General features: G+C 51.5%; 1 protein-coding gene across 5 annotated transcripts; it reads right to left on the bottom strand.

Moving 5' to 3' along the window:
- Nucleotides 1-6,877: 6,877 nt before the first annotated feature.
- Nucleotides 6,878-54,493, bottom strand: WSCD1 (WSC domain containing 1). Of its 5 annotated transcripts, none has more exons than XM_061390802.1 (9): nt 54,400-54,493; nt 42,020-42,722; nt 35,071-35,185; nt 34,534-34,718; nt 32,694-32,815; nt 17,863-18,022; nt 16,697-16,861; nt 13,179-13,379; nt 6,878-11,574 (listed from the first exon to the last, which is right to left on the bottom strand). In XM_061390802.1, exons 2-9 carry the CDS (start codon nt 42,444-42,446, stop codon nt 11,222-11,224), a joined length of 1,728 nt encoding a protein of 575 aa, XP_061246786.1. In that variant the 5' UTR covers nt 42,447-42,722; nt 54,400-54,493; the 3' UTR covers nt 6,878-11,221. The 5 variants fall into 5 exon arrangements, with proteins under 5 accessions (XP_061246786.1, XP_061246784.1, XP_061246785.1 ...); XM_061390800.1 differs by lacking the exon at nt 54,400-54,493 and adding an exon at nt 53,167-53,397; XM_061390801.1 differs by lacking the exon at nt 54,400-54,493 and adding an exon at nt 53,117-53,147.
- Between the last annotated feature and the right edge of the window lie 16,605 nt (nt 54,494-71,098).

The raw sequence follows: 71,098 nt of genomic DNA on the forward strand, positions 1-71,098 counted from the left end.
GAAGGCATTTAGCACAACGGCTCACTTCCTCCAATCCCTGTGGCTCCAGCCGACTCCTGGCAATCTGGGGAAATTATAGATGGGACGCCGAGGTCTGGTGGGACCGGTAACAAAGCACATTAGAGCCAGATGCATCCGAGTCTGAATCCTCATTCTGCCATTTAATTAGCTGGGTGACCATGAGGACCAATTGTTTAACCTTTCCAAGGCTCAGTGTCCTCATCTGTAAAATGGGAATAATAGTGACTGTTTCTTCCTGTACCTTCTCAGTGGGAGAAGGTACAGGAAGTTTTAAGCATAACACCAGATATGCAGTAAGTGCTCATGTTAGAGCAGGTGATATGAATGATTTTTTTTAAGTCGCTCAGTCGTGTCTGACTCTTTGCAACCCCATGGACTATACAGTCCCTGGAATTCTCCAGGCCAGAATACTGGAGTAGGTAGCCTTTCCCTTCTCCAGGGAATCTTCCCAACCCAGGGATCGAACCCATGTCTCCCGCATTGCAGGTGGATTCTTCACCAACTGAGCCACAAGGGATGTTAAAAGGGACTTTGGGACTCCCCTGGTGTCCCAGTGGTTCAGAATCTGCCTGCTAATGCAAAGGACATGGGTTCGACCCCTGGTCTGGGAACTAAGATCCCACATGCCACTAGGCAACTAAGCCTGTGTGCTACAACTGGAGCCTATGTTCTGAAGCAAGAGAAGCCACTGCAATGAGAAGCCTGAGCGCTGCAATTAGAGTAGCCCCTGCTCACCGCAACTAGAGAAAGCCCAGATGCAGCAACAAAGTCCCAGCACAGCCAAAGATTAATTAATTAATTAAAAGAATAAAATAAAAGGGGCTCTGGGGACTTCAAAAGGCTCTGCACACAGGCCTTCCTCACTTCCCACACCTTCCTCTGTCATATCTTCTTGCAGTTCCGCTCTGCCCACACTGCCAACAGCCCCGGAACTGGCTGGAGAAGAGCAGGAGTACAAAGATAGCTCCCCACCTCAGAGGGTTTATTGTCAGAAAAAACAAAAGCGTATCATACATTTTTCACCACTTTTCTCCTAAGAGGGTAAAATACGCATCGTGTATCTTTTTTTCCCCCCAGAACCTTACAAATTTTAGCTGTAAATGGTAAAACACATCAATGAATTTCCCCATGAATATTTATTGAAATTGCACTTTTAATACAAAGCCATTTGAAAAGTGAAACTCCAAGGAAAATGCATTTTGTGCAGCCATTGATCTTAAAATATTTACTATGAATATGCTCATCCTGGAAATATTGCACACTGCTTTTTATTATTTGTTCTGGATGAAATCGCAGGGATTTGGCCAAGATGGTTTTTACAAGCGGAGCAGTACTGGCAAGATGATCCTCTGGATGGCATTCAGCTTGCTTCCTTTCCAGTCCTCGGTTTGTTGGTTTCTGGCAACTGTTCCATAGACACCTCCGGGATTCAGACATGACTAGTGAACGGAGACTAGAGGCACACCTGGAGCAGGTGAGCTCTGAAAACCGCTAACTAGAAAAGCATGGGCCTGAAGTGGAAGGATCGTCGAGGTCATCTTGTCCAATGCCCTCACCTGTACATGACATGAAAGAAAAGTGAAGTCGCTCAGTCATGTCTGACTCTTTGCAACCCCATGGACTATAGCCTATCAGGCTTCTCCGTCCATGGGATTCTCCAGGCAAGGATACGAGTGGGTTGCCATTTCTTTCTCCAGGAGATCTTCCCGTCCCAGGGATTGAAGTCGGGTCTCCTGCATTGTAGGCAGACCCTTTACCATCTGAGTCACCAAGGAAGTCCATGACATGACGGTGCCCTTAAAGACTGGATGCCATTTCTCAACTCACCTGCTGGATTGGTAAACCTGGAAAAGAGTGATAATTCCTAAAGCCTGTAAAGATGCAGGGAGATAAACATTGTATACATTGGTAATGAGAATATGAATCGTTGCAAACTTTTTTGAGAGCGGGCCATCAGTATTGATTAAAGTTGTAAGTACAGGACTTCCCTGGTGGTCCAGTGGTTAAGAATCCACCAGCCAATGCAGGGGACATGGCTTCCATCTCTGGTCTGGGAAGATTCCACAGGCCTCGGGGCAGCGAAGCCCCTGCACCCCAACTACTGAAGCCCCTGTGCCCTAGAGCCTGTGCTCCTGAATAAGAGAAGCCACCACAATGAGAAACCAACATCCCACAACTGGAGAGTAGACCGTCCACTACAACTAGAGAAAGCCCATGCATGACAACCAAGACCCAACATGGCCAAAAATCAAGAAAATTTTTAAAAATTGTAAGTACACATACCCTTTGAATCAGCAATTTCACTTTTGGGAATCTGTCCTATAGATCTAAAAGCGTTCGTGCAGAAATGCATATGTAGAGTGATGCTTTTTACAGCCTAGTTTGTAGGAGCCCTAGCTAGAAACTGCCTAGATATTCACCAAAAGGGAACTGTGTGAATAAAGCAGTCCCTGAATCTGTAGACTGGTGGTCTCTAAGTATTATTCATTGCTCATTTAATGATAGCATGTACTTCCAGAACATGGATATTTATTTGCATGTGTGAATATCTTAAGTGTAGGGTAAACAAATACAATGGAGAAGGCAATGGCACCCCACTCCAGTACTCTTGCCTGGAAAATCCCATGGATGGAGGAGCCTGGTAGGCTGCAGTCCATGGGGTCGCTAAGATTCAGACATGACTGAGCGACTTCACTTTCACTCTTCACTTTCATGCATTGGAGAAGGAAATGGCAACCCACTCCAGTGTTCCTGCCTGGAGAATCCCAGGGACATGGGAGCCTGGTGGGCTGCCGTCTATGGGGTGACACAGAGTCGGACACGACTGAAGCGACTTAGCAGCAGCAAACAAATACAAAATAGAAATTTTAAAGAGATGAGATTAAAAATAAAGAGATAGAACTTTGAATATTTTTTCTTTGTGCCAGTGGGGTGCAGGCTCCCTGTTTTGGAGGTTACTAGAGAATATCATGCTACCTTCCTAAAGGAGTGAAATCAAATATTGGGGACCATCATCTGATTTTGCAAAAGTGTGACTGTACAACGCAGATTGTTACGCCTTTTTATCTTCTACTAACTGATGCACTATCATTCATGGATATAGATATAGTCACACTCACACACACATGGTTTTACATATTCATAAGACTATAGAGAGCAGTGTGAATGGGTTATACCAGGCTGTCACTATTGGGACTCCATTGAGGGCAGGACAGGAAAGTTAGAAAAGAAAAGAAATTGGGGAAAGGGGGAAGATCTTTAAAAAGACTATAGCAAAATGGGAAAATATTGCTAACATGAAATTGAAAGCTGCTCAGTCCGATTCTTTACAACCCCGTGGACTGTAGCCCACAAGGCTCCTCTGTCCATGAATTTTCCAGGCAAGAATACTAGAGTGGGTTACCATTTCCTCCTCTAGGGGAGCTTCCCAACCCAAGGATAGAAACTGGGTCTCCTGCAGTGCAGATTCCATCTGCCAAGGAGAACAGGCCCGTGCGCCACAACTGCTGAGCCCCAGGGCTGCAAGTACTGAAGCCCGTGTGCCTAGAGCCTGTGCTCCTCAACAAGAGCGGCCCCAGCAGCGCGAAGCCCACGCACTGCAACTAGAGAGTAACCCCTGCTCGCCGACACTAGAGAGAGCCCTCGAGAAGCAACGAAGACCCAGTGCAGCCAAATATAAAATAAGGAAATCAGTAAAAGTTTAAAAAACAATTCACTTATGGGCTCCACTGTCCAGCACAGCTGTCAGATCTGAGCTGACATCCTTTGCATCTCATGTCCTCTTCCCAGTTCCATGACTTGGCCTTACCCTGAGCAGCAAAACAAAGCTCAGTCCAGTGATGAGAAAGAGAGAGAGAGAGGTTTGGGCACAGGGTCCCCAGACAGGGCAGCTATGGTTGGGATAAGCTCTACTTGCTGCTCCAAGGGGCAGGAGACCAAGTCAGGCCCAGGATCTTCCTCAGTCAGAACTCACTGGTGCCAGAGATGGTCCCACTGTCCTTGGCTACTGGGCCGTTTGAAGGGAAAATTGAATTATAATCCTAACATCTTCTGTACATCTGAAAATTTGTCATAGTAATTAAATGCTAATAAGGCGAAGGAGATTAAATGGATAGTTTCCTTAAAGATTACACTCCACCATCCAAGGTCAGGTGGAAATTATAAGTAATGTAGTGGTGTAGTCAGATCACTCCGGCTGAATAAATGTCACGACCAAAGCAAGGAGTCACTCAGTTTTCTATATTTGAACATCTCATTAGAGCCTGTGTCATTCAAAGATGTATCGGGTGGCAGAGAGGTGACATTTAAGGTCTCTCATGGAAAGCCAAACCCTTAATTATCTGATGGAGGTTAATGTGGCTATGGAACAGGGGAAGCCTGAGTATAACAGGAAATAATGGATTATGCTAAGAGCTGGTTTCAATGGTAACCCCGGGGAGTGGACCATCCTGGTAGGATGTGGGGCCAGGGCCAGAGTTTTCCTGCCTTGCTGGTTCCCTGCCAGGCTGAATGGAGGGAACCAGGACAGTCCTCCTTGGTATCAAGAAGCGATGCCTGATGGAACTTCCCCGGTGGTCCAGTGTCTAAGACTCGGTGTTCCCAATTCAGGGCCCTGGGTTCAATCTCTGGTCGGAGAACTAGATCCGGCATGCCACAGCTAAGAGTTCGAAAGCTGAAACTAAAGATCCTGCCTGCTGCAAAGAAGATCAAAGATCCCGTATGCCACAACTAGGACCCAGCTCAGCCAAATAAATAAGTAAAATATATATAAAAAAATACAACACTGTTCCTGTCTTCACTGGTTTCAAAGCCAGTGAAACAAATAAGTAAATATAGCTTTTCAAGTGAATGGAAAATGTTGTTGAATTGATTGCTGCTGTGTTAGTCGCTCGGTCATGCCCAACTGTTTGAAACCCCATGTAGCCCACCAGGCTCCTCTGTCCGTGGGATTCTCCAGGCAAGAATACTGGAGTGGGTAGTCATTTCCTTCTCCAGGGGATCTTCCCCACAGCCAGGGATCAAACCCAGGTGTCCTGCATTGCAGGCAGATTCTTTACAGTCTGAGCCACCAGGGAAGCCCATTGAATTGATTATCAAATTTAAAAAAAGAAAAGGAAGAAGAAAAATAAACAAAAATCATTTTTATGTTAAGAGGATTTTACTTCTCCCGGGGCACTATCCATTCTGGAGGAGACCTGACAAAGACTGGCTTTTTCAATATCCGGACTCTGGTCACTTGCAGTGGTCAGGATGGCTGGCATGTGATTTAAAGGGACAGCTGTCTTCAGCAGCCAGAGCCCACACCTGCATGCACATGGAAACACACACAGACTGCTGGGCTCAGGTCCACCAAAGATGCTTATCTAATACTGTTTTGGAGGAGCAGGGCCTTTCTGTTGCCTGGAATGCTTATGACTAAGGAGTGAAAACTCTGAGCTCCTGATTTAATTGTTCAGTCACTAAATCATATCCAACTCTGCAACTCCATGGACGGCAACACGCCAGGCGTCCCTGTCCTTCACTGTTTCCCATAGTTGGCTTAAATTCATGTCCACTGAGTCAGTGATGCTATCTAACCACTTCATCCTCTGCCAACCCCTTCTCCTCCTGCCTTCAGTCTTTCCCAGCATCAAGGTATTTCCCAATGAATTGGCTCTTCCCATCAGGTGGCCAAAGTACTGGAGCTTCAGCTTCAGCATCGGCCCTTCCAATGAATATTCAGGGTTGATTTCCTTTAGGATTAACTGGTTTGATCTCCTTGCAGTCCAAGGGATTCTCAAGAGTCTACTCCAGCACCACAGTTCAAAAGCATTAGTTCTTTGGCACTCAGCCTTCTTTATGGTCCAACTCTCACGTATATACTGGAAAAACCATGAAGTGAAGTGAAGTGAAAGTCGCTCAGTCATGTCCAGCTCTTTGAGTCCATGGGATTCTCCAGGCCAGAATACTGGAGTGGATAGCCTTTCCTTTCTCCAGGGGATCTTCCCAACCCAGGGATTGAAGCCAGGTCTTCCGCATTGCAGGCAGATTTTTTACCAGCTGAGCCACCAGGGAAGCCCCATAGCTTTGACTATACGGACCTTTGTCAGCAAAGTAATGACTCTGCTCTTTAATATGCTCTCTAGGTTTATCATAGCTTTCCTTCCAAGGGACAATTATGGTTCCCATCTCCAACCTCAGACCTTTGAAAAGCCCTCCTCCCTCTGAGGAAGGCCCTTAACATTGAACTCAGGTGCCCACCAAAAATATCTTGGCAAAGAATTAGCAGTGAAATGAATGGGGTCACTTCCAAACAAGCTGAATGTGCACAATTGCCTCAATTCTAGAAACTTCTGGAAGAGTTATAGGGATGCAATACAGGGGCAATCAGGTGGTTTCAGGGAAGGAGCCCATATTCTGGCCCTAGCCACCCCCACACCTCAAAGCTTCACAGGAAACTCACCCCCGTTCCCAATCTCATTTTTCTTATCTGCAAAATAAAGGATTTGAACTTTGGGCAACTCAGTCTCAGAAACTAAATTTGGTAAGGATTGAATGAGACAATTTATGGTTTGGGTTGGTCAATCAAGAGGATTGATTTTTCCAAGGAAACCCAGGTGACCTCATTATGTACCAACTTAAAAATGTTACTTGTCCTGGCCGACAGAGCACAGCTTCCTACTGAGCATCTCGCATCCACCCCATTCCTGCAAAAAGCAACTTCTTAATCCGACAGCTCATTGTTGTTCTTGTCTCTGTCTTCATCTAGTTCTGCCACAGAGATAGAGAATATCAGAATCCCAGGGTCTCTCAATCCAAGCCCTTTGTAAAAAAACCCTCTGGGCTGTAAGTAACAGAAACCAAACTCAACCCAACATAAACAATAAAGGGAATTTATTGGCTCATGTAACAAAACCATCCACAGGCAGGGCCAGTCACAGGCAAAGATAGATCCTATGCTTAACAGCATCACCAAGGATCTGGTTTCCTTCTGCCTCGACTCTCCCTTCTGTTGTCAGCTTTATGCTGGGAGGGGTCCCTCCAGGATTCCCAAGACAGCCCCTGTCAAGACCCAAGGTTACCTACTTCTTCGTTGACATCTAGCAAGGTGAATAAAAAGAGCCTTTACTCAACATTTCCAGAAGTCTTGAAATTCCCTCTGGCTCCATTGCCTTAGGAAACATGACCATCACTGTAGCCAGAGAGATGGGATGAGGTGTGGACTTAGTCCAGGTAATGCATCCCACCCCAGAAATGATGACAGAGACAGCTCCAGCAGAACATAACCCGCCCCTGCCAAGAGACATCAGGGGCTGCTGGGAAAGGAAATGGGGAAATGAACACCAGGGATGCAACCAACAGCCTCCAACTCGTCTCCCATTTTACAGATGGGGAACCGAGGCCAGAGAGAGAGAAGGCCTGTTCTAAGATCACAGCAGAGAAGAGCTGGGACCACGACCCACCCCTTTAATCTGCAGACTTGATCCTATTTCCACTCTACTCTAATTCGACCTTGTTCAGGCCAACTCAGGAAATATTGAGTGGTCATCAATGTGGGTTCAGATCAATCAATTTCTCCCCAAACCTTAATGAACTACTTCGGAAGCATCACATTTTAAACACTTCCAACAAATTTTCAGCCAAAAGAAAACAAACCTCAGTCCCAGGAATTCTTGCAGCCACAAAGATCAACCCCAGCACTTCCATCTCCCCTCTTGGGGCCCCCTAAGAACCAAGTGGCTCCTGTTACTTTTAAGGGGAAAAAATGCATTCTGGTGTGCAAACATTCTCGCATATTCATGCACTCCAAATCTAATTTTAGCTGCACGAGACTTCATTATAAGACGCTCACATAATTAAGCAGTTTTCTTCCCAGGGTTTGGAAGCCTGTCTATTCTTCTCTCTCATTAACACATCACTGGGATTATCAAGAATGAGTTTCAGTTTTTTCAAATTATATATTTTGGTTTTTCCAAATTGATCCACAACGGGAGATGAAATCCATGAAAATTACATGTTTTAACACAGGTTTGTGCAACTCCACAGCTTTGCTATTAAAATTGGAATCTGTAAACAGGATTTCTCTGTTCTGGTCTGATTAGCTACATCTGCCATGCTTCTCTCCTAAATTCAAGCCTGTTTTACTCCTTGGCTGGCTGGGACAGCATCTTCTTTATGGAGAAGCTGAGAGCTAGAGATGAGACCTAACTTGAAGAAGGACAAACAGACTTTCCCAAAAGAACAGACACATCCCCTTCCCGTGCTTCTCAGGAGCTGGTGGGGGCGGGGGGGGGGGGAGTGGTGGTGACTGCTGAGAACCATTAGCACATGAGGCCTTAACATCTTACTCACCCAACGTCCAGGATCAGGTGCTGAGGTTCAGGTATCTTGCCAGGTGGACTGACTCAACACAATGCACCCCAATCCCATCATTCCACTTATCTGCATGCCTGGCTAAGGTGCACAGTAAACTCCAAGGCCATCTGAGCAAGTGGCCCTCCACCTGAAGGAGCGAGGGTCTCTGGGTACCTGGCAGCAGGGAACAGTCTCATCATCTATCAGGAAAAACAGGCTGGGACTGCTGTTCTCCTGAGCCCAGGGGGCCATGCCCTGGCTGCAGTCCTAATCGGTCCTCCAGCCACTCCACTGCCCTTTGCAGACTCCTTGACATTTGAGTCTTCTCCCCAAAGACTGTCTGGGCGGCCAGGAGAGTGAGGGTCACTGCCAGGGAGCCAGTTTCTGGACTGGCTTCCCTCTCCTCCATCACCCAGGGCTGCAGTCTCCTTTGAGATTTTAGGTTCACTCTGGGATGCAGGTATTCCCTGGGCCCCCTTCCAAGGCAGGGTGAAAACTCCTGGTGGATTTCAACTGCTCCTGCTACTCAGGAGAATCAGCCTCATCAGGGCTTGTCGCATACTTGATCCTCGAGCCATGCTGTATCAATAATTGCTTATCAAGACCCTGGAGTTTCTAGCCTTGAGCTGAGCCCCAGCAATGCTTTAGGAGGATCTAAAATGGCCTCAGCATCGGTGTGGGTTTGGGGGAGACTCAAAAAGAACTTGGAGGCCACCAGGAACGAATGCTGAAGGCCATTCATTAAAAATTGAAGGCTAGGGAGGCTTCCCTCTGAGGAAGGGCCTCTCCTCTAGGGCCCTCAGCTCTGCCTGCCCCCACTGGGGTGCTGTCAGTTCCTGATCTCCAGCCAGGGAGCAGATGGTCCCACATTCCCATGCCCGGCTTTCCCAAACCCTTCACGCTGATGCAGAGGTCAGACCAGCAGGCCCAGCCCAGGCCTGGAGAAGCTGCAGAGGGACTCAGGGACTGCCCAAGTTCAAGCCCATCCACCTTTCTCCCTCACAGGGGTCAGTGTGTGGCCGAGCTCTCAACAGCCCTCCCTGGGTCCCACTTGTCCTGGGCTGTGCTCCCAGTTTCACCTCACCCTCTAGACTTCAGACCCCTGGTCTCTGCAGCCCCATTTCCGAGCCCAAGATGTGTAGTGAAGGGTGACCCAAGAAGGTAATTAGCATCAGCACCCCTCCCCCTCCCAGGCTGAGCACTGGCTGGCAGTGAGGAGAGTCCTTTTCTCTGTCCCCTCCTCTGTCCTCACCCACCCACTCCCACCTTCTTCCTGCACAGACTCAGAGGCATGCACCCATACCCACTCATCTGTTCTCAAAACACACAAGGGTTTTTCCAAGCCTCTGAGCCTTCGTGCGTGCTGTTCCCTCTGCTTCAATTCCCCTTCCCCTTCGCTCCATTGGAATAATGTCTACAGACTCCTCAGGACCAGTGCAGAGCCGCTGCAATGCATTATCTGACCTCCACACCCCGCACACACACTCGTCTCTTGCTGGATTTCTCACTCCCTCCCCCAGCCCCTCTAGGCCCTGAGCAGCGAAGAGGAGGCCATCTTCTCAGGAGCCCTGCAAGCTCATACACAGCAGTGCCGGTAGCGCCAGCTTCCCATATCCCCGAATGGGAAAGATGTCAGTGTCACAAAAGAGACAGAGGGTGTGACAAAGAGACCCAGTGACAGGAAGTGGAGGGTGAATAACAGTGAACCGAGAGGGCTGGCGGGTAGGGGTCAGGCAGAAGCTGCAGCCGTGGCCTCCCCGCCAGGGTCTTGATGGGCCATGCTGCCCCCCACTTCCTCATGACCAGGAGTGGGGGGTTCCTGCGAAGAGCTGTCAAGATGGGTGGGGCAACCAGCCCAGTGGCCCCCAAGACTCATCTCTCCTGGGTCTGCCCAGCCCAAGCAGCCCCCTCCACTGGCACTGCTGGGATATGGGCCCTCTCCTGGAGGCCCAGCCCCCTCCCACCCAACCCGCCACCCCCACCCCTGGTCTCCTCACCCCTACACCCTGCTTCTGGGATAAGGCGTGAGTCCCCAGCTTTATGGGGAGAGTCGGAGAAAGAAGCCAGGCAAGGAGGCGCCAATTCAAGGAGTGCTGACATTGGATGGGGCGGTGGGTGCACAGAGCTTACAGCCGGTCCTGAGGTGGGGTGTCTGTGGGCGGCTCTGCTCTGCCCATATCGCCACCAGCCCATCCAAGGAGAAGGGAGAGGCCGGGCTACAAAGCCGGTCATAACACCACGCACACTGGGGGATGCAGACGTGCACTCAGGGCTGCCTGGCCCGGCGGCCATAGACTGTGAGCCCGTCTCCAGGCCAGGGTCCTGGCTCCTCGGGGCACTAAGCCCACCCAGCCCAGCATCCCGCAGTCAAAGCCCCTGACCAGCAAGCCTGCACTGGGCTGACGACAGGAAACCCCGGGTCCCTGAGAACTCGGGGTGCATGTGTGTGTCAGGGTGTCAGAGAGACAGACAGGCAGCCCCTGGGAACACATAACCCGGCGTCTGCGGGCCTGCACTGATGTTCGTGTTTGCAAGTCTGAGAGTGTCAGGCACGCCCAGGGTGGTGGCTTAGGCGCATTAACGGGACACCGTGAGCAGAAAGTGGCAGGTCTAAGCAGGTCTGGCAAGGAGTGTGTGTCTCTTTGCATCTGTCCTGTGACATCGGGTCTGCTGGCTGGGAGTCATGCCCAGGTGTCCCTGTGCGGCAGGGACGCAGCCCCAGGGCGGGCCTCCGTGCAGGTGGCACAGGCCCCTCCTCTGAGCATCCCAGGGAGGCAGCGGCAGGCGAGCGTCCCAGCGAGCACGTGTGCAGCCCCGTGAAGGCGGCCGGCTCCCGGTGGGGCGGGCAGAGCGGGCCTGGAGCCTATCATCTGGGCACGTACTCCCGGGGCAGCCCGGCCCAGTTGTGGTCGCGCAGGGCCTGATCCACCGTCCGGATGTAGCCGTTGATCAAGTCCTTCATCTCCGGGGTGAAGGGCTCAGGGTCGTGTGGGCGCCGGCCGCGCCGCCGGAAGCTGCCTTCCTTGTTGTTCTCCACGCACAGCAGGCGCTCCTCACTCACGGACACGTTGAGGAAGGCTACCATCTCCCTCAGCGTGGGCACCAAGCTGCGCCTCAGCTCCTCGTAGTGAACCACCAGCAGTCGCTTGCCATACTTAAGCCAGTCCAGCACATGCGAGGACCACCACGACGCATAGCTGTTGACAAAGTCCGGCCACTCTGTGGAGAAAAGAAGGGGTGCCGTGTCAGAGCCCGGCCCGGCGGGCCTGGGGCCTCCCCTTCTGGGGGCCAGGATGCTCCATCCCCCTCTGCCTGGGACCAACCTGCCCGGATCCCCCCACCAAGGAAGGATCTCGTGAGGGGTGACCTTGTGAGGGGGACAGTTACTATGAGGCTGGGCTCTGAAGAGCCCCAAGCCTGCCTGGGAGATGTGACCTTGGGTCCGCCTTCCCCTAGCAGTTTCCTTGGAAACACACCAAGACACATGGGGTCTGAATGTTCCAAGAACTGGTTCTCCCTCTGATGGACCTTGACCTCTGGAACCATCCCTGGACAGGAAGAGCCCAGGGTCTCAGGCCTATGGGACACAGCGGAGTTAGACAGCAAGGCTGGGCATCTCTGTTGAGATGACCCTCAGTTCACCTTGATGTTGCCTTGGCAACTGTGCACATCATCCAGTCTGGGTGATGGGGGCTGAGCAGTGTGTGAGGGCAGATGCTGGGCTTCCCAAGGACATAAAGATGCTGTGCAGGCCGGGTTTCCTGTCCCAGGTGCTCCTATGCGGCTACACGGGGTGCATAATTGATGCTTATTGACACATGGGTGTGACCGCCAGTTTAACCAGTGATGTACAACAAGGCAAGGGTTGGAGCTGCAATCTTGGACAGATGATCTGGTCCATGACATTTTTTTTCCAGCAAATTTGGAAAGTCAGTGCCCCCACCCCCTCCCCGCCTCAGTGGAGAGAAGGATGCCAATATCAAGAATCACCCCCAACAAAATAAGCTTCCATAACTGGGTTATTGCACTGTGCTCAGTCACTCATTCATATTTGACCCTTGTGACTCCATGGACTGTAGCCCACCAGGCTCCTCTGTCCATGGAATTTTCCAGCCAAGAATACTGGAGTAGGTTGCCATTTCGTCCTCCAGGGGATCTTCCCTACCCAGGGATTGAACCCTCGTCTCTTGCGTCTCCTGCATTGGCAGGTGGATTCTTTACCATTAGCACCACTCTGCGATGCTGTGGGAAGCATTTGCTTTCTCTGATCTTCTTAACGATCCTAAGAGGTAGGGGCCATAGGGTTTTAAGGTGAGAAAAGCAAGGCTCAGAAGACAGGGTCTGCAGCTTGCCTGGGGTCACTGGGCTGGTAAGAGGCCCAGGAGGGATCAGAGCTCAGCCTGCCTGCTGGCTCAAGGGGAATCAGAGGGAGGCAGGAATGGCTGGAGAGGGGAGTGGCCTAGGGGGAGTGTGTCAGGGAATGGGGAGAACACCCACCAGCCTCAGCTGACCACACAGGGACAGAAGCAGGAGCCTGCCCAGCCTCGTTTCTCATCATGCCACCCAATCTGCTGGACACAGCTGTATTTCTGACAGCTTCGTTTTGTATCACTCACCGCCCTGACTTGTGTCTCTCTAATCCATTACCCAAAGGTTAGACTGTGTGCCTGCCTTGAGGGTGGCAATCATGACCCCTTTAGCCAACCCCTGGCGCCACGCTCAGCACCTGGCACACAGTAGGACTTCGGTTAGTATGTATCAGCAGATGACTCCAGGAATAAAGAGGCAGCCCATCCCCTGCCCTGCTGGCCCCTTCGGCTCACCTTTGCTCTTCCAGTTGCGGTCAGCTGCGTAGCCCAGGTGCCCGGCACATTTTCTGTTGAACTCAGCCACCAGGGACCTGTATGGGTTCCGGATGAGCAGGATAGCTGAGTCAAACATCTCAATCTCCCTCCTGCCACTCTCGTGGGTCTTCACGCAGATGGTACGCCGGCTGCGCCAGTGGTCCTTCTCGCCCTTGAACCCTGCCCGTGAGAAAGGCATTATGGAGACCCCACTGCCACAGTGGCAGACAGGTGTGAACCCTAACCTGTGCCCCCAGGGAGAGCCGACACTGGTGGGCACTGAGGGGCCACTGGGGCAGCCTCTAACCACAAGGCCTGAGCCTGCCCAAGAGATAGTGAGCGAGGGAGGCATCTAAGTGGGAAAAGATGGCATCTGCAAGAGAAAGCAAATCAGGCACCTCCTGTGGATCCTGGAAGTCAGGAGGCAGAGGCCTAATGATGCCTCCTTTGGGCACCTTCATGGCTATTTCACATGAGCATTGCAGAGAGGCTCATGAATGAACCGCAGCTGCAGGCTCAGAGTGGGTATGTGACTTGCTCAAGATCACACAGCACCACAGCATCAGAGCCAGGGCGCTCTCCATGTGGCTTTGTGTGTCCCTGGGAGGCCTTTGCCATTTGCCCACCTTCCCACGGAGTGGGCAGGATCCCCACCAATAGGCTCAAAGGCAGTCAGCAACTGTAGCCCCACCCTCTGACCTTATGTCCTGTAACTGAGCTCCAGTCTTGCATTCACGGAGACTCTCCCCAGCCCTACACAGCGTCATGCATTTATCAACAAAGATCATTGTGTGCCCATGCCGTGCTGAAATTTATGTCATGGATAAAGGGGTAAGACTCAGAACCTGTCTTCAAGCTTATAGTCTACTGGGGGGAGGGCAGGTGGTTCAGGGGTAAAGAATCTACCTCCAATGCAGAAGACTCCGGTTTGACCCCTGGGATGGGAAGATCCCCCGGAGAAGGAAATGGCAACCCGCTCCAGTATTCTTGCCTGGAGAATCCCATGGGCAATGGAGCCTGGCAGACTACAGTCCATGGGGTCGTAAAGAGTTGGACACAACTTAGAGAAAAAATAACAACAACAGCTATTTGGGGGACAGCCCAAGTGTATGTAATACAGAGGATAGGGGCTTATAGGGACAAAGAGTAGGGGGACCAGTTTGGGAGTATGGTGGGAGGTGATAGAAGGCTTCCTGCAAAGATGTCCCCTGAGGCTAATCTGGCCACATCCCGATGTAGCCCATGGCATCAGCTCTGGGGACGCGCTCCATAAATGTACATGAATTGGTCTTCAGCTCTTGGAAACATAAAGGAGTCTCACCCCCACCCCATGAATGGCTGGGAAGCACCTATGTCTACAGCCAGCAGCGAGGGAGTCTTTGATGCCTGGAAAATGCAAGTCTCTTTTGAATCTGAAAGTCTGGAGTCACCAGCTGAAACTCAACATATGTTTTCAAACTCATCTCTGCCATGGGCCAAACACCAAAAGTCTTTGCTTTGATTCATTCTGTCAAACAGCTGGGAAGTTCCAGGAAAGAATGAGTCAATCCATGGGCTGAGGAAGCATGTGATCTGGTCTTTGACACCCTGAGACCCAGGGTGTCTTTTGTACTGTCTTAGCCTAATTCAGCAGTGACCACTTTTCCTTATAACTCAGACCAGGCTCACCCATGACAGGTTTGGTGTTTGGGCACTGGAGTTGCCTTGAGAATTTCATGTGTACATGTGTGTGTTCATTGCTCTGACAGTGCTCTGTGACCTGCGGCTATACCTAACCAGTCCCGTAAGGCTCAAAGATGCGCCCAGGTAGCTCTAGAGCCATTCAGAGACAGTGTCGCTGCAACCCTTGATACCTGGCTGTCGAGCCACTGGGTCACTTAGCCATGTGTCGACCAAGACAGCCAGCTGTTTGAATAAGGTAAAGGCCTTCTAGATGAATATGGTGGGCAGCTACAGCCTGTACACAGTAGGTGGTTCCCAGGGGACTAGACCAGAGTGAGCAGGACCACAGTCTTCATCTGGCTACTTTGCCTATAGGTGCTGTAACACTCAAGGCTCCCAAGGATGAGCTTCCCTGGTGGCTCAGTGGTAGAGAATCCCCCTGCCAACGCAGGAGACACAGGTTTGATCCCCAGTTCGGGAAGATTCCAAGTACCGCGGAGCAGCTAAGCCCGTGAGCCACAACCACTGAGCCCGAGTGCCCTAGAGCCTGTGCCCTGCAGAAAGAGAAGCCACTGCGATGAGAAGTCCTTGCACCAAAACTAGAGAGTAGCCCCTGCTAGCCACTAGAGAAAAGTGTGCAGCAACAAAGACCCAGTATGACCAAAAATAAACAAATAAACAAATACATAAAAAGAAAACCACCCATCAAGCTTTGTGCTACATAATACTAATAAATAAACATGAGTTCAAAATTTTTTTAAAGACTCCCAACTATGATGAGACTGGGTTATATGGACACCCTTGGCTTTTTTACCAACCAGATCAAGACTGCTGTGGGTAATCACAGAACCTCAGGAACTTTCTGTTTTCTCTAGGAGGTTAATGATAGGCTCCTCTTTCCCTAAACCAAACTCTGAGCTAAGAATCCCAGAGAAACTGTTGTAACACCTGACAACAGAAAAATCTATTTCACCAAATATGTATCCCACTTGGCTTATCTGAGGTTCTTAGTCTTAAACAGTGCACAGATTTGAGCCGTTTTAAAGTTCATTTACTTGACATAATGAGGCCTCTTATTTCTACAAGAGAAATATTAGAAATCATTAAACTCTTGAAGATTTTTGGACCTAGTTTTAAGAAACAGTATTTTGATAAGCTACATTTACCTCGGGGGGAAAAAAAATGAACAGATGAAGTCAGTTTCCCCTAATTATTGAGGGCTGTAAAAATTAAGGAAAATTTTTAAAATGTTTATTGAGAGGGAATCTAAGTGACTAGGCTTTCCCTTTGAATCCAGATCAGATCTTGTGAATTTCCTCTCAAAGTGAGGTCCTAGAGCTGACTGCTTCAGCATCACACAGGAGCTTGTTGGAAATGCCAGTTCCTAGGCCCCATCTCAGATTAATCCAGTCATACTCTCTTGGTGGCGGGGTGGGTACAAACCAGGAATCTATGTTGAATTAATAAGCCCTCCAGGTATTGCTTAGGGCTTCCCAGGTGGCTCAGTGATACAGAATCTGCCTGCCAATGAGGACATCTAGGAGACGCCAGTTTGATCCCTGGGTTGGGAAGATACCCTGGAGAAGGAAATGGCTACCCACTCCAGTATTCTTGCCTGGAAAATTCCATGGACAGAGGAGCCTGGCGGGCAACAGTCCCTGGGGTCTCAAAGAGTCGGATGTGACTTAGCGACTGAACATGCACACACAAGGCGATGTTGACACACATTCAAGAGTGAGAAGCACAGCTCTGGTGCTCCAAGGAGGACCTGGGCTGCAGAGGCTGCGGTCTGGGCCTGAGAGCTGCCTCCTCCCTTCCCGGCAGCCCTCGCTCACCTTTGTTGTAGAGAGTTCCGTCGAAGTAGTAGCTCCCTGTATAGAAGCCGGTGGCATGCTCAATGAGGTGCCGCGCCCATGTGTTCCCCGCTCCGGGGAAGCTCGACAGAGCCACGAACACCTTGGATTTGGTGGGCAGGAACCTCCGGTCTGTGCATCGAGTGTCTGAAAGTCCAGAAGTCATCTCAGGGTTCCCCATTCCCACTGTGACTCCCAGACTCACAGCCCGACTCCTCTTGGCAGGAAATGCAGACCCAAGCCCCCCATTTAATGGAATGGGAAAACTGAGGCTCAAAGAGGGGAAGGGATTTGCCACCTGGACCTTGGCTGCATGGGTCTGTGGCTGGCCAGAGAGAGCCCCAGTGATGACGAGACCTCCCACTGGACGAGTCTAGTGGGAATCAGTGCCCTGTGGGTGCCCCACCTCATCTTTCAAGTGGTCACAGCCAAACCCTCCTAGCCCAGCTCAGGTAGTTCCAGACTCTGCAGGGGAAGTGGGTTGGGGTCGTGGCCAGGCAAAACAATGTCACACACCAGGTAGAGCAGCAAGGAATCAGGATTCAGAACTTCCGGTGTTAGTCGCTGTGCCCCCTCTTTCTGGGAGGCCCTCCAGGGCTGTGTCAGGGGCACATGGAACCCTCAGGTAAAAGTCTCCCAAGACCCGAGGGCTGTGCTGGGTCACCATAGGTGTTTGATAAAGGTGACAATGACCTTCCCCACCTGCTCTTCCTCTTATCAGCCCCTAAGTTCAGCTGGGGCAGACCTGCTTCTCAGACAAGGAAGATTCTGGGGTCTTGGCACAGTCTGAGTGACTCACTGGTCCCCAGGTATGGGCTGGCTCAGGGATGTCCCAACAGTCACTGGGCTCCCCTGTCACCCAGCCCCACCACCTTGCCATGTTATCCCTCTGGACCCTGCCTCTCTGCTCTTCCTCAAACCACCTTCATCCCCAGAGTCAGATAAAAGTCAGGTGCTCTTCACACGGATCCCTGAATCCTCTGTCCAGCCTCCAGGGATGGCAGAGGCCTCTCCGTTCATATTATCCCAAGATAGGACCACCCACCAAGATGCCTTCCCCATCCCGGGACCATATACTCAGTCCAGACTCCCAGACCAAGTACAGAAGGAGAGCCCTGCATGCCAGTTCACTCCGGGGTGGAACTCACCCTGCACAGGGGTCTGGTAGACCTCGCAGTACTCTGCCAGCCTCTGGGCCTCAGACTCCTGGCCACACAGCGAGCTGTCCACGGCATCCCGCAGGTTGAACTGGGGGGTGGAGTAAGCACAGTAGCACTCCCAGCCCCGGAGGATGGCCAAGGGGAACTCCTGCCGGGGAGGAGAAAAAGAGATGTGTCTCCAGTGAACGGTGAAAGCAAGGGCCACGCCCCCACTGCTCAGGCACTGGGGCGATCTCTGCGGATGTCCTGCCAGCTGCTTGGGATCAACATGGGTGTCTGTCCATCCTTTCAGGGCCAGGCACTGAGGCCAAACCCGGGGAGACAAAGCTCAACAAGATGGGACTCTGCCCTCCAGCAGCTCACTGCTGGCCAGTGACAAGCCTATAGTTAACACCAGAGTGCAAATGGTGCTTCTAGGAGGGGTAACTCCAGTGGGGGGACTGGATCTGAGATCTTGGAGACGTCAGGAGTGCCGGGGAGGGAACGGCACTCCAGGTCTGGGAGTCACATGAACGCATGTGTGCAAGGGTGAGCATGGGACAGAGAAGCCCACCCAAGGGCAGCTTAGTGAGGTGCTCAGCATCTTTAACCAACAGACTATGGAATTCCTGCCAGCCTTCCCTGGAGAGAGACGACCTAACCCCTGTTTCTGCAGTCCTGCTTTGGGGTGGTGGCAGGGTGGATGACAGTTTCCCACGCAGCATCTCTTCAGGACGGGAGGGGTGGACAAGGGCAGGCCCTGATTGCTCTGAGCTGATCCACTCAATGGGGACTTCCTGAAATCTACCAGAGCTAGAAGAAGGACAAGTCGCTCCTCGCAGCCTTTATTTATTTTTTAATATTTATATATTTGGCTGCACTGGGTCTTAGTTGCCACATGTGGGATCTTTAGTTGCAGCATGTGGGATCTAGTTCCCTGACCAGGGATCGAACCTGGGCCTCCTTCATTGAGAGCATGGAGTCTTAGCCATTGGACCACCAGGGAAGTCCCACCTGGAAGTCTTTTACATACATTTTCTTGGTTCCCTCTGGGCAGGAGGCTGCACCCACCACACAGTGGTGAGAGCTGGGGCGCTGGTCTCCAGAAAGCCTGAATGTGAATTCAGGTTCACAGGCTGGGTAACTTTGAACCTCTCTGAATGTCACCATTGAACAAAGGTAATAAAACCCACCTTGCACATCCGTTGTGAAAACTAGATGTGCGTGTGTGCTCAGTAGATTCAGTCGTGTCCGCCTCTGCAACGTTATGGACTATAGCCTGCCAGGGTCCTCTGTCCATGGGATTTCTCCAGGCAAGAATACTGGAGTGGGTTGCCATTTCCCCTTCCAGGGGATTTTCCCAACCCAGGGATTGAACCTGAGTCTCCTGCGTCTCTTGCATTGCAGGCAGATTCTTTACCCACTGAGCCACCTGGGAAGCCTGAAAACTAGATGCTGCCGCTGCTGCTGCTGCTGTCGCTTCAGTCATGTCCAACTCTGTGCGACCCCATAGACGGCAGCCCACTAGGCTCCTCTGTCCCTGGGATTCTCCAGGCAAGAACACTGGAGTGGGTTGCCGTTTCCTTCTCCAATGCATGAAAGTGAAAAGTGAAAGTGAAGTCGCTCAGTCATGTCCGACTCTTAGCAACCGCATGGACTGCAGCCTACCAGGCTCCTCTGTCCATGGGATTTTCCAGGCAAGAGTACTGGAGTGGGGTGCCATTGCCTTCTCCGGAAAACTAGATGAGAAAGGTCCAAATTGCCCAACACTGGGCCTTGCACGCAGTAGGTATTCTCACAGAGGAATGGGCCATCCTCTGCCTCCTTCCTCCCACCCTGTGGGCATCAGCCAAGGCTCGCTCAATAATTCTTCCACCCATCTCTCCCACACCTATTACTTGAACACCTACTGTGTACAGGGCACCACGTTCCAGGACACTCAGCCTTATTTCCACTCTGCTTCTCCAGTGGCTCTGGCAAACAATGAGCAATTCGAGTCCCCGCCCCTCCCCCAGGCAGAGAGATGAGAGGAGTCTATTGAGTATGTGCAAAGGAGGCAGTGGGCGGAGAAAACTTCTCACTGCTTGGGGAAACGCTGAACAAACCTTTTTATTTTTTGCCCACAGCAAAAATTTCATAAATAAATAAATAAAGGAAAATCAATAGCGTTTTCTGAGTGTGGCTTGGCAGAGCCAAGGATCTCGACGCTCAGAAAAGACAATGGATGGTGTCCCAGCCAGGGAGGGTGATGCAGAGCCTGGGGGTGGGGCAGTCCCTTAGGAGGAAGGGGGAGAGGAGGTTGCCCTCAGTGGAGGGTGTTCTGGACATAGCGGGGTTGTTCCCTCAGGTGCCTTGCAGCCCCCATGAAGCCTCCTCCCCACCTCCCACCTCCTCTGTCGAGCCTCAGGGGAGGCTTTGCCTCTGCGAGAATGTGCCCAGAATTTCACCGGGGGGCCAGGCCCACATCTCCTTCTTAGGGTTCCTGCCACATGGGGACAGGAGACAGGAGGCTTTCACTATTCTTACACACCCCTGCACACACACACACACACACTCACACAGCCTGCTTCCAGAGCTCAGTGCTTCCTCTTGCACTAGAAAAGCTCTTCAACATTCTATGAGATCGTAAGCAAGTCACCTCCCTTTTTGAAACCTTAGCTTCTCCATCTGTAAAATGGACACATCCCTTGAGTTGTCCTGCCTGGAAGAGTCAGAGGATCTTATTTCTCTCCCTCTGATCCACCACAAGGACCAATGTGACTGGGACACCTATCCCCCCATGCTTTTTCTGGATGAGGCGTGAGTCGAGGACTTTTTCCTGGATGGGAGGGGGGCAAGCAGTCACTCTGGGTGTCCACGAGTTCATGTCCAGGGGCACCAGTGAGGAAGCACCGGGTAGGAGAGAAAACACCATGCTTGCAACCCAACAGACCTGGACTCGAATCCCAGGGCAACAGTTAAGTATCTATGTGGCCTTGGGCCAGTAACCGGGCCCATTCAAGTCTCAGTTGCCTCATGGGTCATCGGAGGGCAATAATATTAATGCCATAGAGTGTAAGGAGACGGAGGAGAGATGATGCATAAAAAGGACCCAGCATAGGAGCTCGCCTACTCCTAGCTCTTAAGACCTTTCATCATAGAGGTAGGCCGCAGACCACCCTCCGGACACGCAGAGCATGTGAGAGTCTGGTTCCTAAAACTCCCACTTTGGCTCCCCCTCCAAGGCCTCAAAAGCTCAGGATCAAGCAGAGGTTGGAAGCCCCTCTCCCACGTAGCCCTTGTGGTCATTTGTCATTTTGGGGTGGGGGGGTGTGATTGCTTTACAATGCTGCGTTAGTTTCTGCTGTACAACAAAGCGAACCTGCTACAAGTATACACAGACCCCTCCCTCCTGGACCTCCCTCCACCCCGACCCCGCACGCTCCATCCCACCCATCTAGGTCATCACAGAGCACCAAGCTGAGCTTCCTGCGCTTTCTAACAGGCTCCCACTAGCTATCTGTTTTACACATGGTATTGTATATGTCAATCCCCATCTCCCAGTTCATCCCACCCCCATCTTCCCCCACCGAGTCCGCAAGTCCGTTCTCTGCGTCTGTCTGTGTCTCTATTCCTGCCCTGCAAATAGGTTCATCTGTCCCATTTCTCTTGATCAGTCACATAAAGAAAAGAACCGCTTTGAGGACTCAGTGGCCCCAACAGGGCCCTAACCCCGGAACCAGGACCCCCTTGGCCACAGCTGCCGTTGCTGTCAGAGCTGCAGTGACATCCAGCCCCAGCACCTGGGGCCGCTGGGCTTGCCGAGAGTGTACAATAGCATGACAAGCCCCATCAGTATCTGTGACTAGACTCCACCTGCCCCAAGGACCCCGTGTCATTTTTCTACAGAAAGCGAATCTGTGTCCTGACCCTCAATCAGAAGGCCGCTGGCTTTCTGGAAGCCAGCTCTCCTGCTGCTGTGAATTAGTGAAAAGCCATCACAAGAACTGCGACCTCCGGCCTCTCTCACTGCCATCCATCCTCTCCCACAAAGCCCTCATCCCACCTCGTCCCAGACTGACACCTTCATCACAACAAGTGGTGAAAACCAGCAGCCTGGGTACCACCCGGCAATAGAGTGCACACCGCGCTCTGCATCTGTGTTCCTGCTCTTCTGCAGACACTGGCTGGATCGTGTCCTCTAAACTTCCCATATTGACGATCTCACCCCCAATACTTCAGAATATGACTGGATGTGGAGACAGGGCCCTTCAAGAGGAAATGAAGTTAAAATGAGGCCATTAGGATGGGCCCCCATCCAGTCTGACTGGTGTCATTATAAGAAGGGATTAAGACCCAGACACACACAGACGGAGTGATGACACAGGGAAATGAAGGCCATCAGCGAGCCAGAGAGACAGGCCTCGGAAGAAGTCAACTCTGCCAACACCTTGATCTCGGACTTCTAGCCTTCAGAACTCAGAGAAAATAAATTTCCGTTGTTTAAGCCACTTGGCAGTCTGTGGAACTCAGTTATGGCAGCCAAGCAGGTCACTTCCTGTGCCCTCTGCCTGGACTGTCCTTTCCCAGACACCCTCATGGTTTTCTCTCTCGCTTTCTGTAAGACCTTGTCTGTGAGGCCTTCCAGGGCCACCCCATTTCAAGTTGCAAGTCCCTCCTGCCATCACCGAGACACGCCATAACCCCTCACTGTGTTGTCTGCTTTTGTTTCATGCATGTAACTTGCCTCAGCAGAATGCTCTGGCCTTCTCTCAGTCCATCCTGCCCTCTCCTTCTCCCACCCTGCCGCATGTCCACAAGTCCTTTCTCTGCATCTGTGTCTCTATTCCTGCCCTGTTAGTAGGTCCATCATGATTTGACATATATACACTATCATTTAGTGGGAAGCCGCTGTGTAGCACAGGGGCTCAGCTCTGTGCTCTGCAATGGCCTAGAGTGGTGGAATGGGAGCGGGGTGGGAGGGAGGTTCAAGAGGGAGGGGATATATGTATCCATATAGCTGATTCATGTTGTTGTACAGCAGAAATTAACATAGCACTGTAAGGCAATTATACTCCAACTGAAAAAAAATCAGACGGTAAATATTAAAAATAAAAGTTTGTTAATGAAAAAAAAAAAAAAGAATGCTCTGACCTTGATGTACCACCCAGCCTGTTTGGTGAATGGTTATCAGGACGCACAGCAGCTCCCTCCCACCAGTTTCCTCGGCCCCTTCCCACTCATCTCTCCCTCCCTCCTCCTAGTCTGATTCCCATCAGCATGGATGAGTTTTGTCTATTCTAGAATGGCCTATAAATAGAATCCCTCAGCGCATATGTTTGTGAGTCTGGTTCCTTTCAGAAAAAAAAATAGTTTTTAAGTCCACGCATGTTGTTTTATGTGGCAGTAGATTGCTCCTTTATATCGCTGAGTATTATTCCGTGTGTGCACATAACAGTTTGTGGATTCATTCACTTGATGGACCCCTGGGCTGCTTCCAGTTTTACCTATTATGAATCTTGCTGCTATAAACATTCCTGGACAAGAATTTCAGTGGATACACATCTTCATTTCCCACGGGAAAATACCATAGGATGTAAGGTTTCTGCTTTCTTCTCCACAGCGCTTGTCATCATTCAGTATACTATTTCACTTATTTTTCCTGGTTTACTATCTGTCTTTGGGGTTTCCCTGGTGGCTCAGATGGTGAAGACTCTGCCTGCAATGTGGGAGACCCAGGTTCAATTCCTGGGTCAGGAAGATCCCCTGGAGAAGGGAATGGCTACCCACTCCAGTATTCTTGCCTGGAGAATGCCATGGACAGAGGAGGCTGGCAGACTACAGTCCATGGGATCACAAAGAGTCAGACACAGTTGAATGACTAACACACACACACACACACACACACACACACACACACACTGTCTGCCTTTATCCACGAGAATGTAAGCTGAGATTTTTGAGTGCCTGGCATGCTTTGCTGCATTCTCAGTACCCAGAACAGTACTGACAACATGGTGGATGCTTAATGAATGTTGGATGGAGGAACCAAGGAATGAATGAATGAACGTCCTTTCCAGATCTCAACTCCCCCCAAAGTTGTTGGCAATACACTTGGACATGAGCCTTCTGTGGGTCACTTGTGCCCCAGGCATGAGTAAAGAGAAGAAAGTCTGCTCCATCTAAGCAAACTCTCTCTGACAACAGGAACCCCAGGGGGCTCTGCCATCCTGAGACTTCTGTTCAGACAAGAATCTCAGCCACATGGTAAAAAAAAAAAAAAAGTCTGCTCTTGGGCTGGCTCTGTCTCCCTCCCTGGTGGTAGTGGCTGATGTTGAGGCCTCAGGAGCCTGTATCCCTGGGCTGCCCCCACCAGTGACCTGAACCTTTTTGCTTCCTTGAGTGGATTAAACTGTTAGGTTTCCGGGTGTTTGCAGAGCAACGGGAGAGCTGCAGACAGTAATGTGGTTTTATTTACAACATAACCTCTTCAGCAACATCACTGGATCCTGAAAACACAGAACAGTTTTTAGCCCCTTGGGGATTTCTAAGACAGAATTTCCATAAAAATTAAATATTGATAAATCTTATCTTGCTGCCGACCTCCTTGTTTCCTGTACCTCCACCCCAAGCTCCAGAGAGAGACAGAGAGACAGAGAGAATGTATGTGCAGAGAGAACAAAGAGGAGAAAATGAACCAAGAAAGCAAGGCAGAAAAATGGGAGCACAGACGTGGCACCGTTTCAAACAGATGAGGGGTTCGAAAGGGAGCCGGCTCAGCCTGTGTCCGAGGGCAGGGGGGATATTCATTCTCATCCCGGTACTTCCTCCACAGCTTGAGGCTGGGTGCCCAGGATGGGAGCTCGGGTGCGGGCTGGGGCTGTGGTGTGGGTGGGCATTCAGCCTAGAGCCAGGTCATGACATGGCCAGGGCTGGGCTCTCCAAGTGGTGGGGCATGTACATGCATGTATGCTCAGTCCTGTCTGACTCTTTGCAACTCTATAGACTGTAGCCCGCCAGGCTCCTCTGTCCATGGGATTCTCTAGGCAAGGATATTGGAATGGATTGCCATTTCCTCCTCCACGGGATCTTCTGCACCCAGGGATTGAACCCGTGTCTCTTGTATCTCTGGCATTGGCAGGTGGATTCTTCACCACTGAGCCACCTGGGAATCCCTGGGTGGGGTGGAGATCCATAGGCAAAGGCTTGGCCGTGGCCAAGGGGTCAAGGAGTGGACATTTCCACCAGGCAAGGAGTGAGGCCCCGAGCAGCAACCCCTCTGGGATCTCCTCTCCTCCATCCTTGCTCTTCTCTAGGCATCTTTCTCAGGATCTCTAGGATTACGCAGCATCACCCCAAACTTCAGAGACAGGAGCTTCAGGTTTCAGAAGGGGAAACTAAGGCTTGGAGGCAGGTGGAAGGAAGCCCACAACAACCTCAGACAGTCAGGGTATGTGAGTGGGAGCAGAGGCCAGCCTTCCAGACTCCTAGTCCGGGGCTTTGCCATACACCACACTTGACCCCTGGGAGGCAAACACGTGAAGGCAGTAGATTTGTGATGAAATCCGTGAACCAGCATGGAGGTTGGCTTTGACCAGTCTCTCGCTTCCAGAGGCAGAACTGGGTAACATTCAAGACACAAAAAGGAGAGGAGATGCCCATGGAGGGAGATGGGGGGTGAAGGGGTTGACTCTTGTTTTCAGGCAAATGTCAGATTGAATGTAAACCTACTGATCCTGGAACTGAGAGCATGTTTCCCTCTGACCTGAGTGCAGGTGCGGAGCTGTGTGGTTTGGAAAGGCAGTTATGGGAAATGGACCCAGTTCAAGGCTTGTCATAAGGAATCCCAGGCTTTGCCAAGCCCTCCTCCGGGGGATCTTCTAGACCCAGGGATAGAACCCATGTCTCTTATGTCTCCTGCATTGGCAGGTAGGTTCTTTACCACTAGCACCAATTGGAAGCCCCACGAATCCCAGGTTTTGAATCCCATTTACATGACTGTCAACAAACTATTGGGCAGTGTGAGCCTTGATTTTATCATCTGTAAAAGGGGGGCATAGCTTAATGATTAAGGGTTCTGGTATGAGTTTAAATTCAGACAGATGGAGTCTTGACTTCTCCAGCTATAAGGGGATTTGTGGATGGAATGAAATACAGTCATCTCTTGGTATCTGCAGGGAATAGGTTCCAGAACCCACTGCTGATAACAAAATCCTCGGCTCCTCAAGTCTGTGGTTCTACGTCCGCGGATTCAACCAGTGGCTGATGATGTAAACGGTGGTACCTTTTCATTGAAAAAAAATCTATGTACCAGTGGACAAGTGCAGTTCAAACTGTGTTCTTCAAGGGACAACCATACTATTAAGGTGTCTTTCAGAGAGTAGATTCTCGGCAGATTGGTTGGTCTGAGTCTGGGGGTGGCTAACACATGGAGTGTGGTGGGGGCGCTGGGCCATCTCCCTGTATCCACTCTTCTTCACTGGAAGCACTGACTCACTAGTCCCCTTCCATGTCTCCAGCCTCAAAGGTGCCACCTCAAGATAGCTTGGGGCAAATGTCAGAGTGTCCCCTAGGGACTGTCCCCTTGGGCAATGGCTCTCCACAGACTGGAGCCCCAGACATCAGACAGAGGTACTAATTCACAAAACCCAGATCCTTACAGACCCAATCCTTGGCAGAGACGTGAAATTTCATGCCCAGTGGAGGGAATGGAGCCACGCAGGATGGACTGCATCTATCAAGATCTAAGGGGATTTGGTCAGGCCACCGCCCAGCAGAGAACAAGCAGGCTCAGAGTTAATCTGTGCCTTTCCACTGCACAAGCAGCTGGGTTAGCGCCTCCGTTAAATGGACAAAGGAAAAAAAACTCAGAAGATACATCGATGGGAAAACATCCAGGTGGTTACTATTCTGTATGCAGAACTCACACACCCCAAAAGAGGCTAAAAGGGGGCAGGCGGAAAGGATAACACCTCTCCCTGCGATGCCTTTCTCGGTAGAACTACTAGCGGTTGCTGAGAGAACAAGCCTCAGATCACAAGGCTTAATAGCTGAAGCTTCACACGTTAGTAACCTATTTACAGATGGTGCTGGATTTCACACATCAGCCCTGCCATGGAACACACACTCCCATAAAGGGCCTGTCTACTTGTGCACCAATACGGGGCTTCAAAATTAATGACCCCTCACCCGAATGGGCAGCACTGCAAACAGCTAAGCTCATTCTCACCTTCTGTCCAAATGAAGGAGGTGACAGGATCCGGAGGACTGAGAATGAGCAGGTTTTCTTCCAGCTCCAACACGATCGCAGAAAATTAGACAAGATCATTTTACTGTGTTTAAAAACACATTTACATAGGTCAAGTTGCTCTTGTTGGCAGACAGTCAGATCATTAAGATGCTGATGTGGCCCAAAATGTTCTTTCCTTGTCAAACTACATTCTGGGAGCTCCCCAAATCCATTGTAACTAACTAGCAAAGAGAAAAAAAAAAGCAGAGATTTTTATCGGGAGCCACAAATAAACCTCAGATGGTGCTCAAAACTGGGGCATGGCACAAGGAAGGCGCCCCCTCTTTTCCTGATTTTGTGCCCCACCTCTGGCATCTGCTGCTCCTGGCGCCCCTGCCCAGTCAGCCCTAATTAAGCCTGTAGCCCCGACTCCCCGATTTAGCTGTGCCCCATTTAACATTCTGCTGTGAGCATTTCCATCATAAAAGACTTTGAAAACATTTTCAATGGCTGTATTATAGTCCACTGTATGGCCATGGCATCACGTAACCATTCCCACATTGCAGTATATCCGAGCTTGTCTAGAAGCCAAATTAGGATGAGATGAAGCTGCAACTGGGATGTCTCTGCAGCCTTGGTTGCTGCTGGCCTTTCTGGAGAGGAAGTGCTTGGCACTCCAGGCAGGAAAGCACAGCCAGTAATCCCCCAATTCACCTCTCTCCCTCACCCTCCACATCCAGGAGAGGACAAAGAAAACCCTTCTGGCAAATAGAACTGTGACCTCTGCAGGCCTCAACTTCTGATCCTCCATCCACCAGACCTCAGGGCTGGAGGTGGAATTTGCTCCTTCATCCTCCCTAAATAATTGTTGAAGATAATCCATCACTAGGATTCAGATGCATGGCAAATGTGAGCTGGGTCTTGGCATGGCTGAGCCAATAGGTTCCAGGTGGCCCGCTGGACAGTGGTTCTCAATGGGAGTACCACAGAGGACCCCTGGCTATGTCTGTAGACAGTCTGGGTTGTCACATCTAAGCATGGAGGTGCTATTGGTCTGTAGCAGGGTAGAGGGATGCTAAATATCCTACAATGTACAGACAGATCCCCACACAAATTAGCTGACCCAACTGATAACAGTTGCAAGGATGAGCAACCCTGACGTAGAGTGAGATCAGGGTCCTAGTCCAGCTCCCACTGAGAGCTGATAGGGACCATCCAGAAGGCCTGAGTCCAAGTCATACTCACAACCACAGGGCAGGACGAGGGAGAAGGGAGGAACAGACATTCTGGGGACCAAAGGCTCACTCTCTCAGATAGATGGTGGCTTTACCTGCGAGCACATCTGTAGCATCATCCTCGCCCTACCTGGAATCCCTAATTCCAGAGCCAGGTCACAGGCAAACTTGGGTCACAGTATTGCCAAGGCATCTCTGGGGGTGGCCCCGAGGACCACTGCCTCCCAGAGGGATCCCAGCATCCCACCCACAGCTATGAAGCCCACACCAGTTACACTGCCCGCTACCCGCTGACACCATCCATAGCTCCCTCTTACCAACTAAAAAACATCTGGATTGAGAGGCAGGCCTCTGAGGCCCATTGCAACCTGTCCCCGCCCTACCTTCCACATGGTGCAGTGGAGCCCTGCATACTGGGTGGGCAGGCTGGCTGCTTTCCCAACCCCCTCACCCCTGCCCAGTTATGTGCATTCCTCACACCCCTCGTTTGCCCTTTGACACTGCCCAGCATCAGTGGCTCAGACAATAAAGAATCTGCCTGCAATGTAGGAGACCTGGGTTCAGTCCCTGGGTTGGAAAGGTCCCCTGGAGATACCCACTCCAGTATCCTTGCCTGAGAAATCCCATGGACAGAGGAGCCTGACAAACTATAGTCCATAGGGTCACAAAGAGTCGGACAAGACTGACCAACTAACAACCCTTCTAAAAAGTTGCAGTCCTCTTTCCTGAGCCTTCCTCCCAGTCTCCTTCATCTTCATCAGGCACAGACCTTACTCTGATGTATGCCAGAGTCCCTGCTTCCTGTCTTAGCCTCTCTTCGGGGGGACTGGCACCCCCTACCCGGTGTCAGTGTATGCATTTGGCCCTGTCCCACTAAATGTGTCCTGCCAAGACCTGCTTTCAACATGAAAGCTGGAAATAGTGACTACTCCTCACAGCTGCAACATTCTGTGGATCTAAACAATGGGACCCAAGAAAACAGCCCCCACCCCCCATCCAACGATACAGGGGAGGCGAGGATAGGAGCCAAGCCGTTAGCACAGATCCTGACACCTGGAGGGCAAAGGTCATTTATGAGAACCCTGGGTGCCCCTTCATCCTTGTTCTATCTGAACAATTCGCAGCATCACTGCCCAGAGCTGAGCAGGTAACCCATCCAAGAAATGCATCTCAAGGGGAGAAGTATGAAGCGTTAAGGTGCAAAATGGCATAAGGTACCAAGAGGCTGCAGGTCTCTTTTGGCACATGCTCCAGTGAGACTGCAGCAACCTGGATTTGTGTCAGTACATCTGAAGAAAGGCTGGAAATAGGCGTTGAAGAGTTTAAAAGCTTCGAGTTCTGTGTCTGGGCCCCTCACAGGCTGCCCCAGGGAAGGTGCCCCCATACACTGGGGCATCCACCTGGGATGTGGCTTTGAAACCATCCTCCCCAACAGAAGACTCTCAGGGGTGCCTTGCTTCTCTCTCACACAGAGCTGGGGCATAAGCATAAAATGAACACAGCTTTTGATCAGGGCAGCACAGCAAAGTTTACTCATAGAACAAGGACCTAGCCCCTCCTAGGAAATGTATCCAGCAGATCCACCACAAACACAGAACTACCCCGCTATAAGGATAGTCATCGCAACCTTGTTTGTAAAAGCAAAAGATTGGAAACAACCTAAATGCTTAACAGTGGGGTGTTTGTTAAATAAATTATAGGACATCCATGTAATGGCATAGAAGAGTGAGGAAGCGCTTCCTGTGCCAATTTGGAGCAATCTGTAAGACACAGGGAAGGAGAGGGGGCAGGGTAGTGCGTATGGCTTGTCACCATCTGTGGGGTTTGTAATGCCATCCTGACTCTGTAAAGGAACAACTGCCTGAACATTCACAGAATTTCTCTGAGAGGGGAAGGGAGAGGTTAGGCCCATCACCTGCACCCAAGGAAGGACAGAGTGGACGACACAGAGGGGTGAGAGGAAGACTTTCCCCTGGACACCCTTGGGTGTCCTTTCACCGTGTTCCACGTGAGCATCTTATCTATGGAAAATAATTCAAAGCACCAAAGACGCACAGCTGTGAGGCTGCCGGCTCCCTTCCTCTTGTTTCTTTTCCTGTCTCCTCCTCGACAGCCCACCCACCTGTCCCCTTCCTCCACCGATGTCACACTGAGAGGCAGCAGCATGAAAAGCATGGGGCATGGGGTTAAGAGTGGGATGTAGGGGGACGTCCCTGTGGTCCAGTGGTTAAGAATTCACCTGCCAATGCAGGAGACAGGGGTCCAGGAAGATCCCACATGCCGTGGAGCGACTAAGCCCGTATGCCACAACCACTGAGCCTGCACGCCTAGAGCCTGTGCTCTGCAACAAGAGAAGCCACCGCAACGAGGAGGCCTCGAACCACCTTGAAGAGTAGCCCCTGCTCATCGCAACTAGGGAACGCCTGCACACAGCAGTGAAGACCCTGTGCAGCCAAAGAGAAATAAATTAATTAATTAAATTGTGTATATATATATATACGAGAAGGAAATGGCAAACCACTCCTATATCCTTGCCTGGAACATCCCATGGACCGAGGAGCCTATGGGGGGCGGGGTGGTGCTGCAGTCCATGGGGTTGCAAAGAGTCAGGCATGACTGAGCGACCAACAGACAGACAGATAAGAGTGGGATGTAAAGCCGGTCCCTCCATGCTTGTGTATGAGAACTCTCACTCCTGCAAACCTGTGCTGGCTCTGCAGCAAGCGGGGGTCAGACTATCCCCCTTCACAGAGTGCTGGGAGGATCAGAGCTGACCAGCAGGGGGAAGGCTGCAACCCAGCGTCCAGCACACAGGAAGATGCCTGTACATCTGTTGATCCGGGAGGCCAGCAGATCTGGAGCAGTTAAGTTCCTCTGATTACAGTGGGGGTCTTTCCAGGGAGCCGCTCTGAACTGCAGGTGTGAAGGAAACCTGGAGTGGGAGGTCTGCTTCCCTGCTGTGTGAGCAGGTGTCCTTGCCACCTCTACTGGCTCTGGTCCCACCAGCGGGAGAGGGGGAGAAGGGGGCCCCAGTCCAGGTGTCTGTGAATCAACAAAATGGTCTTCTCGGATCCCAGTATTGTGTCTCACGAGCCCTGACACCAAGACACCCTTGGCAGTGGCTTTGGAAATGCTGGAGATGGAAGAGAGACACTTCAAAGGCTGTGCTTGTGCAAGAGGAAAGCATGTAGGAAAAAGGCTTTGTCTCACCCAAATCCAAGGGAAGCATCTCAAGGGGGCTGAGAGCACAGAGCAGAGGGAGGGCGGCCCATGGAGGGCATGTCTTTGTGTCCAACTCCACGTGTTTTCACTGAAGTCTACGCCCTGCACCCTTCAAAGCACCAGAAGGCTACGGAACTAGGCAGAGTTCAATTCCTGGCTCTCCCCCTTCCTGGCTGTGTGACTTCAGGCAGAATGCTTAAGCTTTCTGTTTCCTCACCTGCAAGATGCAGTTACTCAGAACACCTATCCCATTCGGTTGTCAAGAGGATTAAATGGGTTAACCCATGTGAAGTTGGAACAGAAACTGGCATGAAATAAATGATGAGTACCGGTTAGGACTGTTGATAACCATCATCATCCCCGTCACAGCCAGGACCCGCCTGTCTCCTAGCCCCACTCGGTTACACTGCCACGTCTTACAGTCCCACCAAAGCCAGTGGACCCCAGGATTTGGAGCAGCCCCAAGACCTAGCCTACTGCCACTCAGGGCCATTTCCAGGGCCATAGCATCTGGCCCAGTCTGGAGATCTCGGGTCTCCAGCCTCAGATCTCAAAGCTCTTGGGGCAGCCTGCAGGTCTCACCAGCCCCGCTTCACACCCCATCCCAATCATGCCATGTGCAAACCCCATCTGGCCTTGATCGATGTCTCCCACCCCAGAGCTGACATGCGGTGGAGGCGCATGGCCTTTGGTACCCAGTCCAGCCCTTGCACAGAGTCACACTCCACGCCTCAGCCCTGGCTGAGAGACCAAAGGGACTTGAGCGACTACAGCCCCTGAAGTTGGATTCTTGGCCCAATGCTGTCAGTGCCAATAACAGAAAATCCATCAGCACTCCCCAAGTCCCGAGCCAGCATCTTCCGGCTTCCAAACCAAGTCAATTTAACATCTGACACTTGTGCCAAGAGCTCACGTCGGGAAAGGCACGATCCTTTCAGTTTTACAACCTTCACTGACAATCCCCCACCCAGGCTCAGATCTCAGCATCAGCCGGGTCCCTGCTGGCATCCTCAGTGACTCTGCTGCAAAGCCTGCCTCCTTCCCTCCTCAGCTCCCACCCGGGATCCAAGGAGGACAGAGAGCTGCAGTTCCCCACGGGCACCTGCCGCTCCCTGAGACTACCATTCTGGCTGGATGGCTAAAGGACAGAGCTGTGAAGTCATAATTCCTCTTACTTTCTGGGAGCAGAATCCGGAGCACGTCTCCACGGTCACGTTGGCCTGTACCAGGGAGTCGGGGAAGGCATGCGTGATATTCTCTGGCAGTCGGAAGCAGCCCCGGTACGTGACAGTCCTCCCTGCGGGGAAGGAAATGGGGATCTGGTGAGAAGCAGTGCCTGCCCTTCTTGGGGCCTGACCCAGGGGAAATGGCAGCTTCAGATCCTGAAATAGGTGGAATTGCACTCAGGAGGAGCAGATTCCAAATCGGAGAGGGTAAACTGCCCAGACAGGCTGTGGTCAAGCCAGGCTCCTGAGAGAAACCAGACCCCAGAACCTTGCTCACCAGGATCACTGACAAGGGACCACTTGGCTGAAGCTGCTGAACTCATGACCTGCTACTCCCGCCAGCCCTCGGGGGACAGTGTCCATCCTTCCCCCCTCCCTCCTTTCTTCCCTTTCTCCCTTCCTTCCACAAATCTGTTGATTTTTTTTTTTTCTTTTTCACCATGCTGTGCAGCATGTGGGATCCTAGTTCCCTGATTAGGGATTGAACCCATGCTCCACTGTGAGTACCTCCCTGCAGCCTGGGGGGAGGCAGCATCTGGGTCACCCTTTTGCACCCCACACCCAGTCCTGACCCTGACATACAGCAGGTGCCCTATACATGCTGAGAGGTAAAGATGCAGCATGAGCTGTGAGAAGTCAGTGATGTAAGATGCTGCTGGCAGAACCTCAGCTGCCTCTAGACTTCAGGTGTGGCACAGGCTGTCACTCCCATTTCACACCCTTCTCCCCGGCTCCCCAGGTGAGAGCCCCAGGCCACTTAGGGCAGGAGGGCACCTCCAAGATGGAGCCACAGATGACCTACTCTGCCCCTTCCTCTGATCTCAACCTGAAGCTCAGGTCAAACAGACAAGTTTTTCTGTCTCTGGCAGGTGTTTGTTTGCTTTAATCTAAAATTTCACTGATGTACATACTTCAGTGAAATTGAATCCAACTTCACAAAGAAGTTTCAATCCAGGTCCCTACCTTGGCAGACTCAAAACCTCCTTTCCTGTCCTCCGTGGACCCTAAAACCTAAGCTGTGTGGCCACCAAGACCAGCAGCTTCCCCCATGAAGACCCAGTGCTGCACTGCATCGTTGACTGTCTTCATCTCACCACCATGATTCCTAGTTCCCAATGGAGCCGGGGATTTCCTTACTTTTTTGATAGTTCAGCTTTGCATTTACAACAATACATGTTCAGTTTTACCCAGCACTTTCACGGGCTTCCCTGATAGCTCAGTTGGTAAAGAATCCACCTGCAATGTGGGAGACGTGGGTTCGATCCCTGGATTGGAAAGATCCCCTGGAGAAGGGAAAGGCTACCCACTCCAGTATTCTAGTCTGGAGAATTCCAGGGACTGTATAGTCCATGGGGTCGCGAAAAGTCGGACATGACAGAGTGACTTTCACTTTCACCAGCGCTTCAGGGTGTTGTATAGCTAGGAAACATTCCTACTATCTGGTCCGCCCCGGGTAATGAAAGTCTGCCTCAGCATTTGACAAAATAGACTGGAACCCAAAGATGGGAGGCCACACAGCATGTCTGAGAAACACCTAGACCAAGGCTCTGGGCCTCCTGATTGGTTTTTCTCTCCTGCAGAGGACAAGGAAAGATGTGGTTTGGTCATGAACTCAAGCGATCTTTGGCAGACCCTAACACCTCGCCCCCTGACACAAGCCTGTCCAGGGAAGGTGGTAGGGAAGGCAGAGCACAGGTTCTGTCCCACAGAATTTAGATGAAGGGCTGTGGATGCAGAGGTGGCAGAGAGCAGGGGCAGACAGAGCTGAGGGAGAGGCTGGCGCACTCACGCTTCCTGGAGCCGGGCTGCAGCTCCTCCACGCGGTACACGGAGAGCCGGCCCACACCTCCGCACACGGAGCTCTTCTCCCCTTTGCACTCGTGGTTACACTCCTCCGGCCCGACGCTCATCGCTGGGAGTCGGTTCCCACAGTAGCACTCGGCCCCAGCCTCCAAGCCAGCATAGATGTAGGACCTGCAGGTAGAGCGGGTCCTGGGGTGAGTCCCTAGCCTGGCCCGGGGCACTGAGGTCTGGATCCAGGAATGGCCACTGGGTCTGGGGCCTGGATAAGGATGAGTCCTGGAATCTCAGGACAGGAACCCCGGGTCTCCTGACACTGAGCCCAGAGCTCTTTCCACAATCCCCTGCCGTCTCGTCAGTAAACCTTCTTTGTTTTGGACAACTGCATCTGATCGGTCGAGCTCTAACCACACTCCAAAAGCCAACTGGCAGCAGAAGCACCACCTCAGGGACACTACTCCTACTCTCTGGGATTGCCTATTAGCCTTATTTCCAGTGGAGCTGACCGTTAGGGCCCCCCACTTACCGCTCAGCACATGCGTCCTGGCAGTGGGAGACAGTCATCTTTCTCAAGTCAAAAAACACAGCCCCCTTCAGAGTCCGCTCCTGGCCGTCGTCACTGAAGCATCCCACATAGGTGCCTGCAGGGAGTGAGGGAGAACCACAGCAGAGACTCAGACACCCTGGAAAGTGGGAGGGTCCTAATTCCTGAACCCACCCTTGGCATTGCCCTTCCTGGCTATGACACTTCTCAGAGAAGCCCAGGGGACAAGGTTGTGGTCCAACCTTCCCCACAGTGCTTCTGGACACTTCCAACTTGTTCCCTTCCTGCCCTCTTTCTTAGTTAATGGCCAGCAGTCCTGTAGACACCCTGCCAGGAGCCTGGCATCAGCCAGAACACAACTTTCTTCCGCCAGCCCTCACCTGGTTTAATTAAGTCTGGCTGGCTTAATTGCTTCACCTGGACCCCTCTCCTTTTCATCCCTACCCTTCCTAGGCCGGGAGAGGCCTGTCTGCCTCCATGAATGAACTGATAGGCAGACTCTTTTGCCTCCTTGTGATCCAGAAGGAAGAAATGAGTTACGCAAAGTCTGATCTTAGCTAATATAGAGATTTTGCAAACAGGGAGAGCTAGTCCAAGAGAAAAAACAAATCTGCTGGGACATCCCTTGTGGTCCAGGGGTTAAGACTTCGCCTTCCAATGCAGGGGGTGTGGGTTTGATCCCTGGTCGGGAGCTAAGATCCCACACGTTATGCGGCCAATAAATAAATAAATAAACCAAAGCAATATTGTTAACAAATTCAATCAAGGCTGTAAAAATGGTTCACATGAAAAAAGAAAAGAAAATAGCAGCCATCGCAGGAGGGCAGAAGCCCCCATCACTGGAGGTGTATAAGTGGTGTCTATTAACATGTAAGAGGGCTGTTCTGTGTGGGAATCCTTAGGACCATGGGACCCTGAGCCCTCACCAGGTCAGGCATCTCCAGCACATCCTCGGAAGGGGACAACGTTGAGGGGCAAGGCTGCACAAAGCAGTGACCCAGTGGTGCACATGTCAGTGGGAAACAGTCCTGCCCTGCCACACCCCAAGACAGGGAGCTGCCTCCCAGAAATGCACAGCGAAGCCCGGAGAACCTGAACGCTAACAAGTGCATTCGGTGTGTAAATGTCACACGCACCACAGCGCATTAAAGGAACTATGCATTAGGAGTTTGCAAACACGCCATCACACCGTCCGAGCTGTGACCGCACACCCACAAGAGTTGTGCCCAGATCTGGATCGGGCACCCATGATGAAGATGCTGCCGGTCTCCCGGGAAACATTGGCACTAAGCTCCAGGATGTCTCAAGTAGCGTCTGAGCAGCACACTGTAGCCTCTGGAAGTTGGGCGTTTCCGGGAAGCATTGTGCCCAAGGCCTCCCCACAGCCGGCCAACTCCCAAACAGCTTTGCGGGGAGGAGTGACCATCTCGTCCACCAGTCCTGGATCTCCCAGATCAGGCGAGACTGGTGCTGATTACTCCTGCCAAGAAGCTGGCCCAAAACAGAAGCTCAGGGCCACCAGCTGAATGGTTTGAAGGAATGAGTCTGCCAGCCCACATTCCTGGGAACGTGAATCAGGGAGTGACTTTCCTGGATATGAACAGCATGCTTAAATCTGTCTCTGACCTTGACTAAATAATTTCAACATTCTATGCCTCAGTTTCCTCAACTGTCAAATGGATAAATGCACTCCTCCCCCTCCCCTTGCTCATTTCTCCCGCCCACATGGTCATGTCCCTGCTCCTTCCTGCACATCCAATCTTTGCTTTCTACTCATCCTTGATGGTATGGCTTACAGCCCTGACGACTCTAATCTTTTGCAGCCTCTCATTTCCCTGCACTGTCACACTGAGTGTCTGAAAAGCTTGCTGTCACGCAAATCCTGATCATTAACTGTTGTTAAAAATTGTGTACACCTGTGTGTTTCGTCTCTGTACCATGACCTAAGGCTCACTGAGGGCAGGGACCACAACTTCCCCTTAGCTGGTGACTTGCTGTCAAGGTCAGACATGATGCCAATAGTGGGTCAGAAACCCTAAAATCCACACTGACATCCTGTGAGGGTGCAAGAGGGAAAGCAGGGAGCCCACATGCAAGGAGGGGCTGGTCCCACTGGCTATACCAAAGTGCAGTTCCCAGGGTCCCTAGTTAAAAAAGGCCAGGCAGGGGAAGATGGCCAAGATGGTAGAGACAGGACTCTCTGTCTCGCCAGAAATGGTTGAAGATCCAGAAACCTCAGATTAGAGAACACTGGGCTGCAGCAAAAGCAAAGACCTTCAACGTCTGCACAGGGTCCTGCTCCCTTCCAGGCTATGACCCTCTTGAGGCCACCTTCACTGGGATGCCCGCCAGCACACACATGGCCACACACAGTATCCATCCATGGATATAAGCTCCACTCCTCTACTCGGCGCTCCAGACACCACGGCCATGCAAGCTTCTCTCTCTTAATATAAATCTCAGGACTACCGAGACCAAAAAGCTTTCACCCAGGTCAGCGAGAATCAGTTGTTCTCCTTAGCCTGCCTACTTAGTAAAAGAAAACTAATATTTGAGAGATTTCTGACATGTGTTGCTCAGCAAAGAAGAAATTCTATTACAGCTTTCAAGTAAACATCCAAAACACAAGCTCGGGGGTTGTTAAACATTTATCACCACTGATGGGAAATTAACCAGAAGGTTCTGGTCACCAAGAGGGGACTGGGCTCACGACCCCTGGAGGCTGAGATTGGCACATACACACACTTGCGGGGCGGGGTGTGGGGATGGGGTGGGAAGAAACATCTCTTGGGAATGGGCTGCCTTAGATTCAAATCCAGGCTCTGGCTGTGTGACCTGGCATGTGTAGCCTCTACTTCCCCGTCTGTAAAATGCACATATTGTCCCACAGAATCCATGGGGCGGTTGTGAGAATTCCACGAGATAACATGGAAAGTTATCTAATGCAGGCGTGGCATGTAGCGTGAGCGCAGGGGTGACTGTTACTGTTGTAATGTGTCATTATTAATAATAAACACTTTTAGATTACTTTACTTCCCCGAAATGCAAACCCTTCATCATTAAAATGGTGATAGCACGGCTGACATCATAAGGCTGTTTGAAGATTAAATTAAATGAGATAACAGATGTCCATCTAGGCAGAACAATGGTTGGCACACAACAGATGCTCGGATAAGCGACAGCTATTATTATTCTCATCCTACACTGTAACCTGGGGCCGGGTGTGCCGATGGCTCTGTAAATATTAGCAGTGCACATTAATAAAAGAGAAAGAAAGGGTTTCGAGCAGTCAGGGTTGGGTTCTTCAAAAACAAGGAGAGGCTAGCCAGCTCCCAGCCGGCTGGTGGGTGGAACTGACCAGTCTGGAGGAACACCCACGCCCGGCTGGCCCCGTCTCTGTTTGTAGCAAGACCCAGATACTCCCCTCATTCGTGAGGAGGAGGTGAGCCTTTTTTCCTGGAAAAATAATGAATGGCTTTTCTAACTCCCTGACAGAGGCGAGAATGTGTAGAAAGAAAGGACTTCCCAGGGATGCACTGGGACACATTCTGAGGCGGATTTATTACTTTCGGCTGAAACGGAGGCGATGCATTATTGTCTGTGACTCTGCATCTGTTCATTTGCACATCAAAATGGACATGCCGTGAAGCTATTAACGATGGCTTCGGAGATATTGGAATGTCTTTGGAAATTACTATCAATAAAAAACAAACTGGCTATGGAGAAGTTACTATTTTTCCCCTAGTAAACTTACTGACATTTTATTCCATTATGGATGTTGTCCAAGGTATAATGAAATGCTCAGTGATTGATGGGGCCTCCTGCGGCTTCCAAGGCTTGCCGGATCCCCTTACAGGAGGATGGCGGGCTGCCCGGGGCCTCGAAGAGACGCCCTCTTTGTCTGCAGCTCCAGCAGCTGTCCCGAGGGCGGGCCTCCACCAGGGAGGCCAGCCTGGCTATGCAGGGCCCCACAGAGCCCCAAGAGAGGAAGGGGGCTCCCAGAGGGTTCTAGGGCCAGTGCTCGCCTCTCCCCACTTTCTCTGAAGATCTTTAACTGCGTGACTCCACCACCTCTCCCAGGGTGAATTCTTTCTCCAATCCTGGGGGATATTCAAAATATTGAATAACTAATGGAAGGCATGTACTGGTCTGAATCGCCACCATTCAACACCAGAGCCTGACTGTTCCTGCTGAACTAGGCATTAACTCTTCCGTTGCCAGGTTTGGGGGTCCCCAGGGAGGGTCAATCAGAGTGAAGAAGGTACTCAGAGACTCGGGGCAGAAACCCTGCTGTATAATAGGTGACGGTCTGTCCTGTCTGGATCTCACCACCATCTCTTCAGCTTTTACTACAGCCTCTTGCATCGCCTCTTTAAAAGATGACTTAAAGAGTGCCTGCTGGTTCTCCTGGATGTAGATATTTTACACACAGGGCTGTAAGCAGGTCACCCCGAGTCCTCCTGTCTTCTGGCCAGTCACCCGGAAGCCAGGTTACTAAGAATTTGTCACTTCTGTGTAACGAGCCCCAAGCCTTCTGCATGTACCTCTCTTATGCCTCAGTCATGCTAGGTGGTAATCATTTAGATGCATATCTGATTCCACCACCACAGACGGAGCTCCTCAAGTGTAAAGTGAATAGCACACATGGAGACTCACATGTGCTAAGTGTGGACTGAGAAAAATAAAAAGAGGAATCGTGGCTAATCTGCCAAGGCCATAGAGTCAATAACTGGCAATACCAAGAGACAAATCCAGGTCTGTTTTCAAAATCTATGCTCTTTCCATGGCTTCTTTTTAAGAAATCCACGGTGACTTTGGTCAGTCCTTTATACTTTAGTCGGAGAAGGCAATGGCACCCCACTCCAGTACTCCTGCCTGGAAAATCCCATGGACGGAGGAGCCTGGAAGGCTGTGATCCATGGGGTCGTTGAGGGTCGGACATGACTGAGCGACTTTACTTTCAATTTTCACTTTTTACTTTCATGCATTGGAGAAGGAAATGGCAACCCACTCCAGTGTTCTTGCCTGGAGAATCCCAGGGAGGGGGGAGCCTCCTGGGCTGCTGTCTATGGGGTCGCACAGTCGAACACGACTGAAGTGACTTAGCAGCAGCAGCAGCAGTTATACTTCAGTATAAGTGAGCTACACTGGCATCGCCCTGATAGAGACTCGGCTTCTTGATGTGTTGGGAGGAGTTTATAGAAATTACAACTACATGAAATGAGCTACAGAAGTGGTTCCTTGATTCTCCCTCATTCTTACATGGAAGCCTTGCTGAGGAATCCCACACAAGGGCTATGACCTAGAGGATTTCAGATGAAACTTCCTTCTGTGGAAGTTTCTTCTATAGAAGGCTTAGTTCTGCAGTCTTCATTGTATCGGGCCACCATCTTCTTCTATATCCTGCCACTGAGGATTCCAAGCTCCAACCATACTTCTTACACTCAGAGAGCAGTTTTCCTGCGATTCGTGGTACAGGATCAAATAAGGTGGTGACAGATGCTGAGACACTGACTGAGATCAGTCACCACTCGTCAGTGGCTCTGACGCTCCCTGGGTGCTCACTTCACACAGGCTCGGTTTCTAGGCCCTGCACAGTCTGGATAACACAGTGTTAAGAGCTCCGAGCTGGAGCCAAGCTGACCCCATGATGGAGTCCCAGTGGCGTGACTCCAGCAGTTCTGGTCAGTGCCCTGCCTGTGTCCCCCAGGCCTTGCTGTCTCCAGGCTGCACCCTAAGATGCAGGTTCTACCCTCATTCCAAGTCCCCATCTGCTCCATAACATACCCTGTCCTGGCCACCTCCTCCCCTGTCTCACGTCCCACTCCCTACCCGTGTTCCTGGGGTCACACCCAAAACAAACCACGTCCATGTGAATCCTAGTTTCAGGGTTTGCTTCCAAGGAACCAAAACTAAGAGAATGACCTTGGAGAATTTACTTAACAATTTCCACGCCTCTTCACCTGCAAAACTGAGTTATAATAATAGTGCGTGCATGCTAAGTCGCTTCAGTCGTGTCCGACTCTTTGTGACCCTATGGCCCATAGCCTGCCAGGCTCCTCTGTCCATGGGATTCTTCAAGCAAAAATATTGGACTGGATTGCCATGCCCTCCTCCAGGGGATCTTCCCGACCCAGGGATTAAACCTGTGTCTCTTACATCTCCTTCATTGGCAGGTAGCTTCTTTCCTACTAGCAACCACCTGGGAAGCTCCATAACAATAATAATAGCACCTATAAATACAACACTTACAGGTGTGTGGTCACTGCTACACAAGTGAGCTAATGGTATTAAATAATAATAATTCCTGACTGCCAGTGCATACAATAGGCCCCCTAGTCCAGTGGTCCTCAGCCTCAGTGCACATGCAAACCACCTGGAGACCACGCTGCTCCAGACTGCAGCCCTCACCCCAGAGTTCGAAATTTGGGGAGTCTGAGAGAACCTGAGAACCTGCATTTGCAACAAGCTCCTGGGTGGTGCTGGGGTTGGCAGCATGGGATCCCACTTACTGAACTGCTGCTCTACATTATCACATTTAATCCTCACCACAACCCTGGGGCAGGTATCTCAACCTCCATTTCCAAGGGACGCAGAGAAATTAAGAGACGTGGTCACCCAATAAGTTTGGGGAATGAGCCAGGATTTAAGCTCAGGTCTTCTTAGCTCTAAAATGCTTACACATCTCAACCCCCAGCCACATGCAGTCCAGCTAGGGAGTGAGCAAAACTCCCAAAGGCTTCCCCTCCCAGGCCCCTCCTGTCTATGGTGGGGCTGGGGGAAGCAGGGTGTGGGAAGGCCACAGGCCCTCGGTTCCCACTTCTCAGGCTGCAGCCAGGGCCAGGGAGAGGGGACACCAGTTCTGTGCCCCCAAATGGGGCTCCCAGGAATAGCTCCCATATGTGTAAGGGGACCCAGGCTAAGCACCTACCTCGGCTGCTGGTGGCTGGCTGGGGGGCCTCGGGGCTCAGCGCAGGCGGCCCTGGGGGGTCCGCCATGAAGTGGTGGAACCAGCGACGCCGCAGCTGGCGCAGCTCCGAGTTGCGGCTGCGGAGCCAGCGGGGGCCGGGCCGAGGCCGGGCCAGGGGGCCCCGTAGCACGTCCACGCCGAGCAGCAGCTCCGGGCTGACCCGGCCGTCATGCAGGGCTCGGCTGTCCAGTAGGCCCACGCCCAGCGCCACGGCGGCCACAGGCAGGGCCTGCAGCGGGCCAGGAGCCCGGGGGCCAGGCGGGAGGCCCACGCGGGCCCGCTGCAGCAGCAGCAGGCTGCCGGTCATCAGGTAGGCGGCCGTGAGGAAGAAGAGCAGGAACTGCGTCCGGCGGAGAAACTTCTGGAGTCGGAAGAAAGGTTTGGCCATGCCCCTGGGCGGCAGGGCTCCCAGCTGGAGCCCGGGGACGGCTCCTAGCACCCAGGTGGGAAGGAGGCCGGAGCCTCCGGAGGTGTCATCCCCGCATGCCGGCACTGGCCTGTTCTCTCCTGGGGTTACTGTTCCTCCTGCCCTGTTTCCAGCAGGTGCTCAGATAGCACCATCACTGAGCCCCAGTCCCGGGCCCTACAGCTGTAGCTTCTGCCCAAGCGTCAGGAACTTTGCCATCCTTGGGTTCTAGCGACCTTCATGTCCCAGCTCCGAAACCTGGAAAAGAGAAAGGGTACTTAGAGGCCATAGGAGGGTCCACCTCTCCCACTGCGCCAGGGTCAGGAGCCCCACGCCTCTGTGCTCTGTCTGCCAAAGGGACTGGCTATGCTGCAGAAGTGGGGGACAGAGAGCCTGGTTCCAATCCCAGCTCTGCCACTGGATGACTATGTGACAGCAGGTGGGCTATTTTACCTCATGGGGCCTCAGTCTCCTCATCTGTAAAATGGAACTAACGCTCTACCCTGGAGCAGTAGGACAATCCACTAATGATAACAGGAAGGAGGAAAAACAGCAGCAGTGACCTTGTATGAATCCTTAAACTATGTGCCAGGCTCTGAGCTAGACGCTTTATGTATCATCTCATTTAATCCTCACCCCAAAGTGATACATACAGCATTACCCCCATTTTACAGATGAGGAAACTGTGGCATGGGAGACAAAGTAAACTTCCCAAAGTCACACAACTGGGGAGAAGAGGAGCTAAGGGTTGGAATAGCCCGAATTCAGAGCCTGGACTGTGAACCCCCATGTGGTCCAGCCTGTAATGAACCCCACTACCTGTATGTGCACTCAGGCCAGCGCATAAGTATACAGCAGGTGCTCAATGCATGTGTGTACTGGGGTTGCATACTGTCTTTTGGAAATGCTTCTGCAGAGGTGGGTTGGTTTTAACCCAGGAGAGGGCACAGAGGAGGGAGTGGGCTTGCACAGTCTTCCCTGCTTCCTGAAGGGAGGACACCAGAGCAGGAGAGGCCCCGGGGCTGTGCACCTGTCAGCAGAGGCTGGGCTTCTGGTGTAGAGAAGCGGGGAAGGCTCTCAGAGAAGCCTTCCCGGGGTGCCCCTCTGCTCCCCAGGACTCAGCTCTCACACTGGGCTTTGGTTTCCTTTGACAGCGCCTCTGAAGTGCACTGTCGGGGGTTGGTAAAGGGGCCCGCAGCTGCTGCGAGCTGGGCTGCTGGATAAGGACAGCCTGGAACACAAGGACAGGCTTGTCCTGGGGTGAAAGGCTCCGAGGAGCGTGACTAAGCCGCTGCCTGTAACTAACAAGGCCCGGGACCCCCGCCAGGACCCCGCAGCCCCTCAATGGCTGCTCTGTGCCCTGGGGACAGTGGCCGGGTGTGAGAGGAAAGACAACGTTTGGGCTCTTGTGGCCTGGCATTCCAGGGTCTGGGAGGGGGTGGTGTCAGACCAGCATGACCCTTTCTGATTCAATGCTGAGTGCCACCAGGTTCTGATGCTTCTGGGCAGGGCAGGATCTGAGAATTAGGGGGTCCAGTGGGTCCTTTAGGCTGGGGCAGGGGTGGCAGGGTAGGGAGTCAGCAAATGAAGGTGGAATTAAATGCTGAGTCTGGGAGCCATTTCAGATGGGTCTCCAGAGCTTTTATTTTCTCTCTAAGCTGGTGTGTGCCAGGCCCACCCCGGCCAGCCTCGTCAGATTTGTAAAACCACAGAGAAAATCCCAAGAAATCCGGACTGATCCCCTGCCTCCAGCTTTGGCCCCTCCAATCCATCCTCTGCAAGGCTGCCAAGGTGATCCTCCTAACACGCAAATCTGATCACGGCGCTCTCCTGCTTAAAACCCCTTTCAATAGCTCCCTGTGGCTTTGGGATAAACTCCAAGCTCCTTAGCATGACATACAAGGCCCCCTTCCTGATCTAGCCCAACCAGCTCGTCTCTTGCTGGGCCCTTCCCTTCTGCTTCCTCATGGTGTGCACATGTGTGTGTAAACACACACACACACACACAGACCCCATGGTCCAGCAGAACAACCACAGCATGTCTGCCCTGGTGCCTTTGCACATACTTCACTTGATGTCTTTTCCTCCCTCTTTACCTGGTGAATCCCTCTGTATCTCCAAGACTCAGCCCAGGTGTCACTTCCTCCAGGAAGCTCTCCCTGACCATCACCCACCCACTGGTATAGATTTCTCTGTCTCCCCATGCTGATCCTCATCCCAGCATTTGCCATCCTAGGATGATTTTAATTGTCCTCATACTTGTCAACCATCCTTGCAGGACTGCGACTGACTCCAGGCTAGAGGTCATATGCTATGTACACATTTTGGTAACCCCAGCTCACAACATGAGTCCCAGCAAAAAAGATGCTCAGCCCTCTCTGTGTCTGAATACGTTTTTTAAATGGATGAGAAGGTACACTGATAGGTGGATCCTGATATCAGAAACCTGCTTCTGTGGGGGTCTTGTTGTTCAGTCACTAAGTTGTGTCTGACTCTTTGTGACCCCATGGACTACAGCACTCCAGGCTTCCCTGTCCTTCACCATCTCCCAGTGTTTGCTCAAACTCATATCCATTGAGTCAGTGATGCCATCCAACCATCTCATCCTGTCTCCCCCTTCTCCTGCCCTCAATCTTTCCCAGCATCAGGGTCTTTTCCAATGTTGGCTCTTCTCATCAGGTGGTCAAAGTATTGGAGCTTTAGCTCCAGCATCAATCCTTCCAATGAATATTCAGGGTTGATTTCCTTAGGACTGACTGGTTTAATCTCCTTGCTGTCCAAGGGATTCTCAAGAGTCTTCTCCAGCACCACAGTGGGGGATCTTAGGGCAATGAAATCTCAAATTCCGCTTACCCAGAGCTGTGGGGGCCTCCGTAGATAGGTGGGAGACAAAGCAATACATGAGCACGAAGGACACAGCTTCACCAGTTAGGCCTTAGAGATACGTGGAAGTTAACACAGGTGCTGAGCTTTATATTTGATCTTTCCTGTGTTGTCATTTTAGGAAAAGGGGCTTCCAAATCTGCTTGCAAAAGCCTTCTGGTTACAAGATTGAGATTCTATCAGTGAAAAATCCTATAAAACTAAAATAAAAGGGGAGTGTGGACCCCTGCTGTGGGAAGAAAGGTTCTGATGAGATGGAGCCAAAAGGTGGGCAATGGATCAACAGTTCACAATTTTGAAGGCAAGATGCAGCCTGAATTCCATATACGTTTGTTCAGAGGAGCTGCAAACATGCTACAAAGGGTGCAGCGGGGTGAGGTGTGGTCAGCGCTGATCATTCCGGAATTGAGTGATCACACCTGGGTTCGCCAAGGCACCTCCCCGCCTTCCATCAAGTTCTTTCTGGAGCCACCCCTTCCCACTGGGGCCCTCCCCTAGTCTGGGGAGGTGGACACTGGGCAAGGGGGCAGGGGACAGCTGCTTTCAGGCCAGAGCCCCACGACCCCTGCTTCTGATAAGACAGACTGCCACTCTGAACTTTTCACACTGCAAAGCTGATTCCTAGCCCAGAAAACCTGCCGCTGCCTGGATGGGGGTGGGGAGTGGGTCCATGTAAACCCACAGTATTAGCAACCTGTCGCCAGGCCCAGGCTTCTGCTCTGCAATCGTCCCCGACTCTCTGCCACACTCACCTCTCCCCCAGGGCACAGACAACACCTGATTTATCATCACATCCCCAGATCCTAGCATGCAGCCTGCAGTGCCTGTAAATGTCTGTTGAGTGACTTTATGGGAAAAAGCCTGGAGGGTGGGAGGAGGGGGTGTTGAGTCAAGTGCAGCATCTGCATAAGGACTCAGAGCCAAGCCACAAGGCAGCTGAAGAACAGAAGCAGCCAACACCTGGGGAGGGGGGTATATCTAACCACTACGTGTCAGCTGTGCCCACTGCATCCCAAAGCCAGGAGGCCCTCTATGAGAGCAAATCCATCTTGAGCAAGTCACCGAACGGGTGGTACCTCAGGCTTCCCATCTGTGAAATGGGGGTTAATCAGCATTGTCATGGAACCGAATGAGAGAGGAAACCTCTTATCTACAGCCAGTGGCAAGGGAAGCAAAGTTGGAAACTCCTTGGAGGAGAGGCCTTCAGCAGTGAGCTGTGGGGGACATCAGCCACCCTCACCTCCAGTTAGCCTCCAACTCCCTGGGGTGGGACCAGTATCCCACGCTTACCTGCAGCTGCCTCCATGCTAAGATAGGTGTTAGCGAACTGCCTGCTATTTCTTTCTTTTTGAATATTTATTTATTTGCCGCACCAAGAGGCACGTGGGGTCTTAGCTCGCCACTAAGAGATTGAACCTGTGCTCCTTGTACTGGAAGTGTGGAGTCTTAACCATTGGACTGCCAGAGAAGCCCATGCTTGCTTTTTCAATGCTGAAGAACCTGCCTGCAACGCAGGAGACCTGGGTTTGATCTCTGGGTCAGGAAGATCCCCTGGAGAAGGAAATGGCAACCTACTCCAGTATTCTTGCCTGGAGAATCCCATGAACAGATGAGCCTGGCAGCACAGTCCATGGGATCGCAAAGAATCAGACACAACTGAGCGATTAACACTTCCATCCCTCTTCTTTTGCAGCATTTAGTAATTAGGCTACACTGGGTTGTATGTTTCACCTGCACCATCTCATTTACTCCGTATCTCCCGTCAAGGGGGATAACCTGATCACCCCCATTTAAGAGCCTGGGTCTCTAAAGCTCAGCTGGTCAAGGCCAGACAAACCAGGGCCAGGATTCAGACCCCAGCTCCCTGCTCCCAGAGCCCACCCTGTGTCCACTCAGCTGCCCACCTCTCTCCCCAACCCAGCTTCAAAGAAGGCAAGATGAAATCCTGAAAGGGGGTTGGTATGCCTCCATCAGATCTCTTTGAAAACATGCCAGGATGAAGCTCCCAGGCATGGTGCCACACACAGAGCACCCCCCCAGCCAGACCTCCCCCACGCTGCCATGTGGTGACAGCCCCAGCCTCCTGACCCCTCCCCTCCTCTGCAGGTCCAGGCCATTCTCCCCTAAGGCACGCTCCCCATGTGACACCTCCCATCTGGGAACCACGCAAAGTGCTTCAAAGAATCATGGGGGTGGGGGGCAGGGGGCCCCCACCCCTGCCTGAGACTCCAGGCTTCTCAGGAGGGAAGGGGCACCACGGAGGCACAGAGCCACAGGCTAGACAAGGTGGACACCAGATGCCCTGCCTGGGGGTCTGCCAGAGGCCCAAAAGCCACCCTAGAGGAGACCAGGGCCCAGGGGAGGGAGACCCTCAGCTTCTTCCAAGGAATGAGAAGAGAACATTGGGACAGGGAGGCTTCTGGGGGGTCTCTGGGAGGGAGCAGGAGCCTAGCACAGGTGGGACACAGACAACTTGAGCTGTTACTTTGTTGTCATCTGGACCCAGGTGGCAGCCGTGGCTCAGTCTGAAGCGGGGCAGGGGGTGGGGGTGTGCGTTGGGCAGATGGCACCAGGCTGAGATTTCCACGGGACTGAAGAAAGGAGCAGTGGTGACAGCCAGGAGAGGAGAGAAGGCAGCCACTGGGGCCCGAGGGCTGGAGAAAGAGCTCAGAGAGGGCCCAGGCCTGACCAGTGGCCAGTGGGGTTCAGTCACACGACTCCACCACACCAGCCCTGCCCCCACCAGAGAGGACAGACAGGGAAGGAAAGAACACCAGCAGCCTTAGGAACGCCATGGCCACTGCCGTGTGGGCTGTGACCATCTGCAGATCCAGAGCTGTGAGCTCTTAGCTGGGTGAGCCCCAAACACAAGAAACAGGGACCCACGTGTTGCTCCCGCAGACAAGGAGATGGGCATTCGTGGTCCAGCAGCTCAGAGCCCCAGCCTCCATGATTGGCAGGAGGGTGTCTCAGCCTCTAAACTTCAGCAAAGCCCCACTGAGAGCCTCCAGCTGGGCTCGGTGCTATGAATTAGCACCCCTCCCCGTTTCTTCCCACCCTCAACCCCTGCCACTACCCTGCCCAGTCTCAATGCCTGTCATCTGGACACTGTCCCCTCTCCCAGAGGCTGCCCTCTCCCAGCAGCCTCACAAAGAGATCTTTCTAACACCAAGAAAGATCAAAGCTCCAGGCTCCAATGGCTCTCCAGGACTCAGGTGACCAAGTTCAAGCCCCTCAGCCTGGTATTCACTGGCCCTTCCTGGGTCGGTCTCCCAGCAAACTCCTTTCAACATTCCTTCCAGAACTTGATGGCCCACTGGCCAGCATGTGATGCTTCAAGCCCCCTTATACATACTCTTCTGTCGGCCAGGAATGCTAATGGGTGCCCTGTCTTGTGGCTCAGAAATGCTTTGCGGCCACCAACCTCAGCTCCAATGCTACCTCCTCCATGAAGCCTTGCTCAACGGGGAGGCTGGATGCTCAGGTTACATGTCCTGCCTTGAGTCCCAGGTACACTGTCCACTTCTCCTCCCAGCCTATGGGCCCCTCATAGACACAGGCAGTGCCTGTTGGGTACAGGGCAGGCCCCAGAAATCTATGCCCCTGGGTCACCCTCCCTCCAGTGCTCAGGGCCACACTGCCCTCACCCCCAGGTCCCAAGGCTCTGGGTCTTGGAAGCTCAGAAAGAGAACAAAGGACCCACTAAACAGAGATCTGCTGGGCCCTGGGATGGGACAAGGTTTGGGAAATGGGAATGCAGTGGGGTCCCTGCCTTTGAAGAGGCAAATCTTTTGATCTTCTGAACTTTAGAACTTAAGGGAAAAGTTCCAAATTAAGAAGTGGTGCTTAAAAGGTATAAAACATAATACTAAGGTCAAAACTCCAGTCAAAGCAAAGGAGGTAGTGGGAGGGGAGAATCTTCCAGTGAACTCAGTGTTCTGGATTGGGAAGACCCCCTGGAGAAGGGAAGGGTTCAGATAGAAAAGACCAAATCCGTATGTTCCACCTTAGAGACTGCAAGACTGCTTTCACACACTCTCAAGTGTGCTGAAAGAACTAACAGGTCATCAAATGAATGAGGGATCTTCCCATAAACTTGTGAAGTCAAAATCATTACCATCTCCATCATGGTAAGGCAGAATTTGAGACAGAGAGAGAGGCCAAATTAACCTGACCAAAGACAAGCAGTTATTGCTAGACTGAACTCAGATTTTCAGATTCCAGGTTTGTGATATCATCTACCATATCACGTGGCCTTCCTTCATCCATTCAACTCCAGACATTCCTCCAGACACTCAGCTAGGGGCCAGGGCTGCCAAGAAAGAACACCTCCATGGGGGTGGCATCTCCCCTTTTTAGTTGGTTGGTCTGGAGCCCAACCCACTCTTGCAAGAGCCAATTACAGACTCTTTTAGGCTATCTCTGGGCCACCTCTTTGGTAGAACCCTATTTTGTTCATGTGCTTGGATGTTTCTTCCACCGAGTGGCAAACTCTTGAGGGTTGTCCAGACCTCACTGAGTGATTTGGATAAATCTGAGCAAGTGGGTAGAGCATCCAGCCGAAGTTAGCCTCAACCTCCTCTGGCTCTGTGCCTGAAGTCATTGGATGGGGTACTTATGCTGGGGGGTGGGGAACACCTTGGACTCTCCTGTCCTCAGAACCCTCCTGGCCCCCTCATGAGTTTTCAGCAGTAAGAGACAGAGAATCGAAGTGGAGGAGGAAAGCTTTAATGGCTACCAAGAGGCTCGCAGTATTTGAAGCCGCATATGGTTAACCCAGCCCATTCTTCCAACCACTCTCACATCCACCCTAGGAAATACAGTTCCTCCCTGACTATGTTCTCCAAAAGAGCCACCCTTCGAACAGCTTCCCAGGTGACATGTCAACATGTGTGTTGTGTTCAGTCACGTCCGACTCTTTGTGACCCCAAAGACTGCAGCCCGCCAGGTTTTTCTGTCAATGAAATTTTCCAGGCAAGAATACTGGAGTCGTTTGCCATTTCCAACTCCAAGAGATTTTCCTGACCCAGGAATCCGATCCAGTGTCTCTAGTGTCTCCTGCATTGGCAGGCAGGTTCTTTACCACTTCACCACCTGATATGTCCACATGCTGATTACTAAAGCCAAGAGGAGGAGAGATTTAAAACAGCAGAGCGAAAAGAAGTCCAGGGAAAAGTAGTCCAAGGCCACGTTCCAGCGCTCACTCCCCAGATGAGCGGGGCCTGCCTCCATCCCAGTTCTGCCCCCGCTGGTGGGTCTGATCATCACTCACATCCTATGGATAAGGGTCTAAACACTGAGCTGTATTTCTGCTTTGCAAATAAGATCATCTATAGACACAGAAGGCAATGGCACTCCACTCCAGTACTCGTCTGGAAAATCCCATGGATGGAGGAGCCTGGTAGGCCGCAGTCCATGGGGTCGCAAAGAGTCGGACACGACTGAGCGACTTCACTTTCACTCTTCACTTTCATGCATTGGAGAAGGAAATGGCAACCCACTCCAGTGTTCTTGCCTGGAGAATCCCAGGGACAGGGGAACCTGGTGGGCTGCCGTCTATGGGGTTGCACAGAGTCGAACACGACTGAAGCAACTTAGCAGCAGCAGCAGCATAGACACAGAGAACAAACTTATGGACACCAAGTGGGGAAGCGAGGTGAGATGACTTGGGAGATTGGGATGGACATGTAGACATGACTGATATTATGTATACAACAGATAACTAATGAGAACCTACCATAGAGCTCAGGGAACTCTACTCAGTGCTCTGTGGTGACTGAAATGGGAAGGAAATCCAAAAAAGAGGGGAGATACATTTATAGCTGATTCACTTTGCTGTATAGCAGAACTAACACAATATTGTAAAGCAACCACACTCCAATAAAAACTGATTGAAAAATTAAAAGATAAACACGGAACTGCCCCAGAGTCCTTTGCCCTGGCCTCAGTGAAGCTCCAGATGGAGAATCCAGGGGACTGGCCTCGCCAAGGCTGACTGGGGTCTGAGCCGGATGGAAGCACAAGCCAGGTGTGTCTATAGAGAAACATACCTTCCCAAGAAGCACTGCTCAGACACAGTTCAGTCCCAGCCTGGAGGCTCGGGGCTGCCTGTTGAGGCAGACTCTACAGGAAAGCAGCTCTGCAACTCACTCCCCAGTGCTCCGAGGGCTCAGGCTTTAGCAGCCAACTGGTGGCCCACAATATCCGCTTCTGCCTGACTAGGCAGATAGGAGGGAAGGGGCAGGGGGCCAGCCATCTGCTTAATCCAGGCGTCTCTTCACTTCCAGCCAGACACACAGGACACAGGACAGCACCCCACAGGGCTCCAAGTGAAATAAGGGAACCCTTCACCCCAAAATAAAGCATGCTTCCAGAGGAGCTGTGGAAATAGTCCTGCTGAAGACTGGAAGATGCTGCCGCAGGGAAGGGCCAGGGGGCTTCTCCTCGAGGAAGATGAGGGCTGCCAGGCTAACCCCACCAGCCCAGCTGTCGGCCAAGCTCCCTTTAGGAGATGAACACAGCTGCTCTTCCCCCATGGAACCACTGGGCTCTGGGGGCAACCAATGGGCCCACCGGGGCATCATCTCCGAGGGACTTGTGAGGCCAGAGCTAAGTGTATGGGGAGGATGAGGGCGGTCAGGGGAATACTGGACAGAACCTCCCCCGACCTTGCTCTCTCTCCAGCACTTGCAACCGCCAGGTCGAGGTTGCTGCAGGCAGAGCGCAGCAAGCCAGCCCTCTGCTGCCTGTATTCCCCTCTCCACCAGCCCTCACTTTCTGTGCCTGAAAACCTAGGCGATCCAGAGGAGAAAAAGAAAAAGTCACTCCCTCTCCCCATCTCCTGATCCCAACCATGGCGTTCTGACATGGGATAAGCCAAGCACTCCATAAACTGAAGCCCGCCCTTCCAGCGAAAAGAGAGACGACAGCGTCTAATGTTGTTAGAAAAGTGCAGTGGAGTTCCGAGTCTGTCCATATTGGGTGCTGCTGGGGACCAGGCGAGTGTGGGCAGCAGCAGGATCCCAGGGCAGGGCTGTGAGACTGGAACCCTCACGTCCAGCCTTCCCAGTGCTCAGAGAAGGGTCAGAGGTCTCCCTCCCCGCCCCTGCCTCCCCACTGGGCGAGCCGGCACCGAGCCAGCATCATTCGTGGGCACAGATGCTCAGGGAAAACAGACACCCGGGAGGTTATCCGGAGCAGAGGACCCCCGAGGCTTCTCCTGAGAAACGAAAAACCGCAATTAGCAGCCTCCAGTCATGAATCTCCTTCTACACTTAGGAAGATGCAAAAGCTCTACTTAGGGTAATTTTCCGGACAAAATACATACGTTTCGCCTTTGCCCATGCCTCCGTTCAAGTTCACCAAGAGACGGAGAAAAACCTCCGCTGACCGGAAACCTGGCGTGCTAGCAGAACGAGAGGGAGCTGCCGCTAGGTAAACGTCTCCTCTAAGAAAAGGCAGTGCGCACCCCAAAACCTGTCCTCACCCCTTCCCCGGGCCCGGATCCAAGGCTCCATCCCGGAAAACGGACAGTCTCTGAGGGTTCCAAGGCGGGTATGCGGCTTGGGAAACTGCCTTGAGCACCCCCGCCCCATCCCGCTCGTCCGAAACCTCCCTCCACCCAAGCGCACACACTCCCGGGCGAAGCCGCCCCGGCCCCGCGAGAGGCACCCCCCGCCAACGCGCCCCGAGCCGGAGCAGGTGCAGCCCCGCCGCGCTCCCGGCCGCGTCTACACAAACTTGTTGGCCCGCGGCTGGGGGAACCCTACCCGCTGCCCGCGCAGGGGTCCCGGCTGGAGCACCCGGAGACCGCACTCACCCACGCGATCGCGGCCAGCTGGGGCGCCCGCTCCCCGCCTCCCCGGGGCGCTGAGCCCGCAGCCCCGCAGTGCCCGGAGCCTAGGCGCCCCCGGCGCCCGCACGCCCCCGGGTGGCCCGCGGCGAGGAGCGGCCCAATGCGCCCCGGGCACAGGGCGCCGCCGCCTGGCTCCCTGGGCTGCGGACGTCCGGGCTGAACCGCGGCGGCAGAGCGAGCGGGCGCCGAACGGGCAGCCGGGCGAGCGGGCGAGCGGGCGCCCGGCTCTGCACATGCTCACTCGCGCGGCCCGGGGACAGCGGCCGGCCGCCGCCGGGTCCTAGAGGCGACCGTCCTCCCGCCGCCCGTGGGAGGGGTCGCCCAGGTCCTGGGGACCAGCCCACCCGGCGTAGCCACACTCGCTGCTGGGAAGCAGAGTCGCCGGCACCCACTTCCATACACACACTCCCATACACACACAAAGAACCTCCCTTGCTGTAATACACACCAGGCTAATGCAGTAGCGCTCACACCAACACATGTCTACACAAACACACTGGACACTGCCACATAGAGGAATAGGCTCCCACACTCGCCCAACACACGGGGACACACAGTGATGCAAACACACTGAACCACTGCTTCACAGACACTCTGACACCCACACTCACACACACAACACACACACACACAGGGCTCTGTCCTGGGACACTGACAGCCACCCGTTTGCAGCACTCTGATACCAAGCCACAGAGGCAGACAGACACACGTTGGATCACTGTCCCACGCAGAGCTAGACACTAACACTCACATCCTTATGCACACACACACACACACACACACGCACTCTGAGACAGTCACCCACAGATCGCTACCCCTCAGACAAATACACCGACACCATCTCCCATGCCCACACACTCAGGGCTCTACCACCAACCACTGCACTGCCCCACACAGACCTACAGTGACAGACCCACACTGAGGTGTAGTGATCCACACACCGGAGTCCACTGACACACACACTGCTGTGTAGAGAGTCATACTGGCCATTGGCCCACAGACCCCCTGAGGTGGATAGGCGCTGATACAGACACACAGGTACACAACCACACTGCTACACACCCATCCCCTTTTTAAAATAACGACTGGATCCAACCTTCAGGATTCTCCCTCCACGCCCCACTCCTGCTCCTCAGAAGTCCCCAAGCCACCGTGCTGCCCCTGCCCTGCCAGGCACATCCTTGGCCCTTGTCTCACCTGGGGCTGGCTGCTGAGATGCTCCGAAAACTGGGGACCAGCAGAGGCTGCGGGAACAGGTGGCGCTGGCATGGCTCTAAGAGGGTCTTCCTGAAAGGGAGTTGCATACCTCCGACTCCCACTAGGGGCAGCACTGCTTGGCAAGGCTGGGAGGAGCCGTTTTCAACAGGTGGAGGGCAGGCGGGGAGAGGATTAGCCTGGGGATCCGTCGAAGCTTTATGTAGGTCAGTCAAGTGGCACCCAAAGGGGAAACGGAGGCGCTTAGGTTAGCCCGGCTAGTCAGGCCAAGTGCAGAAATTCAGAGAGTCAGCCCCCCTCCCTGGGACGAAGTAGGGGAGTGCTGGGGCCGGGGAGGACCTGGAGGAGGGAACAGGAAGTGAGGGATGATGCTTGCAGGAAAGCCCCCATACACATCTCTTTGAAGTGTGAATGTGTGTGTTGCTATTATTGTTGCTGTTGTTCAGTCACTCAGTCTTGTGGGACTATTTGCGACCCCATGGACTGCAGCATGCCAAGCTTCCCTATCCTTCGCTATTTCCCAGAGTTGGCTCAAGTTCATGTCCATTGTTGCTATTATTACCAAAAACAATAATCCACTGTACATTTTTTGCATTGCGTTTTGATTTTCGAAGCCCTCTCCAGGACAGCTACATCATTTGTGGGACCCAGTGCAAAATGAAAATGTGGGCCTTTGTTCAAGAATGGGTAAGAACTTCAGGAAAGGAGAACAGACGCATGAAACCCAGCGCAGAGCCCTTCTGAGCTTAAGCCCCATGCCCTGCATGAGGCTCATGCCAGTGGAGCTGGCCCTAATTCTTTCATGCCCTTAGCCCCCACTTAGAACTCAAAATAAGTGCTGCATGCCTTCACCATCTTCATCTGCAAATTAGAGAAAATGCACCCATTCTTGGGCTTTTGTGAGGATCAAGGGAAATGCTTGGTGAGCTTGTAGCACTCTGTCTGCCACAGGATACACGCGTAATGCCTTTTAGTAAACATGATATGAAGAGCTTTCTCCCAAGGCTTTGCTAGGATCCAGAAATGCCACCTGTGCAACGGTCTCTTGATCCACGGGCTTACAGTACCTTCTCATCCTCCAAATATCACCTCCCCAGAGGCCTGCCCAGACATCCCAGGCTGCATAAAGCATACTCTGTCCTCACCTTGTGGATTTACTTGCTTATTGTCTGTCTTCTCCCAGAGCGTCCCAGCCCCCACAGCTAGAATTTCAGCCCCCACAAAGCCAGGAAAATTCTCATCTCATTCAGAATTATATCCTTAGTGTCTACTTAATTCTTGGCACATAGGCATGCCCACCACATATTTACTAGATAAATAATTAACTGGTTTTTTAAAATGCAATATGCCTAGCATGACGTATTTTTAAGGAACCCAAACAGTTTCCCAATAGTCTCCATGTGTCTTCCCAAGAACTCAGAGACTGCTTATTCCTGTTCAAGTCACAGACAGATCCACGTTTGTGTCCAACCACTTTATAATGGTCCATTGGGTGCTACTGGCCAGTAGGGAGACCAAGATTGAGTGCCTGGATGGCACATGGCCTTTCATCCCCCTGCCAGGGGCCTAAGGTGGGTTATGGAAGCAGGTGCCCCTCCAGTACCTGCCAGCATCTGCATCTGAACACCCTCCTCCTTCAACTACATAGCTCTTGGCTACTGCTCCATCAGGACCCTGGCAGGTGACACAGCCTTGACCATCCCAGAGTAGCCTGTGAAGGTTGCCTTACACTCCTGGCGGAGCCCTGCATCATTGGAAAAAGCATCATTCAGAGACCCAGAGAACCTTTGGCAACATCTGAAAAGATGAGGATGCAGTTTCTTCTCTCCTCCTTTGCTTTTATTCCCCCGTGGTGCTGTGACTGGTGCCCCCTCTGTGCACTCAGACCTGAAACTGGCTTCACCGCTTTGCTACGCTGCCTATTTACCTGCTCTCTCCCATGAGCACGCTGCAGAGGCTTAAATATGCCTCTGTGAAGACGCCAGCCACACAGATGGTAATTGTACCCCCTGCTGAGCTGTGTCTGCAGATATCAGAGTGTGAGGTGGGGAAGGGTAGGGATCTGTACCCGCCGCCTGGCAAGGGAGGACAGGTCTGGTCTGGGAGCAGCTGGACTTCCTAGGTAGGGGCCAGAGGTGCCCTGAAAGTTTCAGGAATCCAGAGGCAACTGGGATCAGAATGAGGAGGAAACCTGAGTTGCATTTTTTTCTTTTTTTAAAAAATATTTGTTCTTTCTTTTTTTTTTTAATAAATAAAGAAATGTGCCAGGTCTTAGCTGTGGCATGCAGTATCTTTTAGCTGCAGCATGTGGGATCTAGTTCCTCAACTAGGGATCAAACCCGGGCCCCCTGCACGAGTCTTAGCCTCTGGACTACTAGGGTAGTCCCCCAAGTTCCTTTTCTGACTAGACTGGAATAAACTGTGTGACCTCATGCCGAACTTACCTTCTTTTGTCCTGGTTTGCCTTTCTGTAAAATGCTGTTGCTGCTGCTGCTGCTGCTGCTGCTAAGTCGCTTCAGTCGTGTCCAACTCTGTGCGACCCCATAGATGGCAGCCCACTAGGCTCTCCCGTCCCTGGGATTCTCCAGGCAAGAACACTGGAGTGGGTTGCCATTTCCTTCTCCAACGCATGAAAGGGAAAAGTCAAAGTGAAGTCGCTCAGTCGTGTCTGACTCTTTGTGACCCCATGGACTGCAGCCTACCAGGCTCCTCCATCCATGGGATTTGCCAGGCAAGAATACTGAAGTGGATTGCCATTGCCTTCTGCTTCTGTAAAATGGGCGGTCGTCTAATTCATAAGTGAAGGACCTTGCTTTGAGAGAGGCAGGGGAGCGAAACGAGAGCGCTTCTCTGGTTGGGCAAATGGAATCGTTTTGCCAGAATGTAGTTTTTTAATCTGCAAAATGGGCAAAGAGTCCACTTTCTAGTGCAGAGTTCCTGGCACAGGGTAATATATTCAGTAAGTGATGACATGAATAATTCCTCCAACTGGTGGTATGATGACAATTCTTCCTGGCTGTGGTGTGGTGTGGGGTCTAATGTTGCAGGTGCTGGCCAAGAGTGTGTTGGATTCAGTTTAGAACTGCCTGACCCTGCGACCCTTCCTGTCTGCAACGGGCTGGGGCTGGGGAACAGAAAGCACTGAAGGATCACCAGCCAAGGGCAGAGGTCTGTCAGGTTAGACGCAGGGCTCACGGGCTCAGTTATCAGCCAGAGGGTGTAAGGCCTCCGGTGGAGAGGGTGGCAGAGTAGACCCCCGCTCTGCTCCCCCTGCCTGGTGTTCATGTGCGTGCTGAGCAGAGGAAGCACCTATCTTTGCTCCATTTTTATGAACTTCTCTGTAAGTCATTCATCAAAGGCCTTGAACTTGGAAGCTGTCATTTAAGAAAAGCTGCTGGAGCACCTCAAGCAGATGGCAGTGATTCAAGAGGAGATGGGTTCATGTTAATGAACTTCTTATTTGGGAATAATTTTAGATTTCCAGAAAAGTTGCAGAGCATTCTTGTGTGCCCCTCACTTAGTTTTCCCTATCGTTAATATCTTATAGGGCTTTCCCTACGGCTCAGCTGGTAAATAATCCACCTGCAATGCAGGAGACACCGGAGACGTGGGTTCAACCCCTGGGTTGAGAAGATTCCCTGGAACAGGAAATGGCACCCCACTCCAGTATTCTTGCCTGGAAAACCCCACGGACAGAGGAGCCTGGCAGGCTATAGTTCATGGGATTGCAGAGTCGGACACGACTAAAGTGACTTAACACAATATCTTATGTGACCAGGGCACCTTGCTCAAAGCTGAGAATTTCAGCTTTGCTATTTGCTATTGACTAGACTGCAGACTTGATTTGTGTTTCCTCTTTCCTCATTCGTGTTCTCTTTCTGTTTCAGATTCTATTCAGGGTCCAGGGTACCACACTGTGTTGTTATCCCTCTCCCTAGTCTCTTCTGTTCTGTGACAGTTTCTCATTCTTTCCTTGACTTTCATGACCTTGACAGACCTGAGAAATACTGTCCAGAGGGCTCAATTCAAACGGGACATCTCAGACTAGAAGGATTTTTGAACCTGGTGGCATTAAGTGGCTTTTTTTTTTTTTTAATCTACATTGAACTTGCTACAATATTGCCTCTGTTTTATGTTTTGGTTTTTTGGCCATGACGCATGTGAGATCTTAATTCCCCGACCAGAGATTGAACCCACATGCCCTGCATTGGAGGGTGAAGTCTTAACCACTGGACCACCAGGGAAGTCCCTCATGTGACTATTGATACCATCTCTATGCGTGAGCCTATTATGGCCCATTACAAGAGACCTGGTCAGCATCCTAGGGAAAGAAGACGAGGAGAGGCCACAATGGAAGAAATTTCAACAGGATAGGGGCTGGCAGAGGGCTAGTGGCTGGAGGAAATACAATATGAAGTTCCAAATGTAATACTAGCCATTTCCTGTACCTGATATGCAGGTTCTGCTCATTTCCTGTGTTTCTCTTCAATCTGAGTGTCCTGGCCGCACAGGGCATGTCACTGGGGAAGGAGAGCTGCTGCCCTGAAACTCCCACTTCAGCCCTGCCCTTCCATCCCCCGACTTGCATGGGGCCCATATTCATCCGCTTACACAGTTGGCCATCTCCCCTCACCTCAACCTGATTGAAAACAGCACATCAATGGTAATAGGCACAGTAAAGTCTCCATAAATATCTTCATCAAGGCAAATTAAACCTTCGTTTGGAAATATTTTTAAGAACAAGAAACACACAGACTTAATAGAATAAGCTATGGTTGCCAGGGGAAAGAATGGGAGAGACAGTTAGGGAGTTTCGGATGGACATGTACACACTGCTATATTTAAATGGATAACCAAAAAGGACCTACTGTATAGCACACGGAAATTTGCTCAATGTTATGTGGCCACCTGGATGGGGGGGAGTTTGGAGGAGAATGGATACATGTGTACCTATAGCCTAGTCCCTTCACTGTTCACCTGAAATTATCACAACATTGTTAATTGGCTATACCCCAATACAAAATATAAAGTTTAATAAAAGAAAGACAAACATGTTTGGTTCTTTCCAATCCCTTTCTCTCCCTTCCCTTTGTAGGAATTTCTATTATAGAACCTTAAACACAGCTGTGCTGCTATGCCAGAAAGTGGAGTGGCCACTTCAAGACCATAAGATGACAAGCCAATCCTCTATGTGGGGCAGAGCACAAAGACAGAAGAGACCCAGGTGTGAACCAATGGATGACCCCCTTCCCTGTGGACACATGTTAGAAAAATAAGATCTATTTGTATAGAAATACATCCTGATCTCTTATGTGCTTTTATCCTTCAAATTGTGAGCCGCCAATATTCAGCATAGGAACAGCAAAGTCCTAATAACTAAGTTTGTGAACCAAGTGAGTAGAAATCTAAAGATCTTGCATATTTTGAGTTTCTCCCTTCTGGAAGTTTTGGTGTACAAGCAGGTGGATGAGTGGAAAGTGGATGGAAGGGCTAGGGCTGTGCAGATGGACCTAAGGAGAAGCAGGCAGACAGGAGGCGGAGGGTAAGCAGAAAAGTTGGATTGTATAGATGCTGAGCTCTGTGACCGCAGGGAGCTCATTTGTCTTCAAGTTCACGGCTGTCACCCCAGCACCCTCCTGTCCCCTGCCCTGAATAGCCTTACCTACTCAAAGCCCCTTCACGTGGCAGCCCCGCCCCCATCTTGCCCAGGTCACCATCCACCCCTCTCCATCCTCCTCTGGCCCCCCACTTGGAGGTTTTCCCAAGCTCTTTGTCATCTCCCCCCATCAGCCTTTGCCATCCCATCTCTGGAGTTCACTCACCCTATCTCCTTTGCCTGGAATGCCCCTCTCCTCGCAATCTGTTGCTTTTTCAGGGCCTGGAACAAACTCTCCCTCCTCCTTGAAGTCTTCCCAGATTGCACATCCAAATTTAATCTCTCACCCCCACCCCCCATCAGTGTTTCCACAGCTTTGTGTTTGGGATAAAAGCCAGGATGGAGAAACACAGAAGCCAAGTAGGAGGAGAAGGTGTGTGTGCATGTGTGTGTGTATGGCAGGGTGGGGGGAGGCATGTAGAGCCATTCAGAGATCTACTGACAGAGGAAATATCTATGTCACCACCTGTCTGCCCTAGGTGAGCGTGACAGGGGAAGATGGTGTCACTTAGGAAGAATCATGACTTGATGGGTCCTATGCTAGGCATTTTACATATGTTGATCATGTAATCCTCTTCACAACTCTATTAAATATGTACTGTTTTAGCCCCATTTTACAGATGAGAAGACTGAGGCTCAGAGGAATTAAGTGACTGAGCCAAAATAACATATCCAGAAAGCAGAAAAGCTGGGTTGGAGTTCAGATTTGGTTGGCCTCAAAGGGCCTCACCCCCATGGGCTCTAACTTGGTCACTCATGTCCACCCACCTGTCCATCCTCCCAACCCACCCAGGGGACACGCAGGGACAGCCTCCTGCCCCTGCTCAATCATCCCAAGGCCGACACATATGTGCTTGTCCTCCATCTCAGATCATGGAGGAATTCTCTGGAAAAAGTGCTGCTGAGTTGTTACTAAAAGAGGACATAGTCAACGTCATGGCTAGAGCTCAGGGGATCATGGGAAGGGGGGGAAACGGGGAGGGATAGAAGGAGGGAGGGAGAGCGGCTACTTTCCTAAAGATTGTTAAGTAGGATCCAGGAATCCTCTAGGGAGATGGAGAGAAAAGAGGTGCTGAGGAATGGAATTTCCAGCCCTACCCTGCATACACCCTGGTGCCAGACACCCCAGATGTGTGGGCTCACCCACAGGAGGAAACTATCCTATAACAGGACACACACGGGAGTGGAGCAAATTCGGCTGGATAAATAAACTGTTCCCCCATGTTTCGTCTAGTTCCTTCTGCTTCCTTTTATGTGTGTTCCCCAAGGGCAGCTGAGGGATAGGGGAACCAAGGGACAGAAGTGCTAAGAAGGAACAGAAATGCACTGGAGCAAGAAATTCACCAGTCTCTGGAAGAGCAGACAGATTCTGCCGTTCACTAATCATGTGGTGTGTGTCGCTGAGCAATGCTCTTCACCTCTCAGAGCCTCAGTTTTCCCATCTGTAAAATGGAGATAATAAGAATGCGAGGAGATAACATGTATGTTTGGGGAGGGGGGAGTTGGTCCTGTGATTCCCACCTTACATACACCAAGTTACTTATTTCTTTTCCTTTGGATGTGTTCTCACAATTTTTAGTCATATTTTTTTGGGGGGGGGGGGGTGTAAAGAATCCACCTGTAATGCAGAAGACCTGGGTTCAATCCCTGGGTTTGGAAGATCCCCTGCAGAAAGGCATGGCTACGCACTTCAGTATTCTTGCCTAGAGAATCCCAGGGACAGAGGCTACAGTCCATGGGGTCACAAAGAGGTGGACACAGCTGAGGAAAAAACACTTCCACTTCCACTTCTGAGACTAGACTTTGCAACTCGAAGGCAGAGGTCATTCTAAAGTTCATGAAGCCTGCTTTCCCTGGACCTAGGACAGCATCTGCCATGGGGCAGGGAAAGATGAGAGCAGTGAATGATGCTTGGAGCGCCCTCTTACTTCTTGCTTCATCCAGGCCTTCGGGAATTGTACCTAAGGCCGGGGTGTGCACCGGTGCCTGGGAGGGCAGAGAGCTGGAGGATGGCGGGTAAGGTCTGGATGCTGGTGGGGACCTGAGGACCCTGAGAGTGTCTAATTCAGATTGTCCCTGCCGCCCTGCTTTCACCAGTTGGAGCAGCTCAAGAGAGCAAGAATATTTTCGAAGAACAGGTGTTGAGACTGAGAAGACTTCAAAGAAGAAATGGTGATGGATGGAGGGGAAGTGGATGGAGGGGAAAGGATACTTTAGGATGGGGAGGGGCTGGTGCAAGTTAGCTGAGACTAGGACAGCACACCTGGAGTGCTGAAGGGAAGGGGAGAAATTCTCTGTGGTTGGCAAGCGGATGGGGGCAGGGAGTGTGTTAGGGGAACCTGAGAGATTTGGCCTTTATCCTGGAGCTAGGTGCTGAAGACCCAGGGAAATTTTTCACCGGCAGGTAGAATCAGCGATATGGGGAAGGGGTAGAGAACAGTGGGGTCCTGACCATCCTGACTGTCATCCCCAGGCCTGCCTGTTACCATGGCAACCAATGGCGGGGGAGCGTGGAGAGAGATCTTTCTGTTTCTATATGTATGAGTTCGACCTTGATCATCTCAAGCTGAGTCTCAGACAAACAGTGGGTCCACCCGCTTCCCCTGAGAGACCCCAGGTGAGGAAGCCAACTCAGCACTCCCAGAAAGCAAAGGCCTGGCTCCTGACCCCTGGGCCTCTCCTGGTCCCCCTCCCTGTTCACCTGAGGGATGGCAGGGCTCAGGTGTGCATCTGACCAGCTTCCACCCCTTCCTGACCACGCTCTAAGGAGCAGGGAAATGGGAAGTGACAGCCAATGCCAGGAGTCACTAAGTCTCTGTCACCTCGATTTCCAAGACAGGAGCTGGTGCTGAGCGAACGTGGCACTTCAGAGACACCCCTGTCCCTGCAGGAGCCACCAGAGCCAAGCTGGGGCCTAGCCCCGCCCCCTGCCGACCTGCCTCTCCCCCAGCCCCGCCTCCCCGTCCCCACTCCACGGCCCCCCCCCCGCCCCGCCCCGCGCCCCACTCAACCGCCGATCCTGGACCTTGCTTCCATCCGCAGCCGCAGTCCCGCCCGGTAGACACACATCTGACTCCTCCACACCCAGCCTCAAGTTCAGTTCAGTCGCTCAGTCGTGTCCGACTCTGCAACCCCACGGACTCCGGCACGACAGGCATCCCAGTCCATCACCAACTCCAGGAGTTGACTCAAACTCATGCTTGGAAAAGCCCATGGATGGAGGAGCCTGGTAGGCTACAGTCCCTGGGGTCTCGAAGGGTCGGACACGACTGAGCGACTTCACTTTCACTTTTCACTTTCATGCATTGGAGAAGGAAATGGCAACCCACTCCTGTGTTCTTGCCTGCAGAATACCAGGGACAGAGGAGGCTGGTGGGCTGCCGTCTATGGGGTCACACAGAGTCGGACACGACTGAAGTGACTTAGCAGCAGCAGCAGCAGCATGTCCACTAAGTCTGTGATGCCATCCAACCATCTCATTCTCTGTCCTCCCCTTCTCCTCCCGCCTTCAATCTTTCCCAGCATCTGGGTCTTTTCCAATGAGTCAGTTCTTCCCATCAGCTGCAAGCTGTGGGCGTAACTTTACCCATCACTAGGACCACCTCCTCAAAAGAAAGGCCTCTCCTCTGTGCCTTTGAAAGACAGCCTCTGTGGGAGTTCCCTGGGAGCCTAGTGGTTAGAAGTCTGGGCTTTTGCTGCCGTGGCCTGGGCTTCTCCGTGCCCTGGTCAGGAAACAGATCTTGCAAACCCACCTGGCATGGGCAAAAATAAAATAAAGATAATCTTTGAAAAGTTCACTTATGATACCATCCCACAATTCTGGGGATGGTAATAATAATTATTACCTGTTATTATAATTAGGTAAAATAATAATTTTTACCTAATTTTTGCCTAAAGATAATAATTATTCCCAGGAATGATTAATTACTCTATCTGTGTTCAATGCCTTGATCTTTTTTTTATTTTTACCAACAGATTGAGGGGTTTCTGGCTACCAGGTCTTTCCCCAGACAACTCGGCTTTTTGAAACAATCTCTACAGTGCCTTTTTCTAAGGGAAATACTGGAGAAAAATAATTACATCTTACATGCAGGCATTTACAGTCTCTAAAATGCAAATCTGGTCAAGCCACTCTCGTCCTTAGGATCCTTTTAGGCTCTACAAGATTCAGGCAGGAACCCCTTCACCAACCCCAGTACTGACCCAGCCAAAAGCGCCACCCACATTTTGCCAGCTTTTGCTCCAGACATGACACTCGGTCCCTGAATCAAGTTTTCTGACTCCCACAGGTGTGATTGTTGTTCAGTCACTAAGTCGTGCCTGACTCTTTGCGACCCCATGAACTATGGCATGCCAGCCTTCGCTACCCTTTACCATCTCCCGGAGTTTGCTCAAACTCATGTCCATTGAGTCAGTGATGCCATCCCCCATCGCATCCCCCATTGTCCCCTTCTCCTCCTGTCCTCAGTCTTTCCCAGCATCAGGGCCTTTTCCACTGAGTCAGCTTTTCACACCAGGTGGCCAAAGTATTGGCGCTTCAGCTTCAACAACAGTCCTTCCAATGAATATTCAGGGTTGATTACACATGCATGCATGTGCAAACATAGGTATATGCGCGTGCAAGCAGTGCACACCTGCACGCATGAACACGAAAGTGCACTGCAACACACGCATGTGAGAGTACATGCCCACACACAGCTGGACGTGCACACACAAACACGTAGGTGCTTTTGTGTGTGTATTTGTTTTTACCTTAATACTGATGAAGTGAAGTGAAAGTGTTAGTCAGTCGTTTCTGACTTTTTGTGACCCCAACAGGCTCCTCTGACCATGGAATTCTCCAGGCAAGAATACTGGAGACCATTTCCTTCTCCAGGGGATCTTCCCCACCCAGGAATCAAACCTGGGTTTCCACAAAACCTGGGTTTTGTTTGCAAGCAGATTCTTTACCTCTGAGCCCAGGGAAGCCACTTGGTTCTTTGCAGAGTGTCTTTGGGCCTTTGGTACTGGACACTCCCTCCTCACTGTCAGCTCCTGGCCCTGGGGCAGTACAGAGTGCAGCGCCCAGTGAGACAAGGTTGAACACACGAGGTGGTCCAGAGGTGCAGCCCTGGGACCCTCTGCGGGGCGTGAATGGGTCCCCACCCCTTCCTGAGGCTTTGTCCCCTGCAAGGATGTTGGGAGGGGTCCATGTGGACCAGGTAGGCTTGAGGGGGGCGGGGAGCTAGGAGACCCGTCCAGAATTCCCACTGCAGCCAGCATGGTCGGCGCAGCCACCCAACCTAGCTTATTTACGATGCTTTTAGCTCCAAGCAGGCCCATTTCCGAAGTCCTCTCTGAGGTATAAATTATCTTAAAGGGCTGATTTGTATCACTGTGGTTGGACAATGCTTAACCAGAAAGCACTCCGGCCTTTCAGCAGTTTCAATCCAGGGAGAGCTATGGATTTTTTTTTCACCCTAATTGAGCACTTCAGAAAGGGAGGGTGTTGAAAAACCTTCAATAGGTTGCATTTTTAGGGAAAGCAATTTTGACTTATTAGGCGCTGTTGGCTTCAGAAATATGCTCACTAATGACTTCTATTTAAATATTTCCCTCCAGCTGAGACTTAAAAAAAGCACTGTGTTAATGGATTTGACATCCCCTAAATGCGTATTTTCCCACCTCGGCCTCTGAACTTCCTTGGCCAGATCTTCTCAAACAGTCAAGAGATCCCAAGCAAGCTGTATTCAGAAAAACCCCTGTCAGAATTAGCTATAGAAAGGATAATTTTCCTTTTTCAACTGTAGGGCCAACAGTGATCTTCTAGGTGTAAGCCCAAACTTAGATGGAATCACTGGTTTCTCAGTCTTTCACTGGTGACCCAACCCTTATAGAATTAGAATTAAACCCAAAGCCTCTGATCTTGCACAAAAGGCCCATCCTACCCTCATCTGACACCACAATACCCACCTGGCTCTCTTTGAACCCTAGGCAGAAAATTCTAGGTGAGTGCATGGCCTGGGCTGGCATGCAGAACCTGACATCCAGAAGGGCTGTGTCTGCTTTAAGGCTCTGCTGTGGCCGTCTTGAAATTCCTTTTTTTTAAAGAAAGATTTATATATGTATATAATTTTATTTCTTTTTGGCTGCGCCAGGTCTTCATTGCTGCCCACGTGGTACAGCAAGTGGGGGGCTACTCTCTAGCTGGTGTGTGGGCTTCTCACTGCAGTGTTTTCTCTTGTTTCAGAGCCCGGGCTCTAGAGCACAGGCTCAGTAGTTGTGGGGCACGAGCTTAGTTGCCATGAGAAATTGGGGTCCTCCCAGACCAGGAACCAAATCCGTGTCCCCTGCATTGGCAAGCAGACTCTCACCCACTGGACCACCAGGGAAGTGCTGTCTTGAAATTCTTCATAATTTTTGATCAAGGAGCGCCCTATTCTCATTTTGTACTGGGCTCTGCAAATTGTGTATAGGATCATGCCCAGATTCATCACCCTCTCCCACTCCTCTCTACATTTCCTTGTATAAGCAGTTTCCTCTACCTGAGGCATCAGCCTTCAGCCCAGCCCTGCCTGCTCCTTGTCCATGAAATTAACCCTGAGGAAGCATCTTGGATAGTGGAGACAGCACAGCCTAGTAGCTGAATGAAGCCAGAGACCAGAATGCCAATCTCAGCTCCACCACTTCTGGGTTACATGATCTTCGGCAAACAACTTAGCTTCTCTGAGTCTGAGTTTTCCCTTCTGAAAGAATGGAATTACCATTGTCCCAACTTCCTAGGTTGCTGTGAGAACTAATTTTGAGATAATCATGGAGCATTTAGAAGAGTGTCTGGCACAGTATTCACCACTGTTGCCAGTCCCTTCATGAGTGTGATTGAATTTTGATCCTCTCATGAAGCCCTCCTTGGCTGGCCTGACTGCTTCACCTAGAGTGAGACATCCCCTGTCCCAGGTCCTGTAGCCTCCTCTCTTCTATAGGGCCAGCAGGCCACTAGATCGCCATTTGTCAGTATGGTTATGAACACTTTTGTTTGCAAGCATCAGGAACTCACTCAAACTAACTTAGGCAAAAAGACAGGCCTAGTTGTAAGTATATGAGGGACAAGAAGATGGCTGAGCCTCAGGAAGACCTGGAATATAAACTTGAAAACGCAAGTACCCACTTTTCCCATTTAACTCTTGCTTTTATCTCAGGAATGGCCTCTTTCTCTCTCTCTGTCCCTCTCTGTCTCTTCATCTCTCTACAAACCAGCATCTCCCTCAACTTGGCCACAAGGTAGAAAAGTATTACCTGACAGCATCTAAATTGTCCGTATAGTTCTAGCCACCTGAAAGCTGGACCATTACTGGTTCAGTTTCACAGTTCTGCGGACAGAGCCCCAACTGGCCCCTCCAGGGTCAAGCTCATCAATGGAGCCCAAACTACAAGATGATTTTACGCTCCAGTGTGGCTTAATCTCTCCACACCTGTCTACCGCACATGTCTATCTTTCCCTCAAGGGCCACAAAGGATCCCTAAAGGCCACGTGCTTCTCAGCTTTGCCTCCTCCAGTCTGGTGCCTGGAGCCTAAATTGTTGTTGAATAAAGGAAAGTGTGAAGAGATCAGAGGATGATGTAGTTGGATGGCATTACCAATTCAATGGACATAAATTTGGGCAAGCTCTGGGAGATGGTGAGGGGCAGGGAAGCTTGGAGTGCAGCAGTCCAAGGGGCAGAGAAGAGTCAAACAGGACTTGGGGACTGAACAACAACAAGAAAGGAGGTTGTAAATGGTAGTGGAGAGGCTTGCATTTTCAACCCAAACACTGATACGGAGCAGGGACCTATGGGGCTCCGCAAAGCCTTCCTGTGTCCCCCATTTCTTTGATTACAGGAAACAGCTTTCATTCAGCTTCCATGACCTTTCCTGAGGTCCAGTGGGCAGATTCAAGCAGTTGTTAATTAGGGAAGGGAGGGGATGCGAAACCAGGGAGAAACAGTCAAGAGCAACCTTGGGGCAGGGTCGCGTTTCCCCATCAATGGACACACACAACAAACATTTTGAGCTATTTTGCAGAGATTGAAACCCCCTCCAGGTGGGAGAAGTTAAAGATTAATGATGTTAGGCTGCCCACAAGCAGATAGACCTCAGACCAGTTGGACCTGAGGTTGTTAACACTAACTCCTACTGACCTCACCGCTAACCCATCAGAAGAATGCCCATGAGCTGATCACACCCTCTTTGAACAATTACTGTAAAACTTCTCACGGCACATGGTTTTGAGGGCATCAGCCCACTGTGGTCCCCTCTGCCTGGCAAAGTAATAAAGCAATCCTCTTCTGCTTCACCCAAAACTCTGTCTCCGAGATTCAATTCAGCACCAGTGTACAGAGAAGCTGAGCTTTCGGCATCAACACCACCATGCACTCTCACAACTGTTCTGTCCCTTGCTGGGACTTAGCAAGTGAGCCTGTCCTGGTACCAAAAGCATCCCAGGGAGGCTATTCATCCGAGGCGTGCTGGAGAGCCTGCCCCGTCCCAGCCCCAGACACCCAGGCCGGCTTGCCTGGCTCCCCAGCCTGCATCCAGAGCAACTTCTCTCCTTTGCACCTGAAACAAAGCAGGGCTTGGCCTTCTTGAATATGCAGTGTGCAGCTTCAGGATTTAAGTTGATTTCTGCAGGAGGGAACCTGTCCGCTCAACAGATTCTATACGCTCGGAAATTATTAAAGGAGCAGAATTAAATTCACAGGGGTCAGAGGTCAGGAACGTGGGAAACAAGGCAATCCCAGCAGAACCTACACTAATTGTCGCAGTCGGACATGCTGGAAGAGCAGAAATGCTGCTGAATTATTTACTTGGGTCCTACTATCAAAGCAAATAACAGAGAATCTGCTTCACGCCAGTGAGTCCATGAGCTCAAGGCATGGTGGTCAGCAAATTTCCATACCTAGGTGTCTCTGGACTGGGTACTTCCTGACTCTTACTGACCCCTCCCTGCCTGGTGAGGATGCAGAGGAAAGAAAAGACGGGTGCCTGAGCAGGATACCCCAGACTGAGCAAATGCAACACACTGACGGGTGAATTCACAGCTTTCAGAGAATAAAACATACGTTCTATCTGAATCCAGCTTCACGCTCCCCTTCCTGGATCCCTGTCACAAAGAACAGTATCAGAAGGGTATGCCTTCTCCCCTGGCCTGGTTTCCTCATGGAAGGCTTTTCCAGAACTCCCACCTGGTCTGTCTCTGTCTCTTCATGCTCTTGGGAGTGAGCTCGCCCCTGGGGGTAGGACTGCACTTCTCTCCCCCCGCAGGGGGATGGCTTGCCTCAGTCCAGCCAGCAGACCGGAAGTCACACCCTTCAGCCTGGCTGACAGAGGAGAGACAGAAGACTTGTGGGCCTCCATCTTTATTCATTATTGGCTCACCTTGTTCAAAACCCAGATGGGGAATGGTGGTACCAGTTCTTACAGGGGGCTGGAGTCTCCAGTGTTTGTTGTATGCATCAGGTCACCCTCGGAAGTCAATAAACCACTTGGCCTGGAACACAACCTTTCTGCCCGCTCCAGAACTGTTAAGAGATGACACACAACTGTAAAAGCAAACGAACAGACAAACCCATTTGGCCTGATCTAAGCTTCCAGAAATCACCAAGGTCAAAATGCCCTGCCCATATGCAAAAGTCCGAGGTGATAACAGGCTCTGACTGCCCCAGATCCATTCTATGTGTGTATTTGGCTTTCTGAATTCCAGTCTTTTTTAACATTCATTTTTTTTTTTTTAATTTGGCTGCTTTGGGTCTTAGTTGCAGCATGTGAGATCTTTAGTTGCAACATGAGAACTCTTAGTTGCTGCGTGTGTGATCTCAGTGCTCTGACCAGGGATTAAACCCAGGTCCCCTGCATTGGGAACGCAGAGTCTTAGCCACTGGACCACCAGGAAAGCGCCTAAATTCCAGTCTTTTAAAAAATAATTCCCCACTGCGTCAAAGGTTGAGGATCTTTGAAGGGACCTCTGATAAATGGTACCCTCCCACATTTTGAACAAGTTGAGGGAAAAGAAAGGAGAGACGGAGCCAGGGACTTCTCTGGCAGTTCAGTGGTTAAGACTTCCCCTTCCGTTGCAAAGGGTGTGGGTTCAATCCCTGGTTAGGGAGCTAAAATCCCACATGAGTCAAGGTCAAAAACCAGAACATAAAACAACAGGCAACATTGTAACAAATTCAGTAAAGACTTTAAAAATGATCCACATTAAAAAAAAAAAATCATGTTAAAAAAAAGACAGAGAGCCAAACTACCAGGTTTATTATTGCTAAAGATGAAATGGAAAATGTGGCTTTAGGTATATTGTGCAAGAGGCTTGCTGGTACTAAACTCCCAAATCTGGCAGCTGTGTTCACTCAGACTAGGGCATGTCAGACTAGAGCCAGCTTCCTACACACAGAGTGTCCCATTCGAGCAAGGCTCAGGTCTTCGAGGAGCAGAGGAGAGCTTTTTTTTTAAAAAAAAGAAAAAAATAGACTTTAGGGCTTCCCTGGGGACTCAGTGGTAGAGTCCGCCTGCCAGTGTAGGAGACATGAGTTCCACCCCTGATATAGGACTAGCCCACATGCCATGGAGCAGCTAAGCCCAGGAGCCGCAACTGCTGAACCTGTGCTCTAGAGCCCAGGAGCCACAACTGCCGAAGCCCGCGTGTCCTAGAGCCAGTGCTCCACAAAAGAAGCCATGAGAAGCCTGCTTGTCGCAACTAGAGCATGCCCTCTGCTCACCACAACTAGAGAGAGCCCGCACAAAGCAACGAAGACACGGCACACTCAAAAATAAATACATGAATAAAACCATTTAAAAAAATAGACTTGCATTTTTAGAGGAGTCTTAGGTTCACAGCATAATTGCACAGCAGGCACAGGGAGTTTCCGTATACCTGCTGCCCTCTCCATGCGCAAGGCCTCCCCCACTATCGCCATGCTGTCGGAGTGGAACGTTCCTTACAGTCCAGGAACCTGCACCAACACGCCACCCTCTTCCAGAGTCCATAGTTCACAGTGGGGTTCACTCTT

This window comes from Bos javanicus, chromosome 19 (genome assembly GCF_032452875.1).
Source record: "Bos javanicus breed banteng chromosome 19, ARS-OSU_banteng_1.0, whole genome shotgun sequence".
Classification (NCBI taxonomy): Eukaryota; Metazoa; Chordata; class Mammalia; order Artiodactyla; family Bovidae; genus Bos; species Bos javanicus.

What these genes read in the sequence shown, in the direction of transcription:
- WSCD1 (XM_061390802.1), bottom strand. Translation starts at nt 42,446, where the DNA reads ATGGCCAAACCTTTCTTCCGACTCCAGAAGTTTCTCCGCCGGACGCAG. An exon ending in GCAGCCCGGCTCCAGGAAGC is followed by an intron (nt 32,816 to 34,533) that starts GTGAGTGCGCCA and finishes CCTTCCCCGCAG; the next exon opens with GGAGGACTGTCACGTACCGG. An exon ending in CCGGATTCTGCTCCCAGAAA is followed by an intron (nt 18,023 to 32,693) that starts GTAAGAGGAATT and finishes CCTCCCCGGCAG; the next exon opens with GAGTTCCCCTTGGCCATCCT.